The sequence below is a fragment of the Cynocephalus volans genome, chromosome 11, assembly GCF_027409185.1.
Source record: "Cynocephalus volans isolate mCynVol1 chromosome 11, mCynVol1.pri, whole genome shotgun sequence".
In the NCBI taxonomy this organism is placed as follows: Eukaryota; Metazoa; Chordata; class Mammalia; order Dermoptera; family Cynocephalidae; genus Cynocephalus; species Cynocephalus volans.
In genome coordinates, this window is record NC_084470.1 from 124,032,087 (window position 1) to 124,104,175 (window position 72,089).

General features: G+C 49.8%; 1 protein-coding gene across 1 annotated transcript; it reads left to right on the top strand.

The window, feature by feature from the left end:
- Positions 1-18,609: 18,609 nt before the first annotated feature.
- Positions 18,610-56,164, top strand: LOC134390259 (immunoglobulin-like and fibronectin type III domain-containing protein 1). The gene is given in 23 exon segments (XM_063113474.1): positions 18,610-18,717; positions 22,032-22,157; positions 24,084-24,204; positions 24,439-24,484; positions 25,053-25,230; positions 26,227-26,340; positions 27,871-28,039; positions 29,230-29,502; positions 30,249-30,300; positions 35,429-35,544; positions 36,014-36,138; positions 36,797-36,938; positions 37,284-37,631; positions 38,222-38,521; positions 39,060-39,233; positions 40,284-40,412; positions 42,040-42,342; positions 43,302-43,366; positions 43,368-43,391; positions 44,924-45,119; positions 45,796-46,095; positions 46,850-47,292; positions 56,048-56,164. Coding segments are annotated over 23 exon segments (3,969 nt in total).
- The last annotated feature ends 15,925 nt before the right edge of the window (positions 56,165-72,089 follow it).

Genomic DNA, 72,089 nt, shown 5'->3' on the forward strand with positions numbered 1-72,089 from the left:
CTGACCCTTTCGGAGGCTGTTTACACACTTGGTCCCAGTCCCAGTGCCCAGTGGAGGACAACGGCCCACTCTTCAAACAGGACCAACCATGCAGGACCCCAGGGAGTCCTGGGGTTGGGGAAGAGTCTCTTGCCCTTACACCCCACAGGCAGGGCGTGCCACCCCTCTTTATCCCTTTCTCGGGTCTCCTCCCCAGGCTCTGCAGGACCCAGTCCCCAGGAGGGTGGGTTGAGCAGGTGCTAGACAGGCCTCTGACCCCTGGCTCCAGGCCAAAAGGAAAGTCCAAGGACCCAGGCATGGGGCCTCCCTCCCACCGGCCGCCAAGACGGGCAGGTGGGCCGCCTCCATATGGCCTCACTCAGGGGTCAGGTTAGTTCCTCGACCTCCACCTCAGCCAGGGACCCACACCCCACCAGCAAACCCAGGGCTTCACACTTACAGACACCAAGATAGAAGCACCTCCGGGACACCTGGGGGACAGCTCTGCATGACAACCCACAGAGCCCTCCGACTCTTCGGGGACTTCACTCCCAAGCACTGCCACCAACACCACCAACTCCAGGCTTTCCTCTCACCTCCAGCGCCGTCCCTGCCAAGAAGGCCCCCCCTGGTCAGGGACTGCTCACCCCCAGGATCCTCCAAGTCCAGGCCTTCCATCCCACGGCCTTTGCTCCAGACTCTACGAACCGTGGCCTCAACCCCTCCTCCCCCGACACCCTGCTCCCCGGCTCCCGGCTCCCAGTCCACCTGGGCCCTGGCTCCCCGGTCCCCCCGACCTCCGGCTACCCGGCTCCCGGCTCCCCGGTGCCCCTAAGCCCCTGCTCCCTGGCTCCCGACACTCGGCTCCGCGGTCCCCGGACCCACGGCTCCCGGCTCCTCTTTCCCCCGAACTCCGTCTACCTGGCTCCCGGCTCCTCGGTACCCCGACCCCCGGCTCCCTGGTGCCCCCCGACCCCCGGCCCCTCCTCACCGGTCGCGGAGTCTCCTCACACACCGGCACCGCAAGCGCCAGCATCACGACCAGTGCAGCCGCCATACCGCCGTCCACGTTCGGCAGCCAGCAGCCGCTGCAAATCTCCGTCCTCCCGCCGCACTGCTGGAAGCATCGCCGGGGGCGCGGCAGGGAGCGCGCACGCAGGGGGGCGTCGCGGGGCGGGGCCCGCAGGGGGCACTGGCTCTGGCCTGGAGAGGCGCCTCCAGCGTTGCTGGGAGACGGGGGCGGGGCCTGCCGGGATGAGCGGGAGCCTGGGGAGAAAGAAAAAGAAAACGTGATCAAAAAGTGGTAGAGGGGGGCCGACCTCCCGTGGCTCACTCGGGAGAGTGCGGCGCTGGGAGCCCAGCGACCCCGTGTTCGGATCCTATACAGGGATGGCCTGTGCACTCACTGCCTCAGCGCCGTGCGGGCGACAGCAGGCCAACGCTTGCCATCCCCTGGTGGCGATCCCCTTACCTGCGGTCATCTTAAAAATAAATAAATAAAAATAAATACAGAGTGGTTGAGGGCTGGCCCGTGGCTCACTCTGGAGAGTGTGGTGCTGATAACACCAAGGCTGCGGGTTTGGATCCTGTATAGGGATGGCCGGTTCGCTCACTGGCTGATCCTGGTGCTGACAACAGAAAGTCAAGGGTTAAGATCCCCTTACCGGTCATCTTTAACAAAAAAGAAAAGTCTTTGAAATGGTAAACTTTCTATAACAGAAAAAAATAGAATGCTCTTGGATTGGAAGAATCAACACAGTGAAAATGTCCATACTACCCAAAGTGATATACATATTCAATGCAATCCCCATCAAAATTCCAAAGACATTTTTCTCAGAAATGGAAAGAACTATCCACACATTTATATGGAATCATAAAAGACCACGCATAGCCAAAGCAATGCTGAGCAAAAAAAATAAAGCTGGAGGCATAACACTACCTGACTTTAAGCTATACTACAAAGAACAATAACCAAAACAGTATGGTACTGGCATAAAAACAGACACACTGATCAATGGGATAGAATACAGAATCCAGAAATCAACCCACACACTTACTGCCATCTCATCTTTGACAAAGGCACCACGCCTATTCACTGGGGAAGGGACTGCCTCTTCAGTAAATGGTGCTGGGATAACTAGATATCCGTATGCAGGAGAATGAAACTAGATCCATACCTCTCACCATATAGTAAAATCAACTCAAAATGGATTAAGGATTGAAATATACACCCTGAAACAATAAAACTTCTTAAAGAAAACATAGGAGAAACACTTCAGGAAATAGCACTGGACACAGACTTCATGAATACGACCCCAAAAGCACGGGCAACCAAAGGAAAAATAAACAAATGGGATTATATCAAACTAAACAGCTTCTGCACAGCAAAAGAAACAATTAACAGAGTTAAAAGACAACCAACAGAATGGGAGAAAATATTTGCAAAATATACATCTGACAAAGGATTAATATCCAGAATATATAAGGAACTCAAACAACTTTACAAGAAAAAACAAGCAACCCAATTAAAAAATGGGCAAAAGAACCAAGTAGGCATTTCTCTCAGGAAGATATACAAATGGCCAACAGACATATGAAAAAGTGCTCAACATCACTCAGCATCCGGGAAATGCAAATCAAAACCACACTGAGATACCATCTCACCCCAGTTAGGATGGCTAAAATCCAAAAGACTCTGAACGATAAATGCTGGCGAGGTTGCGCAGAAAAAGGAACTCTCATACATTGTTGGTGGGACTGCAAAATGGTGCAGCCTCTATGGAAAATGGTACAGAGGTTACTCAAACAATTGCAGATAGATCTACCATACGACCCAGCTATCCCACTGTTGGGAATATACCCAGAGGAATGGAAATCATCAAGTCGAAGGTATACCTGTTCCCCAATGTTCATCGCAGCACTCTTTACAATAGCCAAGAGTTGGAACCAGCCCAAATGTCCATCACTGGATGAGTGGATACGGAAAATGTGGTACATCTACACGATGGAATCCTACTCAGCTATAAAAACGAATGAAATACTGCCATTTGCAACAACATGGATGGAACTTGAGAGAATTATATTAAGTGAAACAAGTCAGGCAGAGAAAGAGAAATACCACATGTTCTCACTTATTGCTGGGAGATAAAAATTAATATATAAATTCACACACACACACACACACACACACACACACACACACACACAAAATAACGGAGAGGGGAAGAAGATATAACAACCACAATTACTAGAAGTTGATACGACAAGCAAACAGAGGGGACATTGGTGGGGGGAGGGGGGAGGGGGGGAAGTTTTGGTGATGGGGAACAATAATCAGCCACAATGTATATCGACAAAATTAAATTAAAAAAAAAAAAATCTTAAAAAAAAAAAAAATGAAGTCAGGAGCGAAGGATCTAATAAAAATACCTGGACGGCAGTTAGATTCAGAGAACGAGGAAGTGTCATGGGATGAGCATCCCGTGCAATGTTAGGACAACACCGAGGTCAAGGGTTCGGGTTCGGGTTCCCTACTGGCCAGCAGCCAAAATAATAATAATAACATTAAAAACATATGTAGCGCCCCGTGTCACATCAGTGATGCCCACGGCAAGAAGCCGCTCGGCACGCTGGCAGCTCTGCTCCGCATCGTGTCGGGATCTTCTACCAGGGCTTCGAAGAAGTCTATGGCCTGCACCGGGATGGCCCCCCTGCCTCAGGGGTGACGCACGAGTCCATCTCACTGCTCGGGGCTGGGAAGGCCGGGCTGGCAGGTCGGCTTCCTGGACCACCTCTTCCTGGCCTTGACCAGGACCTGGCCCGTGGGATCGCACATCTGCCTGTATCGGTACGGCCAGGAGTTCGAGCAGCATCTGCTCAACTCTCTACTGAACTCGCTTCATTCTCGCTTTGGAGTTAGACCTCATGTCTCTACTGAACTTGCATGTGCGTTACACTTGGCGCGAGCCCGGCTTGGGTCTCTGGAGCTAGGCTGCACTCTCTCGATGGAACCTATATTTCTTCTCTGTTCTATTAAACTGGTTCTTTCTACCTGGAGTCTGCCCTTGAATTCCTTCCTGTGGCGGAGTCAAGAACCTGACAAGAGGACTGGGCCGGCTAAAAAGGACTATCAGGCCACCGCCACCCCCCCCACCACCACCCCGCTCAGACCCTACCTCCGACATCAGCTTCATTTAGTCTCATAGCTTAAAGTACCCGCTATATGACAGTGAACCCAAATTTACATCAATGGTCTTAACCCAGACCCCCACACCAAAGTGCACCCACAGGCCAAGCCCCCACTGAACTGCACCCACGGGGCCAGTCCCCACCAAACTACCCCACAGGACAAGCCTCCCTCAAAGTAAACCAAAGGACACGTCCTCCCCAAAGTACACCCAAGGGCTCAGCCCCTACACGACTGCACCCACGGCCAGTGCCTCCCCCACTGCACCCACAAGCCCCACCTCCCACCAACTGCACTCACGGGACAAGCCCCCAACAAAGTGAACCCACAGGCCCCGTCCACACACAACTGCGTCAACAGGTCCAGGCCCCAACAACTGCAGCCACATTTCCAGCCCCCACCAAAGTGCACCCATGGGCCCAGCTCCCACCAAAGTGCATCCACAAACCCAACCCACACCAAAATGCACCCAGTACCCAGGCCCCAACCAACTGCACCCACGGGCAACGGCACCATCGGAGCTAGCCTCCGCCATAGAAACCCCACGGGCCCAGCCCCTCCCAACGTGACCCCATGGGTCCAAGCCCCACCAACTACCCGCACGCACCTAGCCCCCTCCCAGGTGCACGCAGGAGACCAGGAGCCCCGCCACCCCCCAGCTACACACCTGAGTCCAACCATCCTAACGGCACCCACGGGCCCAACCTCAGCAGAGTATACCCACTGGCCCGGTCCCCCACAATTACATCCTTGGTCACAGGCCCCTCACTGCCCAGCCTTCTCCAACTGCACCCAAGGTCCCGGCCCCCACCAACTGCACACACGGGACATGCGCACAGCAAAGGGCCCCCTCCCACCCATCGCACACCCAACTTGCCCGCACGGCCCAAAGCCCCACCAACTGCTCCCACAGGCCCAGCCCCCACCGACTGTCCCCATGGGCCCTGACCCCACCATGGGGCTGACCCTCCACCAACTGCATCCAAGGCCCCCACCCCCCATTAACCGCACTCACGGACTTAGCCCCCAACAAAACCGCACGTACGGCCCACTTCCCAAACCAAAGGGCACCCATGGCCTCACCTCCCCACAACTGTGCCCTCGAGCACAGCCGCCCCCCCAACTCCACCCAAGGGCCTGGCCGGCCCCCAACTCCAACCACGGGCCCCACCCCACAAAACTACACCCACCGCACCAGCCCACCACCCACTGCACCCACGGGTCCAGCCTCCTCAAAGTACCCCCAAGGACAAAACCCCCTGGAGGGGATGGAGTTATGTTCCCCCCAAAACTCCCTGAAGCTTGAATTGTGTCCCCCAAGTTTCATGTATTCGCCCCTCAGCCCCCACTATGACTCTTAAGAGGGTGGGAAATCCTATTTTGGTCATTGAAACGTGGAGCCCTGAACAGGGGATTGGATTGCTGGACCTCGAAGTAGTGAACGAATTAAAGACGGAGCTCAGGGCCTGACTCGAAGGGCGTTCCAAGAAGACGAGAGTCTGCCTTTTGTTCTCTCTGCTCTCTCTGTTTCCATCACCGTCCAGTGTGAGAGCCCTGGGTCACTGTCACCAACACCAGATGGACTTTAGACGTCGCAGACTCAGAAACGGCAAGCGATAACTTTTGTTTCCTTTAGAAATTACCCAATTCCGAGGATTTTCTGCGAAGCCACGAAAACGGACTAATTCACCACCCTCCAAACTACACCCAAGGGCCCAGGCCCCACCCAACAGCACACACGGGCCAGCCAGCCGCAACGGGAACCACGGGCACAGAACCCTCTGGCCCAACCCTCCCCCGAATACACCCATGGACCCAGCACCCGCCAAACTACCCCCACGGGCCCAGCCCCTCCCAAGGTACCTCCATGGGCTCAGCAACCCAAAAAGGACATCCACAGGCCCAGGCCTAACCAACTACACCCATGGCCTTTACCCCCACACAACTGCACCCACGGGCCTAGCCCCACCCAACTGCACCCTCGGGCCAGCCAACCCCATCTGCAACCACGGGCACAGAACCCTCTGGCCCAACCCTCCCCAAAATGCACCCATGGACCCAGCAACCGCCAAACTACCCCCATGGGCCCAGCCCCTCCCAAGGTACCTCAATGGGCCCGGCAAACGAGAAAGGACAGCCACAGGCCCAGGCCTAACCAATTATACCCATGGCCTTTACCCCCACACAACTGCACCCACGGGCCCAGCCCCACCCAACTGCACCCTCGGGCCAGCCAGCCCCATCTGCAACCACGGGCACAGAACCCTCTGGCCCAACCCTCCCCCAAAGGCACCCATGGACCCAGCACCCGCCAAACTACCCCCACGGGCCCAGCCCCTCCCAAGGTACCCCCACAGACCAAGCACCCCCAAAGGTACACCCATGAACCTAATCCTACTGAAACGCACATACGGTCCCAGACCGCACCCAAATGCCCCCACCGGCCCGGCCCCCACCAACTGTCCCCTCGGGCCCAGCCCTCCCAACTAACCACATGGGCCCAGCCTCCACCCAGCTGCATGTATCTGACCAGGAAACACCCCAGCTACACACATGAGCCCAACCATCCTAACCGCACCCAGGGGCCCAGACCCCAGCAAGTACACCCACGGTCAGCCATCCCCAGCTGCACCCAAAGCCACAGAACCCTCTGGCCTAGCCCTCCCTCAAATGCACCCATGGATCCAGCACCCGCCAAACTGCCCCCACGGGTCCAGCCCCTCCCAAGGTACCTCAATGGGCCCGGCAACCGAGAAAGGACACCCACAGGCCCAGACCAAACCAACTACTCCCATGGCCTTTACCCCCACACAACTGCACCCACGGGCCCAGCCCCCACCCAACGGCATCTGTGGCGACCTCCCCCCACCGAAAGCACCCCATCGGCCTAGACACCCCCAAAGCACACCCACGTGCCCAACCCAAACCCAACTGCACCCACTGGCCCAGCCCCCATTGAACTGCACCCATGGGGCCACTCCCCACCAAAGTACCCTCACAGGCCAAGCCTCCCTCAAAGTAAACCCAAGGACACATCCTCCTCAAAGTACAGCCAATGGCTTAGCCCCTATACGTCTGCACCCATGGCCAGGGCCTCCCCCACTGCACCCGCTGGCCCTACCTGCCACCAACTGCACTCACGGGACAAGCCTCCACAGAAGCGCAGCCACAGGCCCAGCCCCACCCAGAGCACACCCATGCGCCCGGCCCCCACTCAAGTGCACGCAGGGGCCCAGCTCCCACCCGACTCTACCTACGTGTCCAGCCCCCACAAACTACACCTGCGGGTCCAGCACCCAGCAAGTGCACTCGCGAATCCACCCCGCACCAACTGCACCCACAGGTCCAGACCCCCTCAATGCACGCACACGGGCCCTGCCCCTGCAAAGCACTACCGTGGGCTCAGCCCCCACCAAAGCACTACCACTGGCCCAGCTGCCCCCAACTGCAACCACGGGCCTAGCCCTCAGAAAGGTTCACCAATGGGCCCAGCTCCCACCAAACTGTACCCACAGACTCATATCGCTGAAAATGGAGCCATGGGTCCAGGCCCCCTGAAAATGCACCCATCAACCCAGCCCCACCCTATCTGCACCGACAACATGAGCCAACACCACCTACACCCACCGGTCCTGCACTCACCTCGCCAGGGCTTCTGTGTCTTTCAGAGAGCTGCCTGGCTGCTGGGCAAATGCCCTGCTTGAGAGGCATTTCAGAAAGGACCACTCGAATTACAAGGAAGAGGAGATGGACGTGGCGAAGCTCCTACAAGAGGCGGCCCCTCCCTGGTCCTGCGGTTCCCTGCTCAGGACAGCTGACCCGGCTTAGGCCACTCCTACCTCTCCAAGAGCCCCCAGACCTCTGCTTCTACACGTGACTCCCTATGTGTCTGTCCCTAGGAATCCGTAACCAAGAACCAAACTGGGGTCTCAATAAAGGAAAAAAGTTTCTATCAAGCAGAAGAGACGCTGTCTTACTTTTCGCCTGGGAAAATATACCCCAGTCCATTTTCCCACAACCAGTCTCTATACCACGTGTGCCCTCCCTCAAAACATGGTCCAGTCCTGTGCACAGCACTGAGACCCGGAGGCCATGGGAGTCTGCTAAAAACAGCCCTCCACATTCCCTGCTCTGAACTGGGTGCCCAAGGCGACCTCACTCTGACCTTGAAAAACCTCAACTCCCCTCCCGGGACTCTGTTTCCCCACTTGAAAAAGGATGAGGGTGGACTAGATGCCATCTTATCCTGTGCCCCCAAATGAGACAAAAACAGAGAGAGCAATATGCATCAAACTCTGGGATCTCCCGCCTGCCCGCGCAGCCCGCGCAGCCAGGGCCCTTCACTGGAGCCTAACAAGGGCTTCGCGTTGTGGAGGGAACACAGGGGGCACGTGCATACTGGGGCAAGACGCTAGAGCTGAATCCTCCAAAGGATGATAATCCGGTCCAAGCCCCAGCCAGGCCTGACCCTTTCGGAGGCTGTTTACACACTTGGTCCCAGTCCCAGTGCCCAGTGGAGGACAACGGCCCACTCTTCAAACAGGACCAACCATGCAGGACCCCAGGGAGTCCTGGGGTTGGGGAAGAGTCTCTTGCCCTTACACCCCACAGGCAGGGCGTGCCACCCCTCTTTATCCCTTTCTCGGGTCTCCTCCCCAGGCTCTGCAGGACCCAGTCCCCAGGAGGGTGGGTTGAGCAGGTGCTAGACAGGCCTCTGACCCCTGGCTCCAGGCCAAAAGGAAAGTCCAAGGACCCAGGCATGGGGCCTCCCTCCCACCGGCCGCCAAGACGGGCAGGTGGGCCGCCTCCATATGGCCTCACTCAGGGGTCAGGTTAGTTCCTCGACCTCCACCTCAGCCAGGGACCCACACCCCACCAGCAAACCCAGGGCTTCACACTTACAGACACCAAGATAGAAGCACCTCCGGGACACCTGGGGGACAGCTCTGCATGACAACCCACAGAGCCCTGCGACTCTTCGGGGACTTCACTCCCAAGCACTGCCACCAACACCACCAACTCCAGGCTTTCCTCTCACCTCCAGCGCCGTCCCTGCCAAGAAGGCCCCCCCTGGTCAGGGACTGCTCACCCCCAGGATCCTCCAAGTCCAGGCCTTCCATCCCACGGCCTCTGCTCCAGACTCTACGAACCGTGGCCTCAACCCCTCCTCCCCCGACACCCTGCTCCCCGGCTCCCGGCTCCCAGTCCACCTGGGCCCTGGCTCCCCAGTCCCCCAGACCTCCGGCTACCCGGCTCCCGGCTCCCCGGTGCCCCTAAGCCCCTGCTCCCTGGCTCCCGACTCCCCCCGACACTCGGCTCCGCGGTCCCCGGACCCACGGCTCCCGGCTCCTCTTTCCCCCGAACTCCGTCTACCTGGCTCCCGGCTCCCCGCTACCCCGACCCCCGGCTCCCTGGTGCCCCCCGACCCCCGGCCCCTCCTCACCGGTCGCGGAGTCTCCTCACACACCGGCACCGCAAGCGCCAGCATCACGACCAGTGCAGCCGCCATACCGCCGTCCACGTTCGGCAGCCAGCAGCCGCTGCAAATCTCCGTCCTCCCGCCGCACTGCTGGAAGCATCAGCGGGGGCGCGGCAGGGAGCGCGCACGCAGGGGGGCGTCGCGGGGCGGGGCCCGCAGGGGGCACTGGCTCCGGCCTGGAGAGGCGCCTCCAGCGTTGCTAGGAGACGGGGGCGGGGCCTGCCGGGATGAGCGGGAGCCTGGGGAGAAAGAAAAAGAAAACGTGATCAAAAAGTGGTAGAGGGGGGCCGACCTCCCGTGGCTCACTCCGGAGAGTGCGGCGCTGGGAGCCCAGCGACCCCGTGTTCGGATCCTATACAGGGATGGCCTGTGCACTCACTGCCTCAGCGCGGTGCGGGCGACAGCAGGCCAACGCTTGCCATCCCCTGGGGGCGATCCCCTTACCGGCGGTCATCTTAAAAATAAATAAATAAAAATAAATACAGAGTGGTTGAGGGCTGGCCCGTGGCTCACTCTGGAGAGTGTGGTGCTGATAACACCAAGGCTGCGGGTTTGGATCCTGTATAGGGATGGCCGGTTCGCTCACTGGCTGATCGTGGTGCTGACAACAGAAAGTCAAGGGTTAAGATCCCCTTACCGGTCATCTTTAACAAAAAAGAAAAGTCTTTGAAATGGTAAACTTTCTATAACAGAAAAAAATAGAATGCTCTTGGATTGGAAGAATCAACACAGTGAAAATGTCCATACTACCCAAAGTGATATACATATTCAATGCAATCCCCATCAAAATTCCAAAGACATTTTTCTCAGAAATGGAAAGAACTATCCACACATTTATATGGAATAATAAAAGACCACGCATAGCCAAAGCAATGCTGAGCAAAAAAAATAAAGCTGGAGGCATAACACTACCTGACTTTAAGCTATACTACAAAGAACAATAACCAAAACAGTATGGTACTGGCATAAAAACAGACACACTGATCAATGGGATAGAATACAGAATCCAGAAATCAACCCACACACTTACTGCCATCTCATCTTTGACAAAGGCACCACGCCTATTCACTGGGGAAGGGACTGCCTCTTCAGTAAATGGTGCTGGGATAACTAGATATCCGTATGCAGGAGAATGAAACTAGATCCATACCTCTCACCATATAGTAAAATCAACTCGAAATGGATTAAGGATTGAAATATACACCCTGAAACAATAAAACTTCTTAAAGAAAACATAGGAGAAACACTTCAGGAAATAGCACTGGACACAGACTTCATGAATACGACCCCAAAAGCACAGGCAACCAAAGGAAAAATAAACAAATGGGATTATATCAAACTAAAAAGCTTCTGCACAGCAAAAGAAACAATTAACAGAGTTAAAAGACAACCAACAGAATGGGAGAAAATATTTGCAAAATACACATCTGACAAAGGATTAATATCCAGAATATATAAGGAACTCAAACAACTTTACAAGAAAAAACAAGCAACCCAATTAAAAAATGGGCAAAAGAACCAAGTAGGCATTTCTCTCAGGAAGATATACAAATGGCCAACAGACATATGAAAAAATGCTCAACATCACTCAGCATCCGGGAAATGCAAATCAAAACCACACTGAGATACCATCTCACCCCAGTTAGGATGGCTAAAATCCAAAAGACTCTGAACGATAAATGCTGGCGAGGTTGCGCAGAAAAAGGAACTCTCATACATTGTTGGTGGGACTGCAAAATGGTGCAGCCTCTATGGAAAATGGTACAGAGGTTACTCAAACAATTGCAGATAGATCTACCATACGACCCAGCTATCCCACTGTTGGGAATATACCCAGAGGAATGGAAATCATCAAGTCGAAGGTATACCTGTTCCCCAATGTTCATCGCAGCACTCTTTACAATAGCCAAGAGTTGGAACCAGCCCAAATGTCCATCACTGGATGAGTGGATACGGAAAATGTGGTACATCTACACGATGGAATCCTACTCAGCTATAAAAACGAATGAAATACTGCCATTTGCAACAACATGGATGGAGCTTGAGAGAATTATATTAAGTGAAACAAGTCAGGCAGAGAAAGAGAAATACCACATGTTCTCACTTATTGCTGGGAGATAAAAATTAATATATAAATTCACACACACGCACACAAACAAAAAAAATAACGGAGAGGGGAAGAAGATATAACAACCACAATTACTAGAAGTTGATACGACAAGCAAACAGAGGGGACATTGTTGGGGGGAGGGGGGAGGGGGGGAAGTTTTGGTGATGGGGAACAATAATCAGCCACAATGTATATCGACAAAATAAAATTAAAAAAAAAAAAATCTTAAAAAAAAAAAAAAAATGAAGTCAGGAGAGAAGGATCTAATAAAAATACCTGGACGGCAGTTAGATTCAGAGAACGAGGAAGTGTCATAGGATGAGCATCCCGTGCAATGTTAGGACAACACCGAGGTCAAGGGTTCGGGTTCGGGTTCCCTACTGGCCAGCAGCCAAAATAATAATAATAACATTAAAAACATATGTAGCGCCCCGTGTCACATCAGTGATGCCCACGGCAAGAAGCCGCTCGGAACGCTGGCAGCTCTGCTCCGCATCGTGTCGGGATCTTCTACCAGGGCTTCGAAGAAGTCTATGGCCTGCACCGGGATGGCCCCCCTGCCTCAGGGGTGACGCACGAGTCCATCTCACTGCTCGGGGCTGGGAAGGCCGGGCTGGCAGGTCGGCTTCCTGGGCCACCTCTTCCTGGCCTTGACCAGGACCTGGCCCGTGGGATCGCACATCTGCCTGTATCGGTACGGCCAGGAGTTCGAGCAGCATCTGCTGGGGACCCTGCAGCCTTAGCCCTTCATGCACGAAAAGCCTCGGCTGCCACCTCGGGCTCAGGCCCAGAGGCAGGGGCTCGAAGGACGGTAGCTCAAGAAGCCCCAGCTCCGAGACCGGCCCAACAGCTGAGGAACCTGCTGCCACCATCGCCACCATCACCATGGCCATCACGCCCACCCGGCAGAGGAGAGGGCCTTTCACTTTCTATTTAGTTAACGTGAAGTAAGTCACATGGACCCATAGGTTCTCCCAGCATGACTCGAGCCCCACGATGCCCTCCTGGCCTCCCTCTGGACGGAGGCTTTTTAAACCTTGCAATGTGTTATGATTTCTCACTCTTATCATTTATTTTGAACCTACTTTACAAACACAATATTTTGTATTCTTTTACTTAAAGAGGTCCTCCACAATCGTCTCAATGTCAAGCCTGTGGCCCTGGCTGTGTTCTCAAGCTGTGTGGACATCTGTCCAGGCACTGGGGCCAGCATTGTTAGCCCAGCAGGCACGACCTTGCCCCTGGGTATGGCCAGCACCTGGGACAGACCTGGCACCAGCTAACACCCACTGAACGTTGACCTAAACCCAGTTGCACCCTAGAAGAGTTGGCTTCTCAGGGGGGCTCAGGGCTGACCCAGCAGCACCCGGGTCATGGGGTCAGGCTTTCAGAACCTCCCGAAGCCCTTCAGACAGGCAAGGAGTCCACTCTGGCACCAGCCACCCCTGCGGCATGGAATAATACAGATGCCTCTCTCTCCAGGCCTCAGGAGGAGGGATGGGCCAGCATCCCACAGCTCGGCCCCCAAACAGCTCCCACTGGCCCGTCCCCTATCCTGGAACACTTCCACAGGGACAACTGCTACCATCTGAATGTTTGTGTCCCCAAAACTTCATATGTCGAAACCTAATACCCAAAGTGATAGTCTTAGGAGGTGGGAACTTTGGGAGGTGAGTGGGTCATGAGGGTGGGGCCCTCACGATGGGATTAGTGCCCATAGAAAGGATGCTGAGGGAGCTTGTTTTCCCTGTTGGCCGTGTGAGGATGCAGCAAGAAGGCACTGTCTACGAGAGCAAGTCTTTGCCGGATACCAAATCTGCCATGCCTTGATCTTGGACTTCCAGCCTCCAGAACTGTGAGCAATGAATGTCTGTTGTTTATGAACAACCCAGGTTATGACCAGTTCCATACACATATTCACTTTTATAAAAATTAAGGAAGTCACCTATTGGAAATTAAAACAGCTTCAGGACTGATGTCTAATTAAACAAAGAAGGAAAGCATGTATCGTTGTGTAAACCACAGGGCATAATAGACTTGTGGAAACAATAATTCCATGAATTGGGATTTCAGAGAGGGAGATTTCTAGGGCAGGGTGTTTGCTAATTCTCGGCGGGGACTGATGATCCAGGATACATCTGTGTGGCGAGACACCCATGGCTTGAATTTTCCTGCAAACCCTACCTGCCCTCAGACCACTGACTCCGACTGTCACGGTTGCAGTCTCGGATGTTCTGAATCCCCTCTCTCGATCTTAACATATTTGTATAAGGTCTAATTTTTATGGTGGGCATCTTGCTCTCTTAGTACTTCTAGTGGCTCTGTGACTGTGATTCCACCAAGAAAAAGCTACAATGATCACACTTGGCCCACGTGGGGGACAGAGATGATCACACTTGGCCCATGCAGGGGACAGAGTAACCGGGGAAGTATTGCTTAGTTCCTCAGGACTGGTGCTCGGGTGAGAAATCACACAAATCGAGAAGCTGCGACACGGCCGGTGTTTTGCACAGGACATCGTCTGTGTTCTGGGGATGAACACGGAGGACTGAGGAGCCGGGCAAAGGGTTCCTAAAAGTCAGGGTAAAATCTGCCTGAATCTCAAAGTGCCTGGGAGATAATGTTTCCCCAGAGGACAGGGCCTGCTGATTGGTCCCTCAAGATTTTTGCCACATTTGAAAGCTGCAGGGCGTGGGTGCTAAAGCAGCAAGCTGAAACCTCCACAGGTCACGAGTGGATTTGCTACTTGCTTGACCAGTGACCTGCTAGAATGTTCATCCAAACCCCTGATGGGCCTTCCCTGAAGAAGACAGGAGAAGCAGAGATGGATGAGCCTCATTACAACTGCGTGTGTGTAAGTGGACTCAGTAGGGGACCGAGAGGGGAGAGAGAAGGGGGCAGAAGCCATCCCTGAAGGTGGAATGCCTGAGGGTTTTGCAAAATGGGTATAATACGTCCATCTGCCGATTAAAGAACCAAACCCCAACTGGGAATAAAAAAGAAAAGAGAAAATCACACTAAAGTCCATCGTAGTTAAATTGCTGAAACGAAGGACATAAAGTCAAATTTCTTTTCTAAAGCAAATTCACACCCTTATATGTCATGATGAAATAATAAATATCAAAATATTCTAGAACTACTTATCAATCATAAGAAAATAACGACAAACCTAAGATTCACAGGAGAATGGATATACTGAACACACACCAAAGAATGAAATCAAATTACCCGGAGAGGGGAAAATGACAGAATTGACAGACTAATACATCTGAAAGCTGTTTATCTGAAAAATAAAAACCAAACAAAAACCATGTATTCACTTTCAGTCTTTATTTTAATGAAATAAATATGACTCAAATAAAAATACACAAATGTGGGAGTGGAAAAAAATGTAAATGTAGATTCTGAAGAAACTACTAAAGTGAAGATAATTATTCAAATAGACATTTTATAAATAAGGTCTATACTTGAATGAAAAAGAAAATTTTCTGGCCAAGTATAAATGATAAAACATTGCTAAGTGCCTCCCCACCCAGCCAACTCCCTGGACTGCCTTTCCACTAAGGACCCACCTTGAATGGCCTACCTCAGGGCCCCCTTGGCTTGATTGGTGCTAAGGGCCCCCTTCTGCTAAGGGCTTGCCAGGCCTGCCCCAGGTGCTTCCTTGACCTGGTCTGGCCACCTAGGGGCCCACTGGCCTGGCACTATGGGCCCCCGTTCTAGCCTACTTGTCGCTCAGGGCCTCCATGGCCAGACCTACTATTCAGGGCCCCCCTGCTGCTAAGGGTCCCCTTCAGCTAAAGGCCTGTCAAGCCTGCCCTGAGTGCTTCCTTGGCCTGGCCCGGGCACCTAGGACCCCTCTGAGCTGGCACTATGGGCCCCCTGGCCTAGCCTACTTGGCGCTAATGGCCTCCGTGGCCAGGCCTACTATTCAGAACCCCCTGCTGGTAAGGGCTTCCTTCCGCTAAGGGCCTGCCAGGCCTGCCCAAAGTGCTTCCTTGGCCTGCCCCAGCATTAGGGGCAGTTCTCTTTGGGAGTTCTCTTCTTCTTTGGGGTGTTTTCTTGGTGTTTTCTTCTTTTGGATGTCTACTGGGTGTTGCCTTCTCCTTTTGAGTGTTTTCAGGGCGTTGTCCTCTTGGGTGTTATCTTCTTCTTTTGGGTCTTTTCAGGGCATTGTCCTCTTCTTTTGGGTGTTGTCTTCTTCTTTTGCAAGTTTTCTGGGTGTTTTATACTTTTGGGTGTCTTCTGGGTGCTGTTGTCTTTAGGATATTTTCTGGGTGTTGTCTTCTTTTGAGTGTTTTCTGGGCATTGTCCTCTTAATTGGGTGTTGTCTTCTTTTGGGTGTTTTCTGGGTGCTGTCTTTTTTTTTTTTTTTTTTTCTTTTTTAAGGTTTTTAAAAATTTTTTTCCTTTTTTTGTTTTTTTTGGGATTTTTTGTTTTTTTCTAAAGAACAGGGGTCATAACATGATAAAAAGGTGACTGGGAAGGAGTGGCTGGGACAGGGTGGCAGAAACAGGGTGGCAGAAACAGGGTGGCAGGGACAGGGTGGCGTGGGCAGGGTGGCAGAGACAGGGTGGCAAGGACAGGGTAGCAGGAACTGGGAGGGCGCAGTCCTGGGCCCCACGTCTCAGATGTCCATGATCTTACTCTCACAGCAGTTTTCTGCTCGATAAAACAATGGAAAGCAGGGATTGTTGCTGAAGCCTTGGTTCTCCTGGCATTTCTGTATGTTCTGCGGCAGCTGCATGGTCAGAGGGAAGGGAGCAATGAATAGTCACAGGACCGCAGTGCGTGACTGGGGTCACCTGTCCCCCTCTGTGCTGGCTCTGGAACCCCCCCTCAGAGGCTGGTGCCTGTCTCCTAGCCCTTCCTGAATGGGGCAGGGATTCCCATCTCCTTTAGGTCTCCCAGCTTCTCACATAGCTGGCCCAACTTCTCAGCCAGCTCCATCTACACGTGCTGCCCTGAATGCAGTGCACTGGGGACCTCCATGTTCTAATTGGTCTGGATGGAGAGAAGCAATCGGTGGCCACCTGAGGCAGCCGGAGACCCACGGTACAGGGAAGGGGGCACGGCACAGGCACACAGGGTGCCCTCCCTCTACCATTTCGTGTGAGGTCTCCAGCACCCCATTTTACAGGTGGGGGAACAAAGGCCCAGGGAGTGAGTGCAGAGGACAAGCTGGCAGAATGGGTGACATGCCAGCCTGATGACACGAGCCTGCAGCTCAGCTGGAAGTGTGCACCTGCCCAGAGCACGGTGGCATAAGCCGTGTAAGGAGCGGCGGCAGGAGGGACAGGCTGCCACCCTCCTCTCTACCCCAGCCCCATAAAACCAATCCCCTGGGCTGCAGCCACTCACATGTTTTGGCAGGAGCTTGGATGTTTCGAGCTTTTTCACCTGGACCTGCAAGGCTGCCTTCTCCATTGCAAGGACCCGAATCTTGTCCTTCAGCTGGGCCTGCTGGTACTTGAGGACTTCATAGCTGTTTCTATGGCCAGAGGTGGTGGAGAATGTAAAGAACAAGGAACAGAAAGGACGACTTTAGTCATCAATGCACTGACTTTGCCACACAACCAGAGGACTATGGCATGGGAAGGGGACACCTGGACTCTCAAGTGCCTGTCTAAAGAGAGGACATGAATTGCCTGAGGCCACACAGGAGGCACTGGCACAGCTGCAGCCACAGCTTGGCTCTGCACGTGTCCAAACCTGTGCGCCCACCTCATCGTGCTCACCTCTACCCTCCCACCTCCCACCACATCACCCGTGCCGAGGCCCCCCCAGACCTGCCACCCACCGTCCCCCTCCTACTTGTTGTCCTCCAGCTGAAGGAAGAGGGCATCTCGCTCGCTCTTGAGGTTGCGGTAGGACTGCAAATACAGAAAGGCGAAGTCAGGGTTCGGCAGGGAGAAGATGGAGTCGGGGCACGCGAACACCGACACTTACAGCCACCGTTCAGCAGGGACCTTTCTTCCCGCTGAATCACACTTGACACCTTTTTTGGGGCATTTTCAAGCCCATGTTCTCAGTTGGTTTTCCTAAGACCTCAGTAAGGGTGACAGAGGCAGGGAACGAGATCTGATTGACAGCTGGCTGATGGAGGCCCAGGGATATCCTGTCACGTTGCCATTGTTAGGACTGTCATTACCATCGTCTGACTCTGTATTGAATGTATCACTAGGCACCATGCTAACAATCCATCGAATCCTCACGACGACCATAGGAGGGAGTTACTATCGTTAGCTCCATTTTGTAGATGAAATGCAAGGTATTAGAGGCCAATTGTTAAGATCACTTACAGCTGGGATGGGAACATCCAGGTCTATCTAATGCTCTAAGCCCATTTTTCCCCCTGGGTGGAGGCGCAAGCGTGAGGGCAGGTGGCTGACTCACCCTCTCGGCGTCCTCCTGCCCTGTGGAGAAGGCGGTCAGACTCCCCTGCAGCTGTTGGATCTGTCTTTCCCGGGAGTCCAGGCAGGTCCGCAGATGTTGACACTCTCCTGGAATGACAGAGGTCAAGATGGAACCCAAAGGACTCCCCTGAAGGCCTGCCAAGGCACCAGGTTGAGGGAGGAAGGCTGCCCAGATCCACACCTGCTTTCTGTCGGGCTTCCTGACGAGCATCGTCCAGGGCTTTCTCCATCTCTCCATTTTCGGACTTGACGATTTCACTGGTCCGAATCTGAGCCTTTGGGAGAAAAGCCAGACAGGTGGTGAGAGAGGGACAGAAAGGTTCTCTAGGGCATGTGAGGGATGCCATAGAGTCCACTCACCTGCAGTTGTTCCTGCAGGGACTGCACTTGCTGATGCCTCCTCTCCTGCTGTAGGAAGAGGAAAGAAGCATCTCTTACCATGGAGGCAGAGATGCAACAGCCAGGGATGGGCCCCAGGAATGTCACCAATGGCCCAGGACAGGCCCACCAGGGAGACCAGGTCCTCGGGGATCCTGTGGGGCTGAGGGTGGGGCGCAGGGGGAGCCTTCTCCAGGTTGGGAGTGGGCAGGACAAGCCTGCGGCCTCTCCATCTCAGTCTGTCCCCAAACCCATCAGAGATGGAAGGAGCGAACAAAGAAACCATGTTCCTCTTTCCACTTCATCCAGTTCCCTGGTGCCAGATTTTCCATGTGGAGAGTCATGGGAAGGTGACTGAGGTTGTCCCCTCAGCTCCAGTCCCCAGACTGGGAAGTGGTGGGGCCAGGAATGGATTTTCAAGGAAAAGCTCTCAGACCCTATGGGGATGCAAATGGAAAAACTGTCCTTGAACTCCCAAGGAAAGAGAATTGGGGTGTTTGTTGGTTTTAACTCACAGCTACAGAGCTGAACATCTAAATCCTCATTCTCTTTCCATGACAACCACAGAAACCTCTAGAAATGAAGGCTGAGAAAGGAAAGACTACCCTTCTCCCAGCTTGTGATTCACAAGGGTGCATGTATTCACCATGAACCACACAGTAAGGACAGGGACTGATCTTAATAGCAGGGATCCAGGAATGAAAAGGACAGGCAAGATCCCTGTCTCCCTGATGTCTCGTGTGTGCCTAGAAATCTTTCATTCTTAGAGCTGAAAGGGACCTTTGACACCCTCTAATTCTATCTCAGGACACTCAAGCCCAGGCAGGAGAGGTGGCTTGTTCAAAACCAAAGACAAAGCAAAGCAGGAACTAAGTCAGGGTGGGAACACAGGGCTCCTGACAACCGTCAGCCTAGTGTTTCCAGCAGGGGGACAGCCCAGAGCCCATGCGGCAAGGACTCAAACAGGGGTGTCTGGAGAAAACAGAGTGGACAGGCAGGTCAGCAACAGAAAGAGCCATGTTGCATGGTCTGGGTTCCCTCCTGCTGAGAACTAGGCCAGCCAGCACCCCATTCTCCCCTGGCACAGGAACCCCAGCCCCTTTTCTTCAGAGCCCCAACGGGAAATTGGAGCCCAGCATTGGCAGCGTGGAACCGGGGGACCCCACTGGACTCTTACCAATTCCTGCACCACACTCGTTAGATAATTTTTTACTGCATAGGTGGAGTCCAGGGCTGCCTCCAGGACTAGGCACCGGCTCTGCAGCACATGAAGAGAGGAGGAGTTGGAGGAGGGTAGGGGGAGAGGTAGAGAGAGCGATCATGAGGGGTGGTGTCTGCACCTGTTTCAGTTGGCAGCGGGGCCCCCAGCCCCCAGCATGGGAGGTGGTTGGGGGGGCTGGCCTGGAAGGCACTTACCTCCAGCTCCTTAATATAAGTTGAAGTCCTCAAGGCCTCCCCACCGATGGATGACGGGGGCTAGAAGAGATGAGAGCACACATGGAGATGCTCTGCCCCTCAATGGCTAAGCCCTCTGCTGTCCTTTCTTCCTAACCTGGACCAGGCCCTCCTCCTGTAGCCTCTCTGTGCCCACTTCTCAAGGTCTCACTTCCCCATCGTCCCTTCCCTCCCGAGCAGCTCTTATCCTGCACATTTTTTTTTTTTTTTTTTGGTGGTGGCCAGTACAGGGATGGAGCCCTGGGCCCTGGTGTTATCAACATCATCCTGTGCTTTCCTGCAGCAGGATCCAATGAGACAGCCAATCTCATGGTCCATCTTTGTGTGCACAGCTTCAAGGGAGAAGCTCAGAGAAGAGTCCGATGTCATATCCCTAGCAGAGGGAGACGTAGCATTCAAACCCAGACTTCTTACCCAGTCCCTGACACTTCTTCCACGATCGTTACCATTACCCCCTACTGCTCCTGGAGCCCCCTGTTCCCAGGAGCCTGATCAGCCAAGGCTCACCTCCTGAGGTGACTGGCAATCCCCAGTGGTGGGCTGGGGCCTACTGCCAGTTTTGATGGTTTTTTCTGCAGCGGTATCAGCTAGCCTCTTTTTCCGCTGGTATTCTCTTAACTGTTGAAAGGAAAAGCAGTAATATTCAGGAGATGTGTAAGCCCCTATATTTGTCCCCTACTTTACAGTTTTTACAAAATATTCTTACTCGTACCATCTGATTTAATGCCACCAGCAACCCTATAAGGTGTTGTAATGATCACCGAATGGCTGAAGAAATGGACCGATAGCATGATTAGAAAAAGGCAATAATGGAATTGAACTTCAGTCTTCTGGGGCTTTGTCATGAATCAGCAGCTCCCAGGGGGCCAAATACAAATCAGACATCGGGGCCCTCCCTCACAGAGCTTTGAGAGCTGCACCCCAGCACTTCTCAAACGTTTATGTCAATGGGTAATAATGGCAGAAGTCATGAGGGCATGCCCCTAGGGATCTGGGGACCTAACAAAAAGAGGACAACCCAAGCATCATTTCAGAGAGAAGTCCATTATGATCTTACAAATCCAGGCGAATGTCACCCCTATGTACATTAAGAGGTTTCTTCTCTCTCAAAACAATCAAGCAAATCTGATGCTTCAGAAAGAGGCCCCCTGTGAGGCCTGTGGCACCCCAGATTGACATGATCTGGGCAAGATTCATGCTGTGAAGTTCAGTTGCCCAGGATTTATCCCACAGAAGATAAGCACATCTCCCTCCAGAGAGTAGTGACTGAAAGGCGCTCTGGTCCCATAATCCTAGGGAATTCTAAGGTGACATCCAGACTCAGAAATAAACTGACAAGTGTCTCTAGAGAGTAGAAACCCAGGAAAAAACCGAACCAAACCCGTTCTCCCAATGGTCACGCAGAGATATTGTCAACATTTTGAGCTCACTGGTGAAGTGCAGGCTTTTTAGGTAGGCAATGTCTAAGTAAAGGGGGCGAGGGAGCCAGAAACCTCCCAGGCAGCAATGACAGTTCCTGAGGGATTGTGACACTTCCCAGGGGTATTGGGACAGTTTGGAATGGGATTGTGAGGTGACTACATTCCACTCCTTCCTACCAATGCCACAGTCACTGCAACACTGTGGGGAAGGGGAGCCCAGAGCCAGGACCGAGGTCCTCGGAGACAGGAACCCAGGGGACCCAGGGAGCCCAGGAAGGTCTGGTTTGGGGTGGCAGGAGGCCAGGGCAGACTCCAGGTGGGGAGCCCTGGAAGTAAATTTACAGGCCAAAGTCACCAGAGGACAGCTGGCAAGGGCAGGGTCTGGGCAGCTGAGGGGGCAGGGATGGCAGAGAAGACTTTGGTGGGTGGAGTCAAGAGGCACAGAGGGGCAATCTCCATGTGCCTCAGAAGTGACACCGAGTCCTGCCCCTGTCCCACTATAGGAGGGGTCTCGGGCTGGCTGCAGGGCTGCGACCCAGCATGTTATACCTTCTTCTTGGCCCTAGCCAATTTCTCCTGTCGGATTTCCTCCGACATTTCGGGGCAGGGAAAAGGAAAGGGATACCGCCGCCTCATCGCCATCCGAGCACTGGATATCACTCCTTTCAGCTCAGGCGCGGATCAGCGACTGAGCCAGAGCAGCTGGGAGCAGCCTGTGCTAGGCAACAGGGGAGTGGGCGTGGCCTCAGTGCTCACAGCCCATTGGCGGATGAGAAAGATGGAAGGAATGGGGGCGTGGCCAGAACCCAGGGAAGGGTGGAGTCACAATGATACCCGGCCCCGCCCACCCCAGGGAGGGGCCCCCTGGGGGAAAGGGGCGGGGCTCTCACTTGGTGCCCATGCAGCTTCTGTGTGACCCTTCAGGGTGGTCGTCACAGAATCTGAGGCACCTGGCAGAGCAGAGAGGCCGTTCTCCAGCCCCCGCCCTGGACCCTTCTGTGCCAGTTCACCCCTGACCTGGGGCCTCAGGCCCCAGGGCTCAGGAGGTGGGCGAGGAATGGACAGCATGGAAAAGTGTGTCACTTCACAGTCCCTTTCCAGACTCCTCGCAGCTCTGCCCCAGACTTTCTCATCCCAGAAACCGCCTCCAAAGACCCCCGTCCAGTCCTCCAGAGGCTTCTCCACTCGCCTCCTTCCTCAAGGGTGTCTTCAGTGATCCCGGGAGCGTAGCTGTCCCCTCTCAGCCGGGTCCCATCGAGGTCACTCCTGCTTGCCAGATGCTCCTCCCCTCACACCCCACGGCGCCCCCTTCCCCCCAGCATGCGCTCTGGGTCCCATCAGCCTTTCCCCCTGGGCTCCTCAAGACCAAACTGGGGTGGGGGCTAAAACTGTAAAACTCTCAGAAGAACACATAAGTGTCAGTCTTCAGGATCTTAGGTTAGGCAATGGTTTTCTAGGCATGACATCAAAAGCACAAGCAATGAAAGAAAAAATGGATAAACTGAACATCATCAAAATTTAAAAAATGTCATCGAGAAAGTGAAAAGTAAACTGAAAGAAAGATAGTGAAAATGAAACCACAGAAATGGAGAAAACTTTTACAAGTCATACATCTTCTAAGGAGCTTGTATCCAGAATCTATATCTCAAACTATCACAACTTGATCATAAAAAGATAAGTATCTCATTTTTAAGAATTGGCAAAAAATCTGAACACACAGTTCTCTACAGAAAATATACAAATGCCCAATAAGCACATCAAAAGGTGCTTGACATCAGTAGTCGCCAGAGAAATGCACATCAAATCCACAATGAGAGATCACTTCACATCCACTACCTCGGCTATAGTCACAGAGATGCATAAAAATGGTGTGGTAAGGACACCGAGAGATTAAAGCCCTCACACACAGCTGGGAAAACTGGACAGTGGCGCAACCGCTCTGGAAACAGCCTGAAAGTTCCTCAAATGATTCAGTGCGGAGTTACCGTAGGATCCAGGCATTCCACTTCTAGGTATATGCCAAGAGAAATAAAACTACGCATCCACACAAAACCTTGAATTGAAATGGTCACAGCAGCATTATTCCCCGTAGCCCAAAGGTAGAACTAGCCAAGTGTCCGTGAAGGGATGAATGAATAAACAAAAGGTGGGATATGTATGTAAATGCACACGATGCAGTCAGCAGAAGCATCGGAGTGCTGGCACATGCTACAGCTACGCGCGAACCTTGAAAACATTCTGCTAAGTGAGAGAGGCCGGTCACAAAGGACCTCGTCATGGATGATCCCCGGTTTACTAAACGTCCAAAATGGCTGCCTAGGGTTGGAGGGGTGGAGTAATTGGGGATGAGGGCTAAGGGCTCTCGTTTTGGAGTCATGAAAGAGTTCTACAATTGCTGTGATGATTGCAGCTTGTCGTGATTGCCAGTGGCCACTTCTCTCACTTATGCCACCTCCCTGGCCCCTGTGGGCACATGAGGGGGCCTCCCCTGCATGAGATGATACTCAGTTTGCTTCCCCTCGGTCATGCTGAGGCTCTGGGGTATCAAAGCTTATGACGGACAGAACCTCCACCCTGCTCCATCCCTCTTCCTGGGGTGCTACCATGCCTTAGAGGAACGTGGGGAGGACAGGGCTCTGGAGGTCAGTGAGTTTCCCAGGAAGACCATCAATGTGTCTTGCCTCTCTCCCTGCCTGTCCATGTCAACTCCCTCCTCTTCTCCCTGGATGGTCCTGTTGGCTTTCGGAATAACCGGGAGAGGCACAATGAACCCCAGGAGGGTAGGTGGACTTGTCAGAATTCTCCTTGGAGCTTTTGCGGGATAAGCTACTCCTTGCCTGGTGTTCCCTGGGTCACCTGGTCATGCACCCATGCACACCTTGTGGGTCTTAACCAGTCTGCAGGAGAGCCCCTTTTGTAAGCTTGTTTGTCAGCCATGCACCACACAGAAAAGCCCTGCAGTAGCCCCTGGCATCCCACCTGGGATGGGGGCCTCATTTCTGCTCCTTTTCTAGACCTCGGGAAGGAGGTGATGGACTTCCGGATGATGCTGAAAAAGAGGTGGGTCCAGACTTGTCCATGCGGGATTTTGGAGGCTCCCATGGTACCTACCCCTTGCTATTTCCCTAAGCAAGCTGAGCTCAGCCCTTGCCTCCACCCTGCAACACAGGCAGGGGCTAGACTGCCGGTAGCAGGTGGGGAATGGAGAGAGCACTGAACTGGGAATTCTGGATCCAGCTCTGCCACTTTAAGGCTCTGTATTCTTGAGTTTGCATCTTTCCTCTCTTGATCCTGATTTCCTTATTTGCAAAATAGAGTGGTCCACTAGAACGTGATTTAAAACAATTTTTTAAAGCAAAAGAACAATTTAACTCCTTCCCCCGCCCACTGCCATGTCATTTTATTCAGAAATCTATGATACAAGTTGTTAGGAGAAAAGTTTATCCTAAAACCTGGAGCTGTGGGATGAGGGTCTCCCTGTCAGTCCCAACAGTGGTCAGTCCCAGAGATTCCAGTCTCTGTCTATTTCTTCAAGTGCAGACAGGGCAGCTCTTCAGGACTCCTCAGGGCACCAGGTGGCCAACACCTGGGGCTCCTCTGGCCTTTGACCTGCTGGCTCCTTTCCCAGGGCCCTGCCTCCAGCCCCTCCAAAAAAGATTGACCTTGAGCAGGTGTGGCAGTTGCTGATGACAGCAGACCAGAAGGACTACGAGCGGATCTGCATGAAGTATGGCATTGTCGACTTCTGGGGCATGCTGCGCAAGCTGCAGGAGATGAAGAAGGAGAGGGAGGACAAGATGGCGCAGGTACCTTTGCCCTGCTTGCACCCCTCACACCTGGAGCTCAGGCACCTCACAGGGCCTCACACCTGGAGCTGGGCTTAGAGACAAGTCATGGGAAACCAGGTATGGCCAAGGGACCACCTCCATCTAGCCCTGCAGTGGGGTGTTCAGCTAAGGACCCAGGCTTCTATGTTGGTGCCCTGGCTTTGAAACCTGGTTCTGATACTTACTGAACTGTGGGGCTTTGGGAAAGGTAGGGCCTCTGTGTCTTGGTTTTCTCATCCATAAAATGGGGATTATAGTCCTACCTAACTCACAGGGTTATTGAGAGGATGAATGAGAGAATGTACTTAAAACACTTAGCCTAGTGCCTGACAGATAGTAAGGGCTTAATGTCAGCTGTTATCGTCGTCGTCGTCGTCACCACCACCAGACGCGGAGTACCTGTCTTATTTCTAAAGGCTTCCAGAGAAGGTAATGGCACAGTTTCCATTAGCAGTCTGATTCCAGCTTCTTATAAGCTGTATAGGAAGTTCTTTTCTTAACTATAGTGTAAGTCTCAATTTTCTTCTGGAAATGGAAAACAACTAGTTTTTATTATCCTGAACATGGTATTTCATTATCTTGAAGGTGGTTCCTAAAACCTCCCACCTTGAGTCTCAGCTTTCTTTCCTCTAAGCTTTTTTATCTGCTTTAACTCAGGACTCAGCACAGAGCATGGCATACAGTACGTGCTCAGCTAACATTTATTAGATGGAAAAATAGATGAATGGAAAAGACTTGCTGTGTTCTTGGAGCACCTGGACACCTGGGATCCTTTCCTGGTTGCGTTCCTGACCTGAACTCTCATGTTGGAGAATTTCCTTCCTTGTGGGGCTTGTGTCTCCCCACCTGTAAAACAGGGAAATGCATGCTCACTTGGGACATTGTGGGCTTAAGGCAGTATCAGGGCCTAGAAAGGGTTAGTGTCCTGAAGAAAGAGGTCCGAGAGCTCCCCTGATGGGTTTGTCTTGTCTTCAGTACATTAGCATCATCTCCAACTTGAGACACATCAGGGTCACCAAGGAGGGGACTGCAATGTTTGACTTGGAGCTGCATCTCAAGAATTCGGGGAGCAAGATTTACCTGTATAAGGTGAGTCTGGAGGGGCATGGGTGCGCGGAAGGACCTGGCAGGAATGCTACAGGTCCTGGGGAGAAAACTCTGGGCCCCCTGGGTCCCCTTGTGGGAACAACCAGAGTACACAGGTGTGAGCCCCTCATCCCGTGCAGTTCTCGTTGGAGTCAGGTCAAACCATGGTGAAGACAGTCTGCAGGGACTCTTACTTCTCCTTTAACAACCAGGCTCGCCAGCTGGGCCTGTGACTCGGAAAACTGTGTCCAACAGCACAGCGTGGGGGTAAAAAGAGGGCACCGAGAAAGTGCATCCCCTTCCATCTGAGCCCTCTGTCCAGTAGCTTGACATGTCTTTCCATAGGCTCCAGGATTAATTACCTGTCAACCAGGTGGGAGCAGGGACAGTGTGCGTATGTGGGCTGGGGGGGTCACAGCAGAGCCTAGCACTAGTTCTGCAGCCAAACTCATCCCGGTCCCATCACTTACAAGCTGTGTGACCTCAGACAAGATACTTAGCTTCCCTGTGCTTCAGTTTCCTCATCTGCAAAATGGGATAACAGAGGACCTGTCTCATGGAAATGTTAAATGAGATAACACAAGATTTGCCCCTCCCTGACTCCTCTGCTCAGTCCTGCTACTCTTCCCCGTGCTATTCTGTTCCTGTTACCCTAGCCTCAGCCTTGCTCCTTTGCTGCAGCCGCTCCCTTTGCCTGGCACGCTCTTTCCCAATGTCCACACGGCTAATTCCCTCACCACAAGGCGGTGAGCCTTCTCTGACCACCCTGTGCAATTCTGCTTCGTTCCCCCAGCCCCATCCTGACACTCCTGAACCCTTTACCCTCCACCTCCTTTTCCCCCCCTAGTTCTATTTCTTACATAAATTATTACTTATGATGTTTGTTATTTGTCTGTCTCCCCATAGGATTTTCCCTAAAGGAAGGAATCTTTGTTTTATTTATTGATGTGTCCCAAGTACCTAAAACAGTTCCTGGCACACAGTGGGCACCTGATGAGTGTTAGCTTTTGTCAATATTCAGCAAGTCACAAATGTACTGATGATCAGTTAAAGTGGGTGTGTATATAGATTATTGGGTTCTGTAGAGCCTTAAGGATATCTGATGGTATTCTCTGAAAGCTCACCTTGGTGAGTAACCAGCTGGGGTCCCTGGGCCACTGGTGTTGTCCCTGCCTCCCCTGCTAACCTAGCAGGGCTGCTGAGGTAGTAACTCTACTCATAGCCTGAGCTGGAATCTCAGCAATCTCAGGCGCCTCTTTGCATAACACTTGTGGAGGTTTTACTCCATGCCAAGAGTCTTGTGAATGTGTCAGGGCATGTATTTCCCTCCACTTCACAATCCCTGTCTCCACACTGTCCAGGCCCTGCTCTCCACTATATGCTCTCCATCCCCGTTATGATTCCAGGAATATTTGTCTGGTGCCTGGGCCAATGGAAGCAAACTGCTAGTTTAAGCCAGAATGGATTTGGGGCAGGAGGCTCTGGGGACCCAGTGAGTCCCTGCACTTCCCCCTCTTCCTTTTCTGGTCTCAGGATGGTGAGATGATCCCCTATGGCCATGACAACGAGACCAAGCACTGCCTGCGGCGGCTGGGGAAACGCTACCACTTCCAGATCCGGGACCTGCGGCCTGAGGATGCTGGCATCTACCAGGTCAAGGTGGAGGATGCTGTAGTCTTCTCCACAGAACTGGAGGCCAGCGGTGAGTGGTCTTCACTGCAGAAGGCTGAGTGGGGGAGATCTGTTAGGAGTGGGGTTCATGTCAGTGCCATGTGTGTGTATGTGTTGGGGGGGGTGGGTAAATGTGACATGGCTCCCATTGCAAAAATAACTGTGCAGAGAGATACACACCAGATGGGTAAAGTGTGATGCTCTCTGTTTTCCAAAGGCCTTGGTCCAAGTTCTGCCTTCTTTTGGTGCTGACCTGGGCTCCACTGAGTTACAGTCACAGACATAGAACATAGATGTCCTGTCCCTGCTCACAGACCTTCTGTGCAGCAACCAATTATTTTCAGATCAGATCCAAACTGATTTCACAGCTCCTAACCACACCCTCACTCCTTTCTGATGCATGTCCTCAGCTCCCACAACTCCCTAGCAAGAATTGCCACCTGGATTAGGCACGCTTGTGTCCTGTACAGACTTCTTCCTTCCCTGCTTCCTGGGCCCCCTCCCCATCTAGAAACTTCCCTTCTTCCCTCATCAAACTCTGTCCCACACCCTTGAGTACCTGTGTCCACATCACCCCCAGAGCACCTGACAGCTTAAGGAGCTCTTGGAAGGACAAAGAGGGGCCTGGGGGAAGGAAGTTTTGGCAGATATATCACAAAGAACATGGCTGAGTCAAGGTTGAGGAGGAGAGAAGGGAGTGATGTGTCCTAGCAGACTTGGGGAGCCCAGGTACGGCTTTGAAAATCCTGAAAACAATGTGGTATAGGGAAATGACCATGGGCTTTGGAGTCAGCCAGACCTGGGTGTGAATCCTGGCTGGGACCCCTCTCAGCTGCATGAGACTAGGGCAAGTCATTTAACTTTTTAAGTTTCAGTTTCCTTGCCTGTAAAAAGGAAGTAATGACACCTATCTCAGAGATAGTCATAAAGACTAATAAGCCGATATACATAAAGCACTGGCTCTCAGCGTACTGGTTTCCTTGGGTTTAGAATTATAGAATTCCAGAGCTGAAAATAGCCTCACTGATCATAACCTAATTATAACCCCTCACTGTGTGGGGAAGACTGATGCCTTGGGTAAGGAGAGGGCCTGTCCAAGGTGACACAGAGAGTTTGTGGCTGAGCTGGTCTGAACCTGGATTTCTGAGCTCCCAGCTATACTGCATCGAGTCACCAGTGTCGTGCCTTCCAGCTGACATCCCCTTTCCTGTTCCCCCGCAGCCATCCCCCCCAGTGTGGTGGTCCCGCTGGCCGAAGCCCACTGTGAGGAGGAGGGTGAGGCGGTCTTTGAATGTACTCTCTCCAACCCCTGCCCCAATGCTGTCTGGCATTTCCAGCACCGGCCGCTCCGGCCCAGTGAGAGACATGAAGTGTTTATGTCCCCCGATGGGCTGACCCACCGGCTGGTGGTGAGGGAGGCCCGTTTCTCAGATATGGGCCTCTACTCGCTGAGCACTGGGCTGCACGCCTCCAGCGCCTGGCTGGTGGTTGAAGGTAAGCGGTTCATGCCTCTGTCCCTGCCTCCACCAAGGCAAGACCTCGGAGTCAAGAGGTATGAGGAAGGCCTGCGGACAGTCATTTGCTGTGCAATGACCCCCTCACTCAGAGAGACTGAGGACGGCTTGTAGACCTGTTCCTGACCCACAGCTGTGCAGACTCTACAGGCCAGCCCGGCCCTCAGCTATATCTGCCCTGGGGTCTCTGGGAAGTGCTTAGAGACACAGATCCATGATGGCCTTTGCGTCCTGGACAGGGCATGGGACAGTGGCCCAGATTCAGTGTGGATGAGATGCCTCTGGGCCAGACCAGAGAACACCCTTAAACCCTCCTGGGGATTGGCATTTGGGTTCAAGATGACCCCAGGAAACTTTAAATTGGACATATGTAATGCAGGTGTTAGGGCAAGTTGATCTTTTAAAAACCACACAATGGCTTGTGGTATTTTGATAAGCAAAAGACTTTAGGTGTATGTATTTTCACTAAAATACTCATGAGCCACATACCAGGATGACCTTTGGGTAGGACTGGGGGAAGTGGTGATGGGATTTATTCCCAATATGCTGGAACATCCTGGCTTCCTTCCCAGATGCTCAGCTTGCTTCTCTGTGGGGAAACTGAGGGTCAGGCAAAGCATGTGGGATCAGGCAGCTGCTCCAGCCTGGCTTAACTGGGGTTTTGATCTTTTCTCTTGTTTCTCCATGGGGGCATTGACCTCCCACATAAATAATACCTCACTGAAGCTGGGAAGGATAAAAGCCTTCAGACTGCAAGTTTGGACCACCAGCCACGGGCGCATGGAGCCTCAGAAGCAGAAGACTCTGGGAGCATCAGTCGTGAGGGAGGGAAACCCAGAGAGCAGGGCTTTATGAGACACTCCCTCGAGGGGGCTGGGCTGGCTTCTGGGCTCCAGCTCACAGCTGGCCCAGACAGGGGTGGCCTTGGCAGGCATGGCTCCTCCTCCATAGGAGATGAAGAAGCAGCTGACCCAGCCTGGGGCCCTGAGCAGGAGAGAAAGGCCTTTCTAGAAGCAGAGGGAGGCAGAGGCACTCCTGGGGAAAATCAGCCCCACAGAGGGGGAGGCTGGGGTGCAAGCCTTCCAGAGAAGTCCCATCTACAGGGAAAGGGCCCAGAACCAGGACTGGTCCTCACAGAGAGACAACAGCAAGATCACGGCAGGGACAGCGATGGTGGTAGATGCTGGGGGACAGCAGGAGGCTGGGAGGCTGGGTCCAGTGGGCCTCAGGTTGGAGGACCGGGGAGCAGCAGAGAAGGAAAGGATCACAGTGAAGGCCACAGACGTCAACTGGATAGGCATGGCCAGGAACAGCTCTGGGATGCTCAGCTGGGGCCTGGGATAGGAAAGAGGGCCCTGCGGGGACCCCAGTCTGGTCGTGGGTCTTGGCTGAAAGGGGAAGAGAAGGAGAACATTCCTCAGGGTCATAATTTGGATGAGGTGGAAGGAGGGGACAGTCTGAGTAGGGAAAGGGAGAGAAGAGCAGCAAGGGCAGTGTGGGGTAGCAGGGCTGGCCTGGGGGGAGCTGGAGATAGCAGTAGGGTAGGAAGTTCTGACACCCTGGAGTTTCCTGGAGGAAGAGGTTCTAGCTCCAAGGCAGGCGTGGGCCCTGAGTCCTGGGACTCTCAGGGAGGTAGAGATACTGATCACGGGGAAGCCAGGGGCTACAGGGGGCCGGGAGAGTATGTAGGACAGACATCTGGAGGAAAGGACTTCCAGGAATCACCAATATCCAGAAAATTTCTCCAGGGCGGTGGAAGGTCTGGGGCCAAAGCTGAGGGCTCACTGCAGGAGGCAGATGACCAAGAGCTGAGGGGGTCTGTGGTTGTGGGAAGAGGCTGTAAAACAGGCCCTGGAGGCCCAGGAGGTCCCAGGGACTGGGAAAGCAGCTTACAGGAGCTCAGGGGAAGGGATGGCCAGGAGACAGCTGGGGCCTTGGGCAGGGCAAGGGATAGTTCCAGAAGCTACCAGTCTTCCCAGGACTGGACAGAGGGCCAGAGGGGAGCAGGGGGGCCCAGCAGAACACAGTCTGAGAGCACAGGTCCTAGGGGTGACACATGGTCCAGCCTCAGAAAAACAGGGGCCCACCATGCGCCTGAAGTGCTGGGGTCCAGTGGAGGGAAAGGGGGTGTGGCTGGTGCCCAGGTGGCTGGGCCGACAGAATCTGGTCAGGGAGTGGATGCCAGAAGCCACAGTCTAATTGGGTCTCTAGAGCTGAATGCTCAGGGCTCTGGGAGGACACGAGGAGACACAGAAGGATTAAGAGGTCCTGGGGCAACAGAGTCTGAACCAGATTTCTGGAATGGGTTGGGGAACTCTGGAGAAAAAGGACCCAGAGGAGACATGGGCCATAAGGATGGCTTAGGAGGTCTGGGGAGGATGAAGTCTAGGTATGGAGATGGCTTAAATTATTCCCGGGAAAAAGGTCCTGAAAAAAGGGCTGGTTATAGTGATGGCTCAGGGGTGCCAGGAGAAACGGGCTCTGGTCATTGTGCTGGTAGAGTCACCTCTAGGGCACCTGTGGAAACAGAGTCTGAGAAAGGGGGTACTTACAGGCATGGCTCAGGGGTGCCTGGGGGAATGCAGTCTGGAAACAAAGATGGTTATGGGCCTGCAGGAAGGGGGCCTGGAGCTACCAGTCTCAAGAATGGCTCAGGTGTGCCTGATGGAGGGCCCGTGGGTGAAGCTGGGAATTGGGAATTATCCAGAGGCCAGGGGGAAATGGGCCCTGGGGGAGGGCATCATTCTGATGATGACCTAGGTAGTCCTGGGACAGTGGGGTTTGCAGGTAGAGGTGGCCTCAAGTCCTCTAGAACAGTGGAAACTGCTGGGGAGGAACATGTGGAAGCAGGAGCAGGCGGCTCTGGAAGAATAAAGCCTTGGGGTCAGACGGGAGATTACGGGGGCTTCCGCGCTTCAGGGGCGCTGGGGGCCTTTGGAGAAAGAGGCTATGAAGATGGCTCTGGGCATCCAGGAACCATGGAGCCTGGGTGTCTGAGGGCAGAAGGCATAGTGGGGGATGGGGATGGGACCAGGTACCTTGGTGCCAGGGCATCCGCAGCTGGAACTGGGCATTGGGACAATGCCAGGCACCCGGAGGCACTAGCTCCTCATGCTGGGGCTGGCTCTGGGAGCCAGTGGGCTTATGGGTCTGGCAATGTGCTGGGTCATGAGGATGGGTCACAAATGCCAGGGCCTCAGGGAACTGGGGGCAGAACAGCTTATGGAGGAGGGTCGAGGGATCTTGGGCCTGGGGGAGTGGAGCCAGGGAGTAAGGCTGGCTGTAGAGATGGTTCAGGGGGCCTCAGAGGGATGGGGTCAGCGGAGGGGGCAGGTTATAGGAGTGGCGTCGGGGGTTCTGGGGAAATGGGGTCAGTGGACGGGGCAGGTTATAGGAGTGGCGTCGGGGGTTCTGGGGAAATGGGGTCAGTGGACGGGGCATGTTATAGGAGTGGCGTCGGGGGTTCTGGGGAAATGGGGTCAGTGGACGGGGCATGTTATAGGAGTGGCGTCGGGGGTTCTGGGGAAATGGGGTCAGTGGATGGGGCATGTTATAGGAGTGGCGTCGGGGGTTCTGGGGAAATGGGGTCAGTGGAGGGGGCAGGTTATAGGAGTGGCGTCGGAGGTTCTGGGGAAATGAGGTCTGCAGACGGGGCAGGTTATAGGAGTGGCATTGGGGGTTCTGGGGGAATGGGGTCTGCGGACGGGGCAGGCTATAGGAGTGGCGTTGGAGGTTCTGGGAAATTGGGGTCAGACAGGGCAGGTTATAGGAGTGGCGTCGGGGGGTCTGGGGAAATGGGGTCAGTGGACAGGGCATGTTATAGGAGTGGCGTTGGGGGTTCTGGGGAAATGGGGTCAGCGAACGGGGCAGGTTATAGGAGTGGCGTCGGGGGTTCTGTGGAAATGGGGTCAGCAGACGGGGCAGGCTATAAGAGTGGCGTCGGGGGTTCTGGGGAAATGGGGTCAGCAGACGGGGCAGGTTATAGGAGTGGCGTCGGGGGTTCTGTGGAAATGGGGTCAGTGGATGGAGCAGATTATAAGATAGGTTTGGGGGCTCCTGAAGGGGTGAGTTCAGGGAGCAAGCCAGATTATAGCGATGGTTTAGGGGGTTCTGGAAAAATCAGGTCAGGGGGTGAGGCTGGTTATAGGAACATTTTAGGGAGTTCTGGGAGAGTTCTGTTAGGAAGTGAGGCAGGTTATAGGGATGGTCTGGAGGATTCTGGGGGCACATTGCCATTGAATAAGGCAGGTTATAAGGATGGCTTGGGGGGGCCTGGGGGAATGGAGTCAGGGAGTGGGGTCAATTATAGTGGAGTCTCGGGAGGGACTGGTGAAATGAGGCCAGAGGATGAGATGGGCTATGGAGATGGTTCAGGGAGGTTTGGAGCTCCAGGCTCACTGGCTGGAGCAGGACATGAGGCTGGACCCAGAGGCCATGCAGCCATGCGGCACAGGCCAGGATACTGGGTAGCATCAGAGGGTAGTAGAAACTCTGAGGATCATCCAGAGAGGGGCAGAGGGAAGGGGCTTGTGGATGCAGCAGGTCCTGGGGTGGGCTCTGGGATGGCCAGAATGCTTGGCAGTGCAGACAGCATAGCACATAGGGACAGCCCCAGGGGCCCAGGGATGTTGGGGACTCAGGGAGGACCACAGACTCTCTCAGATGGGCGGGATTCCACAACTGGTCTTGGGGGCTATGAAACCTTGGGGATCCCTGAGGCCTTGGGGGCTGTTGGCTGCAAGGGAATATCAAGCATCAGAGAGTGGCAAGATGGTTCTGGAATCCCAGGGTCTTCTACTGACAGACGGGCTTTCACGGGAGAGGGTGGGTCTGCAGACCAAGTAGGGGGTATGGGGATTTCTGGGTTTCTTGATGGTAAGGAGGCAGTGGAGGGTGAGATCTGGGAAGGGACAGCTGCTCTGGAGTCTGGACACGAAGGGGACTTCTGGAAAGTAGGCCCAAGGACAGCAAACAGGGGCAGAGTTGCTCGCCAGAAGGGGTTGGCTCCTCAGGGACATGGGCACACGCTGCTGGGAGGCAGAAGAATTCAGGGAGCAGGTTCAGGGAGCTCGGCAGGGACAGACCAGGTTCTGGACAGCAGCTCCATGCCTGGTGGAAGGAGCAAATCAATGTCAGGGTCAGGGCCTGCCGATGGGCGAGGGGTGAGTAATGCTTGGGCTCCAGGCCGGGAAGACCATGGGGTTTGGCCATGACACCATCGGTGATGTGCACCAACCCCCAGGCTCCAAGGATTCCAGTTCTCTGCAGGAGAAAGATATCACTTCCAGTGGGACCCATGAAGGGCCAGGGGGCTCTAGGGGCAGGAAAGGTACATCAGGCCAAGAGGTGGCTGGTGGATGTCAAGGTTCAGGCCTCGGAAGGGACAGATCTGGTGGCCCAGAGGACGCAGGAGTCCTGGGCAAAGGGAATTCCACTGAGTGGAGGAATGGACTCACCCCTACTGGGGAGTCAGGACCTCGGGGGGCCTGGAATGGCTTAGATAGTCCCTTTGGCAGAAAAGGCTCTGGAGACAGATCTGGAGGGAGCCAGGGCTTGGGCCTTCAGCTAGGCAAAGGACAGAGAGGGGGCAGGGGTTCCCTCAGAAAGCAAGAATCATTCTGGAAGCAGGGGTCCCTGGAGGCTGAGAATGGCAAGGCCCAGGGTTCTGGGGCCCTAAGCGAGTATGAGAGGTGGGAAGCAGAAGGGTCTGGTGGGTCAGATGGGAGGCCTGGTCCACTCAGGAGTAGGTCTCAAGCACAGGCAGGGGATGAGTTTGGAGTAGCAAAGAGAAGGGGAGTGGTTGAGGCCAGAGGCCTGGGACAGTCACCCAGACATGAGAACAGAGGGTGCCTGGGGGCAACTCCGAGTGAAGACCAGAGCAGGGAGCCCCCAAGTCATCTCAGCAGCAGGAGAGGTGGCAAAGAGGGCAGGTCAGACGTCCATGGCGAGGGGAGGGATGTCACCCAGAGTCCCAGATCCAGATCCAAGCCTGGTACCAGCAGTTTCTCCAAGGAGGCCCGAGGTAGGTATTTCTCAGCTGGGCGGGCTCCTATGGGGTAGAACCAAGGGGGATCTCCCTGGACACTGACATGCCCGTGTTGGTCCCAATTCTGCCTCCAGCCCAGGAGTTTGTCCCTGCCAGCACCCCCATTTTCAGGAACCCCTTTCAAATTCAGGAAGCAACCTCTTCCTCGTGCAAGTAGGATCCACGCTGCGTGAGGCTCAGAGGTTTCCTGAGCATCTGGTCTTGAAACTCTATGTCCAAATTACCAGAGTTGTTGGCTTAACTCTTACCTAGACCTCCCACTGTGTCACTTGGGGGGGCCCTTCATCTGCTTTGCACCCCAGATCTCCTGTACCAGCCTAGGTCCTGCTGAGAAAAATAGGAGCTTGGGTTTGCTGGCACCAGCTGAGCCCAGTTGGCAGGACACTGAAGTGCAGGCCATGGCCTTGGAGGCTAGGTCTTGAGGACTCCCTGTGTGTCTCTCCAGGCCCCATAGACCACTTCTCCCAGGGCCTGGCTGACATGGAGGTACAGCAGGGGGAGGCCGTCACGCTCTCCTGTATCCTCACCAGTGACCTGGGACCCGGCACCTGGTTTAAGGATGGAGTCAAGGTACTGCCCCTCAGCCCTTCTCTTTACCAGGGGGAGGGATGGGTAAAGCCGAGAGAAGCAGAGGGTAGAGGCTGTGCAAGAAAAGATGTTTCACTTTTCGGTTTACTAACATACCCACCCTGGGAGAAGTCGAAGTAGCCAACAACTTGGTGTGTTTAAGACAAAATTGAACTTTTTGAATGGGTGTGTATCCTACTCACTCCTCTCTCTACACGCCCGTTCTTCCACCATCCAAAGGCCTCGTACAGATGCCGCCTTGCCATCCCAGCACATGGGACCTCTCGTCTCTCTGCAGAGCCCCTCTGTCCTCCATCACCTCTCAGGAGGTGATGCGTTACAGTGACAGGGCAGTGGCGTCAGCTGGATCAGGCCTGAGGTACCAGCTCTGCCACTACCAGTTATGTGACCTTGGGCAAGAGGCTGAGCATTCTGGTTTCCTTATCTATAAAATGGGACTAATAATAGCACCTGCTTCATGGGGTTGTTGTGACAATTAAGTAAGGCACTAAGCATGGAGAGCATTAGCTCATGCCTGGTGCAGGATAAGCATCAATTCACGCAGCTGTTATGGTTCCAGTAGAGGGCTCTGGTTAACTCACACGGAGGAGCCAGGGTGGGGGTGGGGGTGACCATCTCTTGCTATGGCCCTTGTCTCCAGCTCACCACCCAGGATGGAGTCATCTTTGAGCAAGATGGTCTCATGCACAAACTCCTCATCACCCACGTGCAGGGAACCCAGGCTGGGAAGTACACCTTTGTAGCCAGCAACCAGCAGAGTGAGGCCACCCTGACGGTCCATGGTGAGGCCCTGCCCTGTCCCAGTCTCTTTGCAACAGGTGATATCTCCACTTCTAAACACCTGAATTTGTGGTGAGTCTGCACACAGTGTCTAATCTCATCCTCAGTCTGAGAAGATGCTTTAAAAAGCCAACCCACACCCTCCCTATTCCAGCACATGATCTTGTCTGGAAGTCCTTGGTGAGGTCTAACCCCAGTCCCTCCTGCTGCAGATGTAGCCCATTCCCCTTTTTAGTGCTCATGAGGTGGGGCAGCCCAAACTCCCTTCTCTGGGTCCTTCTTTCTGCACTTCCCAGGGGACCAATACCCTGGTCTTCTTTGACTTCCTTGCCCTGTTTTATCCCCAGATCCCCCCACCATTGCTCCAGATGTGACAGAGAAACTGAGAGAGCCACTGGTGGTCAAGGCTGGGAAGCCGGTGACAATGAAGATCCCCTTCCAGAGCCGCCACCCTGTTCAAGCAGTCTGGAGGAAGGACGGGGCCGAGGTGGTGGGCGGCAGCAGCGGCAGCAGCGGCAGCGGCAGCGGCAGCAGCAGCAGCAGCAGCAGCAGCAATGGGCCACAGGTGGCCCTGGGGGACAGCTACACACGGCTGTGCCTCCCCAGCGCGGGCAGGAAGGATGGTGGCCAGTACAGCGTGACGCTGAGGAGTGAGGGAGGCTCTGTGCAGGCTGAGCTCACCCTGCAAGTCATAGGTGCAGCCCCAGCCTTCTTTCTCCCCAACCAAGGCCTGGGGGCCCCCAGGGTTCTGGGCTCTCCCTGCCAGTAAGGGCAGGTCCAAGTGTGGTCTCTGCTGGCTCTGACCCTCATCTGCATGCTGCTTCAGAGGCAAACCTATCTCCACCGATCTGCTCTCTCTTCCTCAGACTGGTTAGGAAGAAGCAGTTTAGACAGACAAAGGGCTGTATGCCTCCTGGGGGAGGAAATGGTTGTGCTTCTCAGAGCCCTGACATACTGGGCCCTAGGAAGCTGCTGAGGTGGCCCCAGCCTCGAGCGGTGCCAATATCCAGAGGGCCAAGGAGGCACCCACACCAGCCACTGAATGGCAGGGCTGGGTGCAGGGCTGCTGTGTTCCAAGGCACACCCCTGGGTGTGTGTGTGTTGGGGGATGGAGACCAGGACACCTGGCTGTGTCAGGGAATGTGTGACCTTTGGGTGATGCCCAAGGCTCTCTGGGCAGTCCACTCCATTGCAGCCTTATCTGCAGATGAGGGGGGAGACCAGCATCGCTCTCCATCAGCTCCTCTGACCCCCTCTCTTCCTGCCCCTTTCGGTGGGTCTGCAGATAAGCCTCAGCCCCCTCAGGGCCCCCTGGAGGTGCACGATTGCCACAGGGCTGGTGTCTGTCTCCACTGGCAGCCCCCGAGGGACGACGGGGGCCGTGCTGTAGAGCACTACATGGTGGAGAGGCGGCAGGCTGGCAGAAGCACTTGGCTGAAAGTGGGCGAGTCCCCCACAGACAGCACCACCTTCACCGACACCCACGTGGAGCAGGGCAAGAAGTATGCCTTCCGCGTGCGCGCTGTGACTGCAGAGGGAGCTGGGGAGGCCCTGGAGTCTGAGGAGGTGCTGGTGGCTCCTGAGGGTGAGAGAAAAGGCTGGGGATGAGGTGGGGGCACTGCCAGGCTCCCCACTGTGCCCAGAGGATGGGCAGGTCTGTCCCAAAGGCTGGAGGACTCCATCCTGTGCCTGGAGGTCTTGAGGCACTTGTAGAGCACTATGAGACTCCCAATCTCAGCTGCATTTGGGGTCTGGAAGCCCAATCAGGAAATGAGGTTGATGGGGTCTCTGGGAGTGAGAGGGTGGGCAAGCAAAGCTCACTGTCTAAGGCCTTCTCTACCAGATGCCCCAGGTCTGGGGCCTCCTATCAGGGAACTCGAGGCTGAGGGGCCTCAGACTGGCTCTAGACTCCAAGGCCACAGTGCCTTCTCTGTCCCATCACCCCTGGCCCTGAACAACCCAAACAATGTCCCACAGCAGTCTGGCTCAGCCCTCCAAACTCTGCAGGAAAGGACAGAGTGTGGCCCTGTCCCAGATGTCCCATGCCTCCTACCCTCAGGACCTCCCCATGAGCTGGTATCTTTCCTCGGCCTCTGACTGACCAGTACATTCTCTCTCCCCAGCTCTCCCTGGGCCACCTTCCACCCCAGCCATCCTGTCGGCCTCCAGCCGGGGCATCACATTAACATGGACGGCACCTCGGGGCCCTGGCAGTGCCCACATCCTGGGCTACCTGATTGAGAAGCGCAAGAAGGGGAGCAACACCTGGATAGCAGTGAACGAGCAGCCCGTGCCTGGTGAGCCTGAGCAGGTCCTCGTCCTTGTCCTGGCTTCCCTCCTGGCTCCAGCATCCTTTGGCTTTATCAGTCCAGATTGATTCAATGTAGTGACTCTTACTAACCCTGAGCGGCTTTGTCCCCTAAGAGGCATTTGGCATTGTCTGGAGACCCTTTTCATTGTCACAGTTGGGTGGTGCATGGATGCTACTGGCCCCTGGTGTAAAGATGGCAGGAATGCTGTTAATACACAGAGCAGAGCCCGAAGAATTATCTGGCAAGGAATATCAATATTGCTGAGGTTGAGAAGCCCTGGTTTATTAGAAGTCCCGCTGGGAGCCAGAGATGAGACTGTTAGCTCTGACCCCTCTATATCTGGCATTGACCTTGGGCAGCTCACTTCCTCTCTAGATCTCAGTTTCCGCATCCATAAAGTGCAGAGAAGTGTTCCCTGCTTCACTAAGTAGTTTTTTAAGAAACTAACTGCTTTCTGAGGTCAGAAAGAACTTGGAAAAGACAGAGGGTTGGATTTTACCTTTTAAAGAGAAACTCTTTTTCAAAGAGTTTTGCAAGACAACCCTTTGCATTTCTGTGTTCTACATGTATGCTGTGGAAGCCAAGGTTTGTGGAGGAAGGAACAGGCTCAGAACAGGTTGTCAGGAGACCTGGTTTCTGGTCGTTGCTGTGCTACTTACAACTCTCTCAGGGCCTCAGTTTCCTCATCTCTGGAAAGAGGGAGATGAACTAAGGCATCCTTCCAACTTCACAACTGAGTGATTCTGCTTTATGTGAATAAGACAATAACTCTCTAAGGCAGAGAGAACCAGAGAAATTAAGGCACTTGCCCAAAACTACCCAGCAAGTTAGTGGCAGAACCAGACAGGGATTTAGGCCCCCCCCCCCCGAGAAGTGCTCTTTTCACCTCAGAGAGTCACTCCTGGCTGACTGGGTTGGCGGAGGGATGTGTTAGGACCCCGGGCTTGGTCTTCTCCAGAACTTGGACGCACTGAGCTATCTCTCCATCACCTGGTCCCCTCAGGGTGGGACTAATGGGTCATGGGCTATTCACAGATAGGAGGTGGACCGTGGTGGACTTGCGGCAGGGCTGTCAGTATGAGTTCCGGGTCACGGCTATGACTCCCTCAGGACCCGGAGAACCTGGTCCCCCATCAGATGCTGTCTTTGCTCGGGACCCCATGAGTAAGTAGAGCATCGACCCAGGATGGGGGAGGCAGTGGTGAGCATGGGACAGCTCTGAAGCTGGGCAGGTCAGGACAGGAGGCCACAGGTCAGGGGCAGTCCTGAAAGAAAGGGCCAGGAGAGCTGGAAGATAAGGGTCAAAAGGCCAGTTGGGTGAGGCATATCTTAGGGGCCCTAAATTGAGGTCAAACAGGCCCAGAGCCAGGCAGTGGGGATTAGAAGACTCCTTCCCAAAATCACTTCATTCAGTCATTGGCCTGGTCAGGTCAGTCCCCAAGCTGGCCCACCTGTCCCAATCTTTTTTTTTTTTTTTTTTAAGATGACTGGTAAGGGGATCTTAACCCTTGACTTGGTGTTGTCAGCACCACGCTCACCCAGTGAGCGAACCGGCCATCCCTATGTAGGATCCGAACCCGTGGCCTTGGTGTTATCAGCACCGCACTCTCCCAAGTGAGCCACGGGCCGGGCCTCACCTGTCCCAATCTTATAACCATCCAGTCACCCCACAGGGCCTGGCACACTGTAGGTGGTCAGGCTGTTCAATGATTCCAGTAAGAATAGAACTGTCTACAAGTTTAATTGTTCAAGGGCATCTAAGTTTTAGTCCTTTCTAGGGCAGAGGGTGAAGTGGAGGGATGGGGAGCAAACTGGCTTAGGCACTGTATTCCTTGCAAGTGGATCAAACTTGTCCTATGTTTTCTCTTATCAGTGATGGGGAGTGGAGACAGCAGGTGGGATAAGCAGTGTCTGATAGTAGCCATAGTAACGACTACATTTCCTAGATTCTTGCTGCTGAGCAAGGTCCACTGACTGGCATCGTCTACTGGGAACTTATTAGAAATGCAGAATCTCAGGCCTCACCCTAGACTACTGAGGCAGGATCTGTATTTTTTAACAAAATCCCCAGGTGATTTTTATACAAATTAAAGTTTGAGAAGCACTGCTCTAGATCAGATGTTTTCCAACTTTATTGTGTATTTAGAAATACCTGGGGAGCCCTTACAAACCCTGATGCCCAGGCTGTACCCCCAGACTAATTAAATCAGACTCTCTGGGGGTGGCATCGAGGTACCAGTATTTTTAAGCTTCCCAGGTGATTCCAACATGTGTCTAGGCTTGAGAGCCAGAGCCCTAGACTGTTGCGTGATTTCCAAGCCCTTTCACATGCACGGTGCCTTTTGCTTGTTCCCAAACCCCCAAGGGTAGGTAGGGCTGTTATTATCGTTCCCATTTAATACGTGAAGAACAAGCTGCACTAAGTGTCCAAAAGGCAGAGTCTTGATCAAGAGCTTAGAGTTCAGAGTAAACAAAGAATTCTAGTCTTCGAGGATAATGGAGCCCAAGAGGTCATCAACTAAAGTATCAGTTTTCAGGAATTATGGAAGGATATTTAGGCAGGTGGTGAATGAGTGGGATGAGCTGGGGAGGCTTCCTGGAGGAGGTGGCCTGGCATCTGTGGGCATAACTGAGGCAAGGTGCTAGATAGAGCAAGGATTTGGTTCCAGGCAGGCGCTTCAGGAAGTCCTAGAGGCAGAATCACTAAGTGAAGGCTAATGAATACCCACCCTGAGTGGCCTCCCTCAGCAGAGGGCGGTGCCATTCTGACATTCCCATGGTGCCTGGCCAGGACCCCCTGGGCCTGTGCGGGATCTCCGAGTCACAGACACATCGCACACCAGCATCACCCTGAGCTGGGCGGGGCCAGATGCCCAAGATGGGGACGAAGCCCAAGGATATGTGGTGGAGCTGTGTGGCTCAGACAGTCTGCAATGGAACCCGTGCCATGCGGGCACAGTGCCAGTCACCACCTACACAGCCAAGGGGCTTCGGCCCCAAGCGGGCTACTTCGTGCGGGTGACAGCAGTTAACGACGGGGACCGTGGTGAGCCCACTGCCCTGGACACATTAGTGCAAGCCATGCCTGTCACTGGTGAGTGCCACCTCCTCCCCCTGCCCCTGAGCCCTGCAGACCCTTTCTGAGAGGGGCCCTGGAGCAGCAGCCATGCACTTGCTGAGCCAGGATCCCCTTCTCCACTTTCATGAAGTAACATTTATTGAGCACCTACTATGTGCTAGGCACTAGGCTAGGCAGGCGCTTTTTAGAAATGTTTTCTCATTACAGCTCTTAACAACGCTACAAGGTTAATGTTTTTATGCCAAATTATAGAAGAAAACTAAGGTCCAAGGTGCTTTGCCCAAGGCTTCATCACAGGTAGGTGATGGAGCCAGAATTTAAAGCAGGTGACTCCAAAGTCAGTGATCTCTCCAGGATTCCTCGCTGCTTCCCAGGCAGGGCCTGAGAAGGCATAAGGGCAGCTCAGCTCAGGAGGTTTATCTTCAGAATGGAACATGCCCCAGCTCCTCACCGTCAAAAGCAGGATTGTCTTTCCCTTTGGGCTTTAATCACTAGAAGCACTGACCTGTCTTTGACTCAAGCTGACACTGGACCATCCCAACTGACCCTAGTTTTCACTGTGACAATGAGAGAAACAGGTACAGTGAAAGGCACACAGCACCTGGAGTCCAGAATCCTAGAATCTTGTCCCTAACTCAGTTATTTCCTGTCTCAGATGGTGGTTATCTCATCTGCAAAACAAGACTTGGATTGTTTTTCATGTCCTCTGTTCCAGCCTAAACCTAACCCTAACCCTCTCCCTGTGGCTTCCCTTTCTCAGCTCCTGTCCCTCTAGCATCTCCCCACCAGCTCCTGGGACATTCCCCACAGGATTCGCCTGGCAACTCCCCTTCAGTTCCTTTAGAGCCCCCGGTCCTTGGGATCTCAGCATCCATTAGACTGGCCCAGCCTTCCCCTCCAGCCCTGCCTTGTTGGTGACCTGGGGCTGGGGCCCAACGGCTGCGGGAGGTGACGAGCTATCTTGTGTGTTCCAGTCTGTCCCAAGTTCCTCATGGACTCCAGCACAAAGGACTCGCTGATGGTCCGGGTGGGGGACACCTATTCGCGTGCCTGTCTCCTTTGAAGTGAGTGTACCTGGTGGGATGTTGGGAGGGGAGCCCAGAGCAGCCAAGGGAGCCAGACCGGTGGTTCTTTTTCTTCCCTGCTCCTTTTTGGCCCCAGTCTATGACCTGGGATTGTGTTGGAAAGCAGGCCACACGTGAGGAAGGAGGGGGGTCCTCCTGGAAGGCGCAGCCCTCACCTGGCCACCTGGTGCCCATTCTGCTCTGTCTACAAGTCCCTCTAGTCGTAGATTTTGGTACTACACCTCCAAGCTAGGGCTCCCGCTTTTCTCCACCTCTCCTTAGTCTGGGAATTTGGGGGGCTGCTCTGTGGATAATCCCCTTTGACTTCTGAATGTACTTTTGTGCAAGCACATGACCTGCATTTGACTCAGGATGATTCTGCACCAACATTAACATACCTGACTCAGTTTGTACCATGTAACAGTAGTGTGGTGGTTAAAAGCACAAATTGCCTGGGTTCAAATTCTGCTGTCATCACCCACTAGCTGTTTGACTTTGGACTAGCATCTTAAACTCTGTGTGTTTCAACTTCCTTGTCTGTCAAATGGGGATAATAATAGTAAGCTATCTCAAAGGGTCGTTCTAAGGATTCAAGGAATTTATACACCAAAAGCACATAAAGAGTGCCTGGCACATGTCAAGCACCCAGCATGTGTTGTTGTTGCTATTATTATTATGACTGTCAAAATCTGCATCGCCATCTAGGTTGCAGACTCAAACCCAGATCTGTCCTACCCTGAATAACATGCTCTTAACTATTAGACCATAGTAATGTCACTGGTAATGGTGACAAAAATATTTTACACACACAGTGTTTACATCCTAGGCCTGTTCTCTGTGCTTTCCATGTATTATTAACTCCTTAAATCCTCAGGACAATCCTATGAGGCACGTTGCTGTTAGGGTCCCCATTTGACCCTGTTGTCCAGTGTGCCCAGTACCAATACCAAGGGTCCCTCAGGGAGGAGTTCATCAACCATCAAAAATCAGCTGGACTGGCTGCTCCCTGTCCCCCAACTCTGTCAGGGTCACCACTGTTCTGAGCCAGGCCACCATAATCTCCCTCCTAGACTACTGCATGGATTCCCAAGTCATCCCCTACTAGGGGTCGTGGGCACCAGGGTGGTTAACACTCCCCTCCCTATGAGTCCTTTCTCACTCTCGTTCAGTCCCTCACCCTACCATGCGAATCCAGAACTAATTATGTTTTCCTGCTCAAATTTTTACAACGGCAGTTTATCGCATACAGAATAAAATGCAGATGTCTGTATGGGTGTGACACGGAGGGCACTTAACATTTTGTCTAACCTCCAACCCAGCTTCCTTTCCTGTCCCGCCATTCCTACCACACCCACCTGCCAACCCTACCCTTCATCACCGCCTCTCCACCAGCTCGTCCCTAGTCAGGCACTTTCCCAGCTCTGTGTTCTCCCTGAATGCTCTTCTCACCACTTCTATCTTAGTCCCAGCTTAAATGCCATCACTTCCACAAAACTTCCCTTTCTCAACCTTTCCTTGCTTTTGTTTCCCAGGCTGTTCCCATCCCTGAAGTGACCTGGCTGAAGGATGACTTGCCTTTGCCCAAAAGAAGTGTAACCACCACCAAGGATGGCCTCACCCAGCTTCTGATTCCTGCGGCCAGCCTCTCGGACAGTGGCCTCTATACTGTGGTGCTGAGGAACCTTCCCGGCAAGGAGGCTGCCCACAACTTCCTCATCAAGGTGGCAGGTGAGGCAGGCATGGCCCCGGGCTCTGGACTCTGGCTTGGCCACTCGCCAGGCGTGGAGGTTTCCATCCTGCTTGATCACGGGTCTCCTCCATTCGACCATGGCTGGGTGTGCAAGGTGACCGCACCATGCACCCTTCCTATGTGCTTGAAGATAGAAAGAACGCAGGGACAGTTATGTCACATCCCCCTCCTGGAGCCTCAGTTATTCTCCATTTCGGGTCAGTGAGCAAAGGCTCTTATCACCATTACACGGCTCAAAAGAGTCGGTGGGAAGAATTGTCTGTGGCCCATGTAAACGATAAAGGTTGTCCTCTCCTGACGGTGACTCCTACACAGCCCTCGTGCTGGAGGAGTTTCTGGATACAAAGAAATGATGAAACAGACTAACGGTGGGGGCTCTGTAACTTGGTTTTGTGAAAGCCCCTATCTCTGTCCAAAAAAGCACTCCATGACCTGTGTCATCTTACTTAAAAGCTAAAGCGAATTAAAGTTATTCCTTTCCACCCTCCTGAGAGCCCTGTGGCCCCTAGCAGAGCTCTTTCTGGCTCTAACTACCTTCCTGGCAAGACGGCATCCCCCGGGGCCCCCTGAGGACTTGGGCAGGTGAGGAAGGGCCATAGCAGAAGCCCCGCTGTGTCCCCTCGAGCCCGGGCTCCCTCTGCCCTCTCCTTGCAGCCTGCCCGCAGGCGCCCGGGCCCATCCGCCTGCAGGAGAACGTGCCCGGGACGGTGACAGCCGAGTGGGAGCCCTGCCCGGACGAGGCCCAGGGCCTCCCGCTGCACTGCGCGGTGCTGACCCGCTCCTCGGCGCACGGTCCCTGGCGCGAGGCGGCCGACCGCATCCACACCAACCGCTTCACGCTCCTGGGCGTCCTCCTGGGCCACGAGTACCACTTCCGGGTGGTGGCCAAGAATGAGCTGGGGGCCAGCAAACCCTCGGACACCAGCCAGCCCTGGTGCATCCCCCGGCAGCGCGGTGAGTGGGACCCCGGGGACAGAGGAGCCGGGGCCCTGTGCTGAGGCAGAACCCAGGGCAGTGGGTGCGCGGCTGGGGGCCGAAGGGCAGCCACCGCAGAGGTGGGGGAGCAGGTCCCAGTGGCCAGCTGGTCCTGAGTCCAGCTGTTGCCCTTCCCACCTTCTGCCTGATGTACACCTGTACTGATGTCCTCTGTGTCCCTGATGCAGGGCGGGTGCCACCTCCTGGAGAGAAAGCGAGGGGCAGTAGGTATTTGGGTGTCTGGGATGCCTTTGGGTGGATTCTCAAAAGCAGTGGCAGGTAATAAGATATGTAGAGGTTAACGTCTCCCCGAAAACAAAGTGCATTTTACAGACAAATAGATGTGGATCTTAAAAGCAGTCACTAGAAAAAGCAGGTTTTTAAATTGGATGGAGGATTTCATTTTTATAAAATACACGAATGTCTGGAAGTTTCCACACCAAAATGTTAGCTTCAGTCATATCTGTAGGTAGTGAGATTACGACTGGTTTTTCGTCTTTCTCGTTTTGATTCTCTGTATATTTTGATTGCTAGTTTGTAATAAAAAAAAAAAAAATTGCAAAGATAATTTTAGGAAAAGGATTCGAGCCTTGGGGTCCAGATTTGCAGGTAAATGTGGCAGGAAGGCCCAGATAATGCCTAAGTAGCATCATGAACTTTCTACCAGACTCGGCCTCAGCCAGGCCTTCCTCACTTTCTCCCTCCTCTCTCTGGCCCCCGGTTTGCACCACAGACAGGTTCACAGTGAAGGCTCCAAGCTACCGGGAACCCGACCTGAGGCAGAAGCCCCGCTTCCTGGTGGGCCTGCGGTCCCACCTGTTGCCACAGGGCTGCGAGTGCTGCATGAGCTGCGCCGTGCAGGGCTGGCCCCAGCCCCGTGTCACCTGGTTCAGGAACGACCAGAGCCTGGAAGGAAACCCCACCGTGTATAGCACGGATGTGCTGGGCGTGTGCTCCCTCGTCATCCCCAGTGTCACCCCGGAGGACAGCGGCGAGTACAAGGCTGTGGCTAAGAACACGCTGGGCCAGGCTGTGAGCACTGCTATCCTCATTGTTATAGGTACTGGTGGCTGCCCGGACAGCGGACCAGACTGGCAGCGGGACGAGAAGGGGAACCAGAGGCACAGCCACCTGCCTGCCTTCCGGGAGCCCTCAGGGGGCCCATCCCCCTCTAGAGTAATTGGGCCAGGGGTCAGGAGACCAGGGTTCTCTGCCTGACTCTACACGAACTCTCCGTAATTTAAGCTGGCCTCACTGGCCCTCCTGGAGTCTTGATTTGCCCATTGTGAAATGAGTTATTTGGAGTGGGTGAGCAACTCTTGATTTAAGGGTACGTACCACCCACCAAAGCTTCCCAGTATGGCCTTGCAACATTTCAAGGTAAAAGACTAAGGCTGGCCAGTTGGCTCATTTGGTTAGAGCACAGTGTTGTTAACATCAAGGTCAAGGGTTTGGATCCTTGTAGTGGCCAGCCAACAACAAAAAAAAGAAGAGATTAAGAGGCTTGTTCTGCATTGCTCTTTCATAAATATGCCCAGATATGGACATTTAGTGCCTAAAAAGCCATGCTGATTCTCTCATTGGTAGTCTCCTTTTCAGTAAAGCAAAAGATTTATGTTAATAAGAAAACATTTTTCCTCAATACTAGTTAAAATATCTCATATTTTGAATAGCAATAAAATAAGATAAAATAAGCTGTAAACACGTGTAGTTATTCAGAATTCACCTCTGTGCAGAAATGGCCCTTCAACACTGGACCAGAACATTTCTCTGTAGCATGTATGCTGCGGCACTCAGCAAGCCACTGTTGGTGTGCCCAGCTTGTGTACACATATGGTCCTGGAAAGAAGCTGGTGTTTGTGGGTGGCTATGGTTGCCTGGGGCACTAGGAAAGGACTTTGCCCAAGCTCAGAGAGCACATGGTGGCTCTGGATTTGAACCCATACCCCTTGATGGCAGTGCCTAACCCCCATGCTGTATGGCTTTCACCCCTGAACAGGTATGTGGTGTGTGGGCAGGGGGGTTGGGGGGGTGGAGCAGCCCCTTCCCAACCAGCTGGAATATCCTATGTTGCAGAATCCAACTCCTAGTTCTGCCTCACCCTGGGATGGCCCTGCGTGGTCCCACAGCCACAGGATGAATGACAGATCCCTGAAACTTCACTCCCGACAACCATGCTGGCCTGGAGAACCAGTCTCAAAAGATGGAGGCCATGTCCAGAGCCCCTGGGAGACAGAAATGAGGGGGCTCCTGGGAGGTTTAGCCAGGAGGGCATGGAGTCCTTCGGGAAGAAAAACAAGAGGCGGGGGACATTCAGCCTCCCAGCCCCAGGTCAAGTGACTGAACAGAATGACAACAAACCTCCTAGACCTTCATCACGTGAGTTTCTTTTTTTTTTCCACTTCAGGAGATCCAGAGAGAACCCTCTGTAGGATAGAGGCCAGCTCCTTGTATTCCTAGGCTGGGCCCCTCCGAGGGAGGGTAGGAACAGCCAAACCTGCTGGGACTACAGGGAAGGAAGAATAAGTGAGGTCAGAGGACCTTGATGAGGACTAGGGTATTGAGGGCATTGTGTGTGTGTGTGTGTGTGTGTGTGCGTGCGTGCGTGCGTGCGTGCGTGCGCGCGCGCGCTGGGCAGGGGGTATTTTCTGTACTTCCTTCATTAGAACATTAGGCTGATGTAGACAAATCACTTGCAAGTTAACTTGGGGTTGGTATGTTGGAGAAAAAATTCCCCAAGCAAAAGCCTTTATACCAGGCTCCAGTTGGGAGTTTGGGTGGGTTCTGGCTGGAGGGAAGAATGGGGTCAGAGTTGGGCTCTCGTCCTGCAGCCCAGGCCTGCACCGTGGATTGCAAGGGTGGGAAAGCCGAGAAAGGCTAGAGGGTCTACGTGGCAGAGAGGCCTCCCTTACTACTGGCCCATGTCTCCTGCACTCCTCTGTCTGGCAAAAAATCCTGTGAGCAGCAGGGCTAGAGGTTTCCCTGGTGTGATACGTGTAGGAACCATATGTTGGGGTTGCCTAGGACTGCCATATGCCTGTCACTCCCTGGGGCCAGAAAGAGTCTGGGCTGGAGAGAATCCCGCTCTAGGATCTGCTCTGTGCGTCCCTGTCAGAGAAACCACCATGTGCCTGAGGATTTGACTCCCACTCAAGGCTCTGTGAGCCTGGTCACTGTATCTGCAGTCCCCACTGCCCCATGCTACAGGTGGGTTGGGACACCTCCCTTTTCTAGAAGCACCTAGCTGTAAGCTACCACCATCTCCAGAACTTTCACCTTCCCTCACCCTCAAAGCATGGACCCTGCATCTCTCAGACTGCCAGGAAATATCCCAGGGTTCCCAGGGGCCAGAAGGCAGGAGGGAGCACTGGGGAAGGCCGGTGTCAGTTTGGAGGCCTAGCAGGTCACCCGACAAGCTGGGACATGGTCCGCCCTTCACTCCTGTACTAGTCCATTTCTGTTGCTTATAACAAAATACATGGAACTTAATAATTTATAAAGAAAACAAAATTTATTGCTTACAGTTTTGGAGGCTGAGAATTCCAAAGTCCAGGGAACACTGCTGGTGATGGCAACAGCGAACCAGGATCTCACATGACAGAAAATGGCAGAGCAGAGAGAGACTAACCTCTCCTGTGCTCTTCTTTTTAAGCCCTCAGAACCATGTCCCTGACCACCATTTTTAATCCATTCACTACAGCATGATCCTACAATCTAATCCCCTCTTCAAGGACCCACCTTTTAATTACCTTAAAATAGGATTTCCCATCCTCAACAGTTACAGTGGAGATTTGAGCTTCAATGCGGTTGAGAGGGCATCTAGTCTACAACATTCCACCCCTGACCCCCCAAACTCATGTCCTTTTCACATACAAATAAATTTATTTCGTCTCCAAAGTCTTGTTTCAACTCAAAAGTCTAAAGTTCAAAATCCAGGCTGTAAAAACAATACAAGTTATTTACTGCCAAGATACAATGGTGGGAGAACATAGGGTACATATTCTAACTCCAAAAGGGAGAAATAGACCAAAAGAATCAAGTAACAGGTCCTAAGAAAGTCCCCAAACCAGCAGGTCAGTCATCAAATCTTAAAGCTGGTGAATTGTGTACCTTGACTCCATGTTCAACGTCCTCTGCACATTGGTACGGGGGTTGGGTCCCCAAGTCCTCAGGCAGCTCTGCTTCTATGGCTTTCCTACTCTGAGGCCATCTTCAGCTCTCCCAGGCTGGCACTACACGCTGGTAGCTCCACAATTCTGGGGTCTCCCTGGTGGTCCCACTCCCACGGCTCCACTAGGCGTGGCACTGGTGGGGATTTTCTGCTGCAACTCTGACCCCACATTTCCTCTTGGCATTGCTCTAACAAAGGTTCTATGTGGTGAATACACCCATGTAACAGCTCTATTCCTGGGTCCCCAGGCTTTTCCATACATCCATTGAAATTGGGGTGGAGGCTCCCAAGCTTCCACAGCTCTGGCATTCTGTGGGCATGCAGACCTAACATCTATTGGATGCCGCCCAGGCTTATGGCTTATAGTTTCCAAACCTGTGGGTACAGCCACACCTGGGGCCAGTTTTGCTACAGCTGGAGCAGCCAAAGCAGCTGGGGTGCTGGTGTGGGGAGCAGCATCCCGAGGTGGCCCTTGGCAGCGAGCTGGTGAAGGGCACCTAGGGCCTGTTCCCCAAGACCATTCTGTCTCCCTAAGCATCTGAGCCTGTAATGGAGCCACAGCCCCCAAGATCTCTGAAATGCTTCCAAGGTCCTTTTTCCCTTCTCTTGACAATCCCTTTCATCTGCACTAATCTCCTTAGCCAACAGTCCTATACCATTGAATTGTTCTCCTGGAAGCGCTCTCTGCTTCTCTACCACATGGACAGGCTGCACATTTTCCAAATCTTTATGCTCTGCTTTCCTTTTAATTATAAATTCTGGCTTTACATCATGACTTTGCCACCTTAACTCAGCATAGGCTGTTGTAAGTAGCCATGCAACTTCCTGAATGTTTTGCTGCTTAGAAATTTCTTCTGTCAAATGCACTGGGTCAGCACACTGAAGTTCCACATTCCATCAAAATGTGGGGCATGAACAGAACGCAGCCAAGTCCCTTGCCAGTTCGTACCAAAGGTGATCTTTGCCCCAGTTTCCAATAAATCCCTTCTCGTTTACATCTGAGATTTTTCACAGAATGGCCTTCACCGTCTGTATTTCCATAAGCATTCTGCTCACCACCACGTAACCATTCTCTAAGACATTCTCAACTTTCCCTGGTTTTCTTGTCTTCTAAACTTTCACTAGCAGCTAGGCTTTTCTAGCCTGCTACTTCAAATTCTTGTAGTCTCTTCTCAATACCCAATTCTGAAGCCAGTTCCACATTTTCAAGTATTTGTTATAAGCAACATCCCATTTCTCTGGTACCAATTTTCTGAATTAGTCTGTTTCTGTTGTTTAAAATAAAATACATGGAACTCAGTAATTTATAAAGAAAACGAAATTTATTGCCTACAGTTTCAGAGGCTGGGAAGTCCAAAATCCAGGGAACACATCTTGTGGTGGCAACAGTGACCCAGGGGTCTCACATGGCAGAAAATGGCAGAGCAGAGAGAGACTAACCTCTCATGTGTTCTTCTTTTTAAGCCCTCAGAACCATGCCCCTGACCACCATTATTAAGCAATGCACTACAGCATGGTCCTACAATCTAATCACCTCTTTCAAGGCCCCACCTTTCGATTACCATAATAGGACTTCCACCCTCAACAGTTACAGTGGGGATTTAAGCTTCACTGTAGTTGGGTGGGGGGTAGGGGCATCCAGTCTACAGCAACTCCCACTGTTCAGATCCTGGCTTCTGCTTTCCATGGCCTCCTCTCACACCCGATGGCCGGTCAGATGCAGGAAAGAAAGAGCACACAGATCATAGGAAGAGGGATTGAAGATGGATGTCAAAAACTTCTTTTTGAGAAGCCAGAATATGAGACATAGGGAGAGCTTTCTGAATTGGAGAGATAATTGTCCACCCAAAATAGATCAAGAGTGTCCTCAAGAGGCAGGGATATGGCCCAGATGACCTTTGTCTATATAGGCTATGGTTCATTCCTGCCCCCACCAAGGAAATTTGCAAGAGCCATTTGCCTTGGAATTTCTCTTGCATCTGTACCCTGCTACCACAGCAGGCCCAAACAGGGGCCACAGGAAAAGAAGGAAGTTCTTGGAAACTGAGAGGCCATGGCTGGAAACCTCAGCCTATATGGGGCTGTTCTCATCAGTGCTTCCCATGCTGCAGGGTCCTGGAGTAGAGGAAGAGCAGGGCTTCAGGCCTATAGTCTGCAGTGTCAGAAATGGGAAGAAGAGGGGGTTTGCATAGAGGGGGTGACCCAATGCTCATGGCATGCCTGGCCCTGAGTAGAGGCTCATACAGCAAGGATGAGAGGAAAGCCAATTCTGCACTTCTAAGGGTAGATGGGGGTACAAGGACAAAAGACTGTAACCCATGATGGCTTCCCAAGACACATTCATTCATTTGATGAGCCTTGAACAGGCACTGTAGGAGGAGATTCAAAGATGACTCGGACATGGGTCCAACCCTCAAGGAACCAATGGTAGGGAGGAAAGACTTGTACACCAAGAGTCATAATCCAGGGTAGCAAGTGATACCCGCTCTAAGAAACGCACCAAAAAAGTCCCAAGGAGCTCAGAGGAGAGATGCTACAGGCTGAGAGCCTCAAGGAAGGCTTCCTAAAGCAGTAACATCCTTGAAGGATAAGTAGGGACAGGACAGATGAATAGGTGAGGATGTTTCAGGCAGGGAGCACACCATGAATAAAGTCAAGGAGGAAGGAAAGCACAGATTGGGTTCAAGAGCAGGCAAGTGGTTTTGTTGGACAACTCAGGATGACCTACATAGCTGTCACAGCTCTTTGGTCTAATGTAAAAGGAAACATTCCTGGAACAAATTTTCAGGTGTTCGTGTCCTCTGCAAGATATTTAATATTTAATCTCTCAGGGCTTCAGTTTCCTTATCTATAAAGATGAAGATAATAATAGTACCTTCTTCAGAGGTGTGTTGTGAGGATTAAAATAATTTATATATGTAAAGTATTAGAACAATCCTTGTATGTGAACACGTTTGCTGTTATTATATTAGTGATTAAAAAAAAAAAAAAAAAAAGCTTTAGCAAACTAGGAAAAGAAGAAAATGTCCATAACTTTAAGAAAGGGCTTTTACAAAGACCTGCAGCAAACATCATAATTAACGTTGAAATGTTGAAAACATTCTCTTTAAAATCAGAAGCAAGACAAAATATCTACTGTCATAATTTACAGAAATCGTTTCTGGAAATCATCATTGTTTTGCAGCTCCAAACCAGTGAAAGAAAAATAGATAAATAAATATATAAGAATCAGAAAGAAGGAAACACAGCTGGCCTTACTTGCTGATGATATAGTTGCCTATATAGAAAATACAAAATAATCTGTGGAATTATGCAAATTGTTAAAAGAATTTAACAAGAGTTCTGGATAAAATCATTAATATGCAAAAATTATATGTATTTCTATGAACAGCTAAAATCAATTAGAAAATGTTACTTTAAAAAGATATCATTTTGGATAGCAACAAATATATGAAACACCTAGAAATAGATCTAATAGAAGATGTACAAAGCCCACATGGAGAAACTATAAAATTTTATTGAAAGAAGTTTTAAAAGGCATAAATAAATGAACATACTATGTTCCTGGATCGAAAGGTAATATTAGAAAGATAGCAATTCCTCCCAAATTCATATATAGATACAATGCATTTCAACAAAAATCCTAATACAGCTTTTTTATGCAAATTGACAGTGATTCTAGAATTTATGTGGATGAGCAAAGAGCCAAAAATAGTGAAGACATTCCTGAAGGAGAAGGAAAAGGAAAGGAGAAAACTTGCCCTATCAGATATCAAGACTTATTGTCTTTGTAGTAACTAAAACAGTACGCTTTTTGTATATCGATAGACATATGGAATAGTAGACAAGAACAGACCCATGCCTATGTGGAAAACTGATGTACGACACAGTAGGCATTACAGATTAATGGGTTGAGGATAAACTATTTATTAAGTTGTTCTAGGACAGCTGGTTATAGAAGTGAAATGGAATCCCTACCTTACACCATACACAGAAATGAATTCCGAATGTATTAAAATTTATACATAAGTGGCAAAACTATAAATCTTAGGAGATGCTATAGGGAAATATCTATATTACTCTGATGTAGGAAAAGATTTCTTAAACAACGTGCCAAAAGCAAAGCCATAAAAGAAAAAATTTCAAATTTGACTATATTAAAATTATGCGTGTGTTTTCATCAAAAGACAAGAATATGAAAGGATAAGCCAGAGTGGGAGAAATATTTGCTACACAAATATCTGTCAAATAATTATTGCCTGTCATTAGTACTCATAAAGAATCCTTCAAATCTTCAAATCTCCTCCAAAGACAGAGGTGGTGAAAAAAATAAAACAAAACAAACCACCACCACCCCTTCAAATCAATGAGAAAAACATCTCAAGAGAAAAACTGGCAAAATATATAAGCAGATATTTAAAACAAGAGGCGATACAAATATTGGCCCATAAATATATGAAAAGATGTTCAACCTCACTTGTAACCCTAGAAATGCACATTTAAAGCACAATTGTATGACATTTCTCCTGTATCAGACTGACAAAAATTAGCAGTCTATGACAAGTGTTGGTGAGACTGTGAAGCAATGGGAACCCTCACCCACGGCTGATAGGAGCGTAAATTGGGGAAACAGCCTGCCATTCCCCGATCAAGTTGACCATCAGAATTACACCCTACGACCCAGCAATTCCACTCCTAGGTATACAGGTTCGATAAGAAACTTTTGCACACGTGCCCCGTGTAAAAGAATGTTCATAGCAGTATTGTGGCTATTACAGTATCCCCAAACTGTAAACAACCTAATATCCATCAACAGTAGAACAGATTCAAAAATAAAATATAACAATATAATTAAGCTTTGAAAAAGAATGAACAACGGTTTTATTCATCAGCATGGACATATGGCAAAACAATGTGAAAGAAACGAATTACACAGAGTACACGCAGTACAAGTCCATTACATAAAGATCGAAACTAAGCAAAACCAAACGCTATGTTACCTAAGAATACACACACACACGGTACGAAAACCAGCGAGTAATTAACGAAAGCGTCAGGATGGCGATTACTCTTAGGGGTAAGACTGGGAGGGACTAAGGGGAGGTCTTTCAGGCACTAGGAAATGGGCTATTTCTTAATTTGAGTACTGGTAACATGGAGTTTTATTCTTTAAACAAACAAAAACCTAATACATTCTTGCATGTACGATATATTTAACAATAAAAATAAGTAAAAGTAATAAACTATTGCACAAAACATTTGAATCTCTTCTCTCTCCCCTCACCTCCCCTGGTTCGCCTTAACTGATTTTGATACGCAACAGAAAGTAGTTCGAAGAGCGTTGTTGAATGCATTCATTAACAAACCTAAATTTTTAGGTTTGAATGCGGGTTTATTCAACTGAGTTGCGTGTTCTCTGTTCTTAATTTTAAGGTGTGTGAGATGTTTCACTTGTCCATGTTTAAAGCTACATGAACATTGCCTTTTACTTGTACATTATACCTGAAGTGCAATGACCCCGGGGCAGAAAAAAATATTCCCACGCCTGCAGTGAGTTGTAAGAGCTATATAGCGTCATTGGGGACTGACTGCTGTGGTGACAGTAAAGGAACCACGAAGACTTCATCCCATGGAACGCGCCTGGAGCGTGCGCAGACCAGGTGAGGCCGCCTGGCGCCCCGCCCACCACGCGCAGCCTGGCCCGGTCCCACTCGGCCTCCACCCGGCCTTCCCTCTCTTTCCTCCCATTGGCTGTGGGAGCACGCCAGCAGCCAAGCAGAAGCCGGTTGCTCTGCCGACCCTCGCCCCGCCTTCCGGGGCTTCGCAGCCGAAGCACCGGCTTTCTCTAAGGCGGATGTGCAGTGCGCCCGGGCCTGAGCTGGAGGCTCAGCGCTGCTGGGTGGTCGCAGCCCAGCCAGGCGCGGCGCGGACACCGTGGCGAGGCACTGCCGGGAGAGGGCCAACGGGAGCCCCACGGACTCCCCGCCAAGGCCCCGCGCCAGAGCCCTGGGCTGTGGCCGCAGAGGCCGGCTGCTCTTGGCGGTACTGTTGCTGCTGCTGGCGGTGGGCAGCGTGGGGCTGCAGGGCTGGCTGCTCTCCGTCCAGCTGGAGGCGCTGCGGTCGCTGGCGTCCACGGTGCAGGGGCTGCAGGAAGATCTGGCTGAGCTCACAGAGCAGGTAGCCAGTGGGCAGGCCCTGAGGCTCTGCAGCAGGTGGTGAGGGTGTAAGGCAGTGTGTGCGTGCAAGACTCACCGGGGCCTGCTTCTCCCCCATCTTGCCTGTCTCCTAGCCCTGCTCCATTCTGTCATCCCCCCACCCCCATGCAAGGGAGGAGGCATCCAGGCTGGGCCATTTTGACAGCTCCCTGGAGGGTTTGGTAATGGGGTCCTTCAGGAGATAAACACTGGCTTCTGGAATTAAAACTTCACTCACAGCTGAGTAAAGGAGAAGTATTAACGACAATTTTCTCATTCCAAATAATGGGGTGGGGGAGGTTGTCTTCAAATTAAATGACCCAAGTTTTGTGGCTATTAGGTTATCCTATTAATGCCATCGAGTTTGGCTGTAGAAGCAGTGGGAATCTGTTCTTTGCCCCTGTAAAGCTAGGGCTAGGTCTCACAGACCCCTTGAGCCCATTGTCCAGACTGGGCCACAAACCCTTCACACGCAGGTCTACGAGCCGGATAACAGGAAAAGGTCCTTCAAGCCTTGGGTGAAGAAACAGTAGGCTTTTTTTTTAGACAGGAGCTCTGCTGATAAGCAGTTCAGAGCTGCTGCCTCACATACCGAAGAACACACAAAAACAGATTAAACTACTCCATTTTCCTTACAGCCCCCTTCACTCCCAGCTGCCCCTTTGCTCTAGCCCCCTGCTGGGTGGACCCTGGTGACTCAGCTAAGGAAGGGCCATGCACACGCAGAGTGTCGTTATGTGAGTTGGAACACCCCACCTTTCATCAAGTCCTTGGAACCCTTTGCTTAGCATGGAGGTGAGCATGCAGGAGGCACAGTGGTGGGGATGGAAGGTGGTGATTGGTAGAGTCTTGGGTTGGGTGGAGGAAGGGCAGGTGGTGGCTGCAGAGTCCCTGCTTAGAAAGGCCCCTCATTTGGTTGAATGCTCTGCTGTTGTCATCTTGAAATTCCTAGTAATTTTTTTTTTTAACAAAAAGAGGCCCCACGTTTTCATTTGCACTGGACACAGAAATTATATAGCTAGTCCTGAATGAGAGTAGGGACACCACTGAGCAGTAGTGGTGCACAAATTTCGATGCACATCAAAATTATTCCGGGTGCTTAACACTAACTTTATCACCGATAACAATAATCCTCTGGAAAATACTTATTAGTTCCAAGTGAGACTAGATAATCTAATTTTAACAACTCCCCCCGCTGCCCCCCCCCCCCGGGAGTGATTCTGAAAGGGCCAGGACCATTATTTGGGAATCACCTCCTTAAGCAGTCCCTTACTCTGGTTTCACAGAGTTGTACACCGAGACCCAGAGGTGAAAGGGCCTTGCCCAAGTTGCACATCTAGTTTAGTGGTAGAGCCTGGGTCCTAGAACTTGGGTCCTGGACCCTTCCCAAGGCTCCTGGCAAACCCCCTGTGAATGTCAAGGGCAAGGACAACAGGACCTCACTAACATCTCTCCTCAGCCCAGATTTTGCCCTGCCACCCTGAAAAGACACTGGTTCTCAGATACTGGACAACAGGCAGTGCAGCACAATGATTCACATAAATCAAGCTCCACAATTCCTGCTGTCTGCCTGGGTACAACTGGAGTCCAAGTAAAAGACCACAGACCCACTGAGCTGAGAAGGCAGAGGTCAGAGTTCAGAGCAGTTAAAGACGCTAAAACATTAAGCACAAGGGCACTAGAGAGGTCTGAGCTGCCCAGCAGAATCCTCTACCAGTGCTTGACCATAGGCTGATGGGCTGGGATGTGTGTGCATTTGGTGAATAACAAAGCATGGCTGCTACAAGGTAGAGTATGTAACAGATACTACAGATTAAACAATGCTCAGAGATATCAAAGGCCCTACCCAGCCAGAGTGAAGGTACCTTCCTAACAGCTTGTGAACACCTGGATCTAGCAGAATCTCCATAAAGGGAACAGCTTAGTCCTACCCTAAACCTGCCTAAGAAAGGCTAGAATCAAGTTACTATAAGATCCTCAGAGAGACCGTTTGTAGGTTGGGTCACATCATGTTGAAGGGGTTTGGTTAATATCTTCGCCTTTCCACAGATTTGTTATAAAAGAATGTAAAACTAAGTCTACACAACTTAAAGGTGATTGACTCATAACTGAACAGCCTACAAGAACAGAAGAAAATCAATATTCTATGAGGAAAAACAACAGAATCCAGAGTCTCTATAATGTATCACCCGCAATGTCCTTTACACAGAAATTAATAAACATAAACAAAAAAGAATAAAAATAAAATAAAATTTTGTTTGCAGGCAAAAATAAAATAAATAAATAAAAGGAGTTAATAAGACCCAAGATGACGTTATTTAGCACAAAAATATTTAAAGCAGTTAATACAAATACCTTCAAAGAATTAAAGAAAAATATTATTTTAATGAGAGAACAAATCTCAGCAGAGAAGTAAAACTTATTTTCAGAACTGAGAATTACAATAATTGAAAGGAAAAAATACACTATATTAGTTTAACGGAAGATTTCACATAGCAGAAGAAAGGGTCTTTAAATCTGATGACAGGCCAATAGAAATTACCGAGTCCAAACTCCTGAGAGAAACAAGATTGAAGAATCAGTAAAAAATAAGCAATACTTTAGGAACCTGTGGCACAAAATTAAAGAGTCTAATATACATGTAATTGGAGCACTTATAGAAGAATAAGACTGGGGAAAGGAAATATTTTTTAAAATAATGACCAAATAATTTCTCCAGTTTGATAAAAAATAAAAAATACTTAGAGAACAAGATGCTCAGTGAACTCTATGCAAGATAAATACAAAGAAAACTACTCCTAGGATATCACAATCAAACTGTGAAAACCAAAGATAAAGAGAAAATCTTAAAGCAGCCAGAGGATGAGAGATATGACATACAAGGGAATATAGTAAGAATGACTGCTTGCTCCCCATCAGAAACAGTGGAGACCAGAGGACAAATAATATCTTAGAAGTGCTGAAAGAAAAAAAAAAAAAAAAAGATAAAAGAAACATTGACATATGGCCAGAAGTACACTAAAAGAAATTATAAAATATGTTCTTAGGGATAAAAGGAAATTGTACCAGATGGAAACTTATATATGAAGGAAAGAAGAGTGCCAGAAATAGTGAATAAGTGGAGAAATATAGAAGACCATTTTTATCTTCTCATAATTTCCTCAAAAGACAACTGAGTATTTAAAGAAAATATAATGACACTGAAAAATGGGGTTTATAATGTACATAGAACTATGACAACAATAGCAGCACAGACAAAGATGAGATTAAATTGGATTGTACTATATTAAAATTAGGATTTGTAAAGTGGGAATTAGAAAGTGGGAAAAGTTCTGTGCAAGTGGTACAATACTGACATTACATAGACCTTAATAAGGTTAAGGATATATATTTTTAGCCCTAGAAAAACAAAGAAAATATATAAGCTCTCTCTGACCATTTCGCAATGTGATATCCTGCCATCACTGAAGTCACCACCAAAGAAAGCCTTCACCATATGGGTTCCCTGGACTTTGGACTTACAGCCTCGGAAACTGCAAGCAACATAGACAGCGGACACCTGGCGGTATTGAGACTGGGCCACGGGCCTTAGCCCCACCTCTGCCCCACATCCAGGCAAGCAATGCAGCTAGCCAACACCCAGGGGCCAGGCCAGCCCCACCCACACCTGCAAACAGATCTCAGAATGTACTTATTAACCATGTGTGTTTCTTTGGGGTGTGTGACTTATCTACTCATGTCCTTCACCAAATTTCGGCTTAGATTTTTCTAATTCTAATAAATTTTTAAGAGGTTTTTTTGCAATAAGGATGTTAATCTTTGTGTTTGTTTTTTTTTCAAAGTAGAGAGTAGAATAATGCTTAGCAGAGGCTGGGCGGGGGGGAATAATGAGGGGGACAAAATAATAACTAAAGTGACAAAACTGTTATCTACCGTAAGTGAATCATTGTGCAGTATATGCATTTATTGAAACAACACTGTACCCATAAAAATATAATTTAATTTTTTTAAAAAAGAAAATATATAAAAAGATGTACAGCTAACTAGTCAATAAAAAATTAACATGGAATAATTTAAAAAAGAATAACTAAAAATAAGGCAAAAACAGAGTAACAGAGGAATGAAAAAGAAAAAGAGAAGATGGTACCAGTGGAAACAAATACCAAAATGGTAGATTTAAACCCAACCATATCAAACAATAATTACGTTAAATTTAAAGGGACTAAAACACTCCAACTAAAAGACAGAGATTGTTAGACAAAATTTTTTTAAATGACCCCACTATAAGCTATCTACAAATAATCCTTTTTAAATAAAAAAGACATACCAAGCATATCTCATCAGGATGGTGAAAGATATCCTAAATATGCTCTGCCTAAGAGCAAAGTTTTCATTGTATCCAGAAGAGAAAAAATAATTTGTATCCAGAATATGAAAAGAACTCTTAAAATTCAATATTAAGATGACAATTTGTTTTAAAGTGTTCAGCAAGACATGAACTTAACATAAAAAGATATATAAATTGCCAATAAGCACATGAAAATATGCTCAATATCCTTAGCCATCAGGAAATACAAATTGAAACAATCATAAGATCAAGCCATGAAAAGACATGAGAAACTTCAAATGCAATTGCTAAGTGAAAGAAGCCAGTCTAAAAAAGTCAACAACATGACATTCTAGAAAAGGCAAAATTACAGACAGTAAAAAGATCAGTGGTTACCAGAGATTCAGGTGAAGCAGGAAGGGATGAAAAGGTGAAGCACAGAGGATTTTAATGGCAGTGATACCGTATGGTACTATAATAGTGGATACATGCCATTGTGCATTTTTCAAAGCCTATAGAATGGTACAACGCAGAGTGAACGTTAGTGTAAACTATGGGCTGTAGTTAACAATATTGTAATAAATGCACCACATTAATGCAAGATGTTACTAACAGGACAAACTGTAGGGGGAAAACGGAGAGCTACATGCAAATTCCCTGTACTTTCTGCTCAATTTTTCAGTAAACCTAAAACCATTCTTTAAAAAATCAAATCATTTTTTTTAAACTATGAGATACTACTTCACACCACTATGATTGCTAAAATAATTTTTTAACTGAGATTATCAAGTGTTGGTGAAGATATGAAGAAACTTGAACTCTCATACATTGCTTGTAGGAGGACAAAATGGTACAACTACTTGGAAATTAGTTTAGCAGTTTTATCCAAGAGAAATTAAAACATAAGTCAACCGAAAACCTTGTACACACTAATTTTCATAGCAGCCTTAGTCCTCGAGCCAAAACTGAAAACAAACCAAACGTTGTGTAACAGATTAATGGATAAACAAATTATGGTAGTCATACAATAGCACATTACTCCACAATATTAAAATTTTTTTCCAAAAAAATGCTGATGCACACAACAGTGATGAATTTCAAATACATTATGTTAGACAAACGAAGCTAGACACCAAAAGAGTAAATAATGTATGATTCCATTTACCTTTCATTTATTGCTTTTCTAGACAATTTCATAAATTAATTATCTTTCCCTATCTTCCCATTCTTCAAATCCTGCTTCCTCTTTCCCTGGTTTCTCTAATTTGGTCTATTATCTCTGACCAATAATGAATATAGAACATTAAAAATCTACACACATATACCACATATGTATTTAAGACAATTTTTTTTATGGTAGAAAAAGGGATAACTATAAAACTTATGTAATTTAGGGATAGAAAAAGTATATTCAATACAGGCAGCTGCATGAAGTGTCTGACAACATTAAAGGCAATAAATTACAGCTTTATACCCTTAACTTGAACTTTAAAACAAAGTCTCTGGGATCCATGTAAAATTCAGAGAAAAGTTAATATTTTAAACCATTATCAGCCATTAACCACCAAATTTAAATTACCTATAAAATTAGCAGGAATTTGATTGGAACAGAAGACAAATAAGTTTTGAAAGGTAAAGAGGGAGTTGGGTGAAGCATACAGTAATTGGAATAATACAGAGTGAGATAGAGGTACATATAGAAAGATAGAAAAAATACTATTAATAGCCATTCAGACACAAAAATCCTTAGTTAAATGATTAAGAGATGCCATTACAATAAAGACAAAACATAATGTAAACCATCCTCTCTAAACAGTGTAAGACAGTAGTAGTAGTAGCAGTAGCAGTAGTTTTCATCATTGTCGTAGTAGTAGTAGCAGAAGGAGAAGCAACAGAATCAGCAGCAGCAGTAGTTATTGTTGAAATAGTAGCAGTAGCAATAGCAGCAGCCACAGTAACCGCAGCAGGAAGGAGTGGAATGAAGAAAAAATTGCAGAAGAAGAAAAACAACAATATTTGATTGATGACAGACTGCATGCAAAGCACTGTTCCTAGCAATTTACATGCATTATTTCCTTTAATCCTCATAATCCTTTATTGTTCTTGTTTACAGATCAGAAAACTAAGACACAAAAAAAGTACCTGTCAACACCAGACTGCCAGGAAGGTATAAAACCTGGATTCACACTCAGGAGTTTGTCCAGTTAATAAACTAACGTTACATACAACTGAGTAGCTTTTAAAATATGAAGGTTCACCTATTTTAAACAGCTCAATACATAAACAGATCTCAATCTAGGAAAAGAAGATATATTCTCTAAATAAATAATCTTATGGTTTAAATAAGAAATGTTTGCCTAGGACAGAAAATCTGGCACAACTGTGGAGGGAGGAAGAGACAGGCACATAACACATAAACAGTACATTCTTCTAAAACATGCTGTGGTTTAACTTTTGTTCCCTAAAGGCATCTTTTAATTTTTGTGATTAATTAAGGGCTCCCACATCTTTAAGGCACATTGTTTGAAGCTATATTTTGCCTTGCTGTTTATTTAATAAACTTCATCAAATACCACTTAAGAGTTACCCAGCAGAATTTGCTACTTAAATATTTGAGCTTTCACCACAAAATACCATTTGTTTCTTATTATTTTTAACTAATAAACTTTTAAATATTTCATACTTTCTGCTTCCTTTTCTTCCTTTGCCTTCATAATTTGCCTTTCACCCTTTATTAAAACTGCATTCTCAGAGGTCACAATGACATCATTCCCATTTCTCATCCAAAGGCCCTTCGATCACCAAATCTTTGGGTGGACTACATGTTTTTCTCTTCAGCAACTTGCACTGTGATCACCCTTCTTTCTTTCCTTGGTTTCTGTGACAGTCTTCCTATTCTAGTTCTCCTCTCACTTTGGGGGATGTTTCTCTATATCCTCTGCATTGTTCAGTTCTTCCAGTTGCTTGGGCACTCTCCCAGATTTAGCACCACAGTCATCTTCACTATGTATAAACATCTGCCTTTGGTAATCTTATTTGGATTTAACTCTAACCTCCCATGTGGATGAATCACAAATCTCCATCTGTAGGCCTCAAGTCTTTCCTATTTTCCAACTGCCTCCTAGACAGCTCTAGTTGGATGTTCCTCTAGCATATCGAATTCTACAATCGGTAAAAATAGTACCTACTATGTACAAATAAGTCCCTTATCTTTGACTCTTCCTTTTCCCTCGCCCTCAACATCCAATGAGTCACCAACTTTAATCCCAGCATGGAGTGCCTTATTTCCTACTGTTACCAATTTAGTAGACAGAGTTCCTCATTAACCCTCACCTCAACTGCTAGAACAACCTCTCCACTAGTGATTCCCCACCTCCAATCTTTGGCCTTATAAATCCATCTGAGAAACTACTGCCAATTGACTTTCCTAAAACACAGTTATGAAAATATTCAAAACTTGAATGGCTCCCTCTGTCTTGTTGACAGCCACATACGTTTGATTTTACCACTGTCTCCTCCTTTTCTCTTCCCTTAAAGCTACACTAGCCAAGTGGTCTATGAGCTCCAGCTAACACAAGCTCTGGTTTTTTGTTTCCACGTCTTCTCTGCCTATTGAAATCTCACACATGATTCAACCCCTGGCACAAATGCCACTTCCTCCATGAAGTCCTCCTCAAGCAACCCAGACAAAAGCAATTTCTCCGTTCTCAGTATACCTTACAACCCTTCATATTCTATATTGCCTTATAGTTGGTTTGTACTATGCTCTTTCTTTCTCTCCTGGAAATGAAATAGAAGTTTTAGGGGACTTTCTCATAATGTTTGTTGAATAAAATAACTTAATTCTGTTGTCTCATTTGTATTCCCTTTATATTGTACATATGTACACTTACATGTCCACATATATTAAAATTAAATTTTATAACTGAGCCTAAATTATAGAGCCTTTAATGTCAGGCTAAGGCAGAGTGAGCCACTAAGGAGTATAAGCAGAAAAGCCCTCTTTAAAACAATGCATGAGAAAAGTGAGTGCTCTCTTATGCCACTACTAAAATCAGCCATTGTTTGACTTCTCACCTACCAATTCCCTCACGTTAAAGAAGTTTTGTTTGGAAATGTAATACTCCTCTAAGCCATTTGTCCCCATCAGAAAAGTTCTATGGTGAGAATCAGTTGGGATAAATAGAAGTCTCACCTCATTTGACCAATTCCTTAGGCAACGTGACCAGAAGAATCTCCTCAGACAACTACTTGAACCAGCCCAGGGCTAAACAACCCACTTCTAGAAAAAGAAATAGAGAGCCAGGAAGAGATCGGGACTAACTTCACAGTAACAAGAGCACATGTCAAGCCACTGTATTAATAACGTTCTGCTAAAGCAAAGGGACTGACATTGGATGGCTTCACTTTCTAGAGAACTTTCCCACGATATTTTCAAAAGAATTTCTGACATTTCTAGCTAGAACTTAAGAAAATTTATTTAGAAAGTCCACTAGTTCCAATTTCTCTGAAGTATTTACTTCAAAGAATTTACTTCAAAGCTCTGAGGTTGAACATTCCTACCACATGAATAAAGCTGATGAAATGCTCACTTATTTAGTATGAAAGTATCTCCTTGGGAATAAACTCATCCTACTTACAGTATAATTGGTTAAATTCTGGGACAATTACCAATGTCATCTGTTCATTTTATTCAACTGAATATTTACAAACTTTGAACTAAGGGTTTTTTAAAACGAACATATGCAATGTTCTATTCACTCAGCTATTCAACATTCATTCCTACAGAAGAGCAGATTTCTTATTCAAAATGCTACTTTTTACTGTTAGCAGTTTGACATGTGCAAATTTTGTTTAACCTATGGTACTGGAATTAGCAGAATACCAAAATTAAATATCCATAATAACCATTAATGACTCTATAAGGAAAAAAAATAAAGTTATTTAGACAGGCATCATTTACACATTTTAAAATAGTAAGGAACTCCCTTTAATGTTGATCAACTACCTCAATCATGTCAAAAGGAACAAAATGTACCAGAAAAGCAAAATTTATTTTGATGTAGTGAATAATTCTACAAACTTGAAGATTTCAAAGAAGTGTAATATGTACCATTGTAATATTACTGACATATTTTTTGTTTGTCTTCATTTCTTGTGCCTATGTAGCAATTAAATCGTAAGGTATAAAAGGTCTAAAACATTACTGATGTCAACCCTCTGTAATGCCCAGCTACTTCCAAAGCATTATCAGCAACAACTAGAAGACGCATTTGCTTAGTCACGTGTTCCTTTTACGTTTCAACACTCACTCATCAAATTGCAAAAGAAGTGCTTCATAAAATAATCATCACGCAACTTACTCAGATACCTAATTGTTAAAATCATCTTTCTAGAGAATTCTCTTAGTTACTTGTCAGAGGAAATTACCATTTGTTAGTAAATAAGATTCTTCCTGATGAACATCTCCACTGTACCCTACTCTCAAAATATTAATTAGTGGAGTGCAGAACAAGATGGCCGACTAGGGTTGTCTGGGGCTCACCATTCTGCAACAAAAAGAAACCAAAACAACAAACAAACAAATATATTTTGAATGAAATGACTGAAGAAATATGCTACAGAGCACCAGGGGAGTGATGAAATCCTTTCGGAGCATGGAAAACCAGATAGCACCATACAGAGCAGAGCGAGGCATCCTGCCTCTCTCTCACTGTCTCCTCTAAAGGACTGGCTTGGAATCAGGTGGAAAAAAGGTAAGCTGGAAAAACCCCAGCTCTTCCCACTGCTGCCACAAACGCCAAAAATCCCTGCCAGAAGAGAGAAACCCCAGTCCTCACAGGCCCCAAACCAGTTTGGAGATTAGTTAGGAGTTTGTGCAGCTGCACAGCCTCATAGTAGAAGCCCAGGGACAGCAACTCCCAGCCTTTCAACCTAAGTGGCTATGGCACAGCACCATCTTAAAACCAAACCTGCTGCTAGAGTGCATGCTCCCCGAGGAGCTGGTGAAAACTAACTCCCTCTCTCCTAAGGGCTCACATTCATTCTACCATGTTCACACTGTCACTAACTAGACTGCAACTCCAGCTACCTGGGGCCTAGGCCACAAAGGAAGTCCAGGACCCCAGCATCTAAACCCACATGTCACCACTCCCCCGCACCTGGAGAACAGGCAGAAATGTTCATCAAGGAAGCCACCAATAAGCCACAGTTCACATTTGCACGCACCCGCCCCGCACAGCCCCCAGGCCTGTCAGCCCACATATAACTGTGCCAGCTTGACAGCCAGTCTGGTATTAGCTCCACCTCCTCCCACAGCCCTTCTCCACAGACCAGCTGAGCCCTGCTTCACTAGTGTACACCTGCTCCCTGACCAACAATGATTGGGCAGCTGCTCTGACTCCCCACATCAGGCCTCTACAGAGCTGCTGGGCCCAGCTGTACCTTTGCAGGCTTGCTGCAGGCTCAACAGCTGATTCTGTGACCCTCCATGGACATGCCAGGCACTGCTGTACTAGTGTACACCTGCTCCCTGACTGACAGTGATCAAGCAGCAGATTTGCCTCTACATTGAGGCCCTCCACAAAGCTGCTGGGCCCTGCTGCATTGGTGCGTGCCTACTCCTTGCCCAACAGCGTACTGAGCAGTGGTGCTGCCTCCACCTGGTGGCCCTCCACAGAATGGCTGGACCCTGCTGCACTATTGCAGGCCTGCTCCAGGCTAGACAGCTGATCTAAAGGCCCTCCACAGAGCTGCCAGGCCCTGCAGCACCTGTCCACACCTGCTTCCTGCTTGACAGCAGATCATGTGGTGGCTTTGCCTCCTCCAGCAAGCTTCCATAAAGCCACCTGTCCCCACTATTACCACACATGCCACCTCCTGGACAGTCAGTGGCATCCACTCCTCAGACAGGTCTTCATAAAGCCACTTGAGCCCTCCACCCTGCACCCAGGCACACCTGCATCCAGCCCAAAAGCTGTTCAAGTAGCACACCACCCCCTAAGAGACACAACCTCAGAGTTGCATGCCCATGCCTGGCCTAACAACCAGTCAGGCAGCAACTCTGCACCTCAGAAAGACCACCAAATAGCTGATTGGCCCTCTGCACCTGCACACGCCTGGCCCAACAACCAGCATGGAGTCTCCAACCCAGCAAAACAGAGACAATGTTGGCACAAACTCCACAGTCTTGGCCACTGGGACATTTGCAGACATTGCCGAAGAACATTAGAACCAAAGGAACAGCACAGAGATTATACTAATAAGTCAATCCAAAATCAAAGACAACACAACATATCCAACAGACACCCTAGGACCCACATACAGGAAAAACTCATTTCCACAAAATCTACTCCATATACTTGGGAAAATATACATGGTCTTTCTGAGGTGCAGAGTCACTGCCTGTCTGGTTATTAGGCCAGGCATGGGCACACAACTGTGAGGTTCTCTCTCTTAGGGGGTGGTGTGCTACCTATTCCATTAAATGCACAGATATCAACATAGAGACACACACACACACAAATAAAAAATAAAAAGAAGAAAAGAAAAGAAAAAGAAAAAGAAACATGGCACCTCAAAAGGAACACATAAGTCTACAATAACAAATTCCAAAGAAAAGGACACTTAAGAAATGCCTGCAAAAGACGTTCAAATAATGATGTTAAAGAAACTCAAAGAGATACAAGAGGACACAAACGATTCAGTGAAATCAGGAAAACAATTCAAGATCTGAAGCAGGAATTTAATAGAGAGATAGATATCATAACAAGGAAGCAAACGGAAATCCTGGAGCTAAAGAATTCAATGAATGGAATAAAAAATACGATTGACAGCTTCAACAACAGACTAAATCAAGCAAAAGGAAGAATTTCTGAACTTGATGATGGATCTTCTGATATTGTACAGTCAATGAAAAAAAAGAAAAGAAATAACAATGAAAAAGAATGAAGAAAACCCACAAGACTTATGGAATACCATTAAGTGAACAAATGTTCAAATAATAGGTGTTTCAGAGGGAGAAGAGATGGAGAAAGGAACAAAAACCCTATTGAGTGAAATAATAGCTGAAAACTTCCCAAGTATTGGAAGAGATATGGACATTCAGATTCAGGAAGCTCAAAGGTCCCCAAATAGATTCAACCCAAAAAGATCCTCTCCAAAGCACATCATAATCAAACTGTCAAAAGTCAAGGACAAAGAGAGAATTCTAAAAGCTGCAAAAGTGTCAAGTCACATATAAGGGAATTCCCATTAGAATACCAGCAAATTTCTCAACAGAAACTTTATACACTAGGAGAGAATGGGATGATATATTCAAAGTTCTGAAAGAAAAAACCCTGTCAGCCGAAGATACTTTATCCAGCAAAGCTATCCTTCATAAATAAGGGAGAAATAATGACCTTCTCAGACAAACAAAAGCTGAAGGAATTCATCACTACTAGACCAGCCTTACAAAAAATGCTTAACAGAGTGCTACAACTGGAAATGAAAAGGCAATAACTATTATCATGAAAACATAAAAAAAGTACAATACTCACATGTACAGGTAAATTAGTAATTCAAACTCAGAAAAAACAAGGGAGGTAATAGTGCTATATTATTGCTTCAACCATGTATCATTATTATTTTTTTATTTTTATTTTTTTTGTCTTTTTCGTGACCGGTACTCAGCCAGTGAGTGCACCGGCCATTCCTATATAGGATCCAAACCAGCGGCGGGAGCGTTGCTGCACTCCCAGCGCTGCACTCTCCCGAGTACGCCACGGGGTCGGCCCTCAACCATGTATTATGATGGTTTAAAGTCAAGATGGTAAAAAACAACAACAGCTACAATTAGTCACTAAGGAACATACATCAGATACAAACATAAATTAAGGCAAGAAAAATATAATGGGGGGGAATCTAGAGTATTTTCATGCAACTAAAGTTAAGATGCTATCAGTTTAAAATGTTTATTATACCTACAAGACTCTTTATGTTAGCCCCAAGGTAACCATGAAAAAAAGAAAACACAGTAGGCACACCAATAGGAAAGAGAAAGAAAACAAAACTTAGAGCCACAGAAAACCACCAATCCACAGAGGTAAATAACAAGAGAAAAATAAAGAAACTAAAAATCTACAAAACAACCAAAAAGTAATCCACAAAATAGCAGGAATAAATTCTCATATATCAGTAATAATCTTGAATGTGAATGGATTAAACTCTCCAATTAAAAGATATAGAGTAGCTGAATGTTTTAAAAAACAAGACCAAATGATATGCTCCTTACAAGAGACTCACTTAACTTTAAAGACAAACACAGACTGAAAATGAAGGACTGGAAAAAGATAGTCAATGCAAACGGAAATCAAAATTGAGCAGAAGTAGCCATACTTATATCAGATAAAATAGACTTTAAATCAAAAATTGTAAAAAGACACAGAAGGTCATTATATGATGAAAAAGGGATCAGTTGAACAAGAGGATATGACAATTGTTAATATATTTATATGCACCCAACACCGCAGCATCCAGATACATAAAGCAAATATTATTAGACCTATGGGGAAATATAGATTGCAATTCAATGATAGTAGGGGACATTAGCACCACACTTCCAACACTGGACAAATCATATAGACAGAAAATAAACAAAGAAACACCTGACTTTAAGTGCACCGTAGACCAAATGTACCTTATAGATATTAACAGAACAATCCATTGAGCAGCTGCAAAATACACATTCTTCTCAACTGCACATGGAACATTCTCCAGGATAAATCAGATGTTAGGCCACAAAACAAGACTGCACAAATTAAAAAAGACAGAGATTCACATAAGTATCTTTTGTGACCACAGAGGTATAAAACTAGTAATCAACAACAGCAGATTTTTTTCCCCTCCCTGACAAGGTGGCTCACTAGAGGTGACCAGCCCTCTCCTCTAATGCAAAAAAAGTCCAAAGCACAAGTAGATAACAACCTGTAGAGTATCAGGGAGAGAAAACAACGGAATCCAGCTAAAAAGTGAGGAAAACCCCCCAAGATCTGGAAACTCAAAACAACAACACAGAAAGACAGGGGAAACACCCAATCAGGACCAGTGCAAAGACTGCAGAAAACCTGCACTGCTGGGACAAGGTAGTCAGCGGGCTTACGGTTGGCACTCCCACCATAGATGCCTGCAAATCAGGCCGCAAAGAAACTGTGCAGCCCTCACAGATAGTGAGTCCATTGTGTGGAGCAGCTAAGAGCCCACATGACTGTATTTTTCCAGTGGGGAACTACACTCAGAGTCACCCCTCACCCCGTCAGTCCCAGACTGCTGCAAGACATCTTATCCCATTTTGGGATAAGAGCCACGGAGCTCAGAGTCCCACTGACACAGTGGCCCCACACACTGCAGTGGAGAGCATGGGGGGAGCACACAGGCTACCTGGATACACACCCTACTTCCCCCAGGGAGCTCAGAGCCCTACTTGACTCAACACCTCCCACACACAAGTCCCAGAAGAAAATAAGCAGGGACTGAGCTGCTCACTTGCGCTGGTCACCTGAATCCATGCTCTCCTTCCCCTGGAGCTCAGAGTCCCACCTATATCAGAGTCCTGATATAAAAGAACTGCCCACATCAATGGAGAGTGACGGCATTGCACCAACCACACAGACACATGCCCTCCTTCACCTAGGAGCTCAGAGCCCTGTCCATCTCAGGGTCCCTCAGCCGGCTGCCTGGATCCATGCCATCCTTCCTGTGGAGCTCAGAATTCTGCCTGATGCAGCAAGTCCACAAACAGCAGCACAGAACATGTGTGGTGTTTGCAAGCTGCCTCGACCCACACCCACCTTCCCCAGGAGCCCTGAGTCCTGCCTGACACAGCAGCCCACACGCACCAGCAGAGAAGTGGCAGGGAGTGAGCCGGCACTTACTGCTGTGCTCACCCAAAACCAAACCTACAACACCCAACCCAACTATCAACACAGAACATTTCTACAGGTGAGAGTATAAATTAAGTACAGCCATTATAGAAAACAGTATGGAGGTTTGTCAAACAGCTATGGATAGAACTACCCTATGATCCAACAATCCCACTATTGGGTATCTACCCAAAGGAATGGAAATCACCCTGTCAAAGGGATACCTATACTCCTGTGTTTACTGCAGCTCTATTTACAATAGCCCAGATATGGAACAAACCTAAATGTCCATCAACAGACTACTGGATGAGGAAAATCTGGTGTACATATATATATATATGTGTGTGTATATAAACACACACACACACACACACACACAC